At 48.6% G+C, this 72,089-nt stretch overlaps 1 protein-coding gene across 3 annotated transcripts; it reads right to left on the bottom strand.

Moving 5' to 3' along the window:
• Nucleotides 1-28,278: 28,278 nt before the first annotated feature.
• Nucleotides 28,279-51,305, bottom strand: LOC135054620 (gastrula zinc finger protein XlCGF26.1-like). Of its 3 annotated transcripts, none has more exons than XM_063957823.1 (4): nt 51,204-51,305; nt 43,804-44,077; nt 37,398-37,698; nt 28,279-29,730 (listed from the first exon to the last, which is right to left on the bottom strand). In XM_063957823.1, the coding sequence occupies exons 2-4, from the start codon at nt 43,951-43,953 to the stop codon at nt 28,814-28,816; spliced, it is 1,368 nt and encodes a 455-aa protein (XP_063813893.1). In that variant the 5' UTR covers nt 43,954-44,077; nt 51,204-51,305; the 3' UTR covers nt 28,279-28,813. The 3 variants fall into 3 exon arrangements, with proteins under 3 accessions (XP_063813893.1, XP_063813896.1, XP_063813894.1); XM_063957826.1 differs by having other exon boundaries at nt 28,279-29,727; XM_063957824.1 differs by having other exon boundaries at nt 51,208-51,292.
• Between the last annotated feature and the right edge of the window lie 20,784 nt (nt 51,306-72,089).

Here is a 72,089-nt window from a genome sequence, read left to right as displayed (position 1 = left end):
TCAACCAACCTCTTATGGTTCCGGTGGTTACCGAAACCTCTGCTACTTCAAAGTCCTTGGATGTGGTGAGGGATTTGAAGATCTATGTGAAGCGGACAGCTCGTCACAGAAAATCTGACTCGGTGTTTGTTCTCTATGATCCCAATAAAATTGGGTGTCCTGATTCAAAGCAGACAATTGCTGGATCAGGCTTACTATCCAGCATGCTTATTCCACGGCAGGTTTGCCGTGTTCAAAGTCTGTACAGGCCCACTCTACTAGGTTGGTAGGTTCTTCCTGGGTGGCTGCCCGGGGTGTTTCGGCTTTACAGCTCTGCCGAGCAGCTACTTGGTCAGGTTCGAACACGTTTGCTAAGTTCTACACGTTTGATACTTTGGGCTCTGAGGACCTTCAGTTTGGTCAATCAGTTCTGCAGGAACCTCAGCACTCTCCCACCCGGTTTGGGAGCTTTGGTACATCCCCATGGTACTAATGTGGACCCCAGTATCCTCTAAGACATAAGAGAAAATAAGATTTTAATTACCTACCGGTAAATCCTTTTCTCGTAGTCCATAGAGGATGCTGGGCGGCCGCCTAGTGCTTTGTTTCTTCCTGCACTGTTACTTGGTTAAGTATTGATGGTTCAGCAGTTGCTGTTCCTGGTTTAAAGTTTGGTTAGCTTGGCATTCCTCTAGTTTGTGTGTGCTGGTTCGGAATCTCACCACTATCCTTTTATATCCTTCTCTCAAAGTATGTCCGTCTCCTCGGGCACAGTTTCCTAGACTGAGTCTGGTAGGAGGGGTAAAGAGGGAGGAGTCAGCCCACACTAATAAGTTCTTAAAGTGCCAATGGCTCCTATTGGACCCGTCTATACTCAATGGTACTGATGTGGACCCCAGTATCCTCCACGGACTACGAGAAAAGTATTTACCGGTAGGTAATTAAAATCCTATTTTTGCGATCAGCTGGCTCTTTGAGAGAAATAGCCCCTGGTACAGGTAATACAATTTTACGTGACTTCCTGGACACAGACGTATCCACTGTCGGGGGTTTCCACAGATTTTCCTATCCTTTATAGGAAATGGGAAGGAATTTAGTACCCATTTAGGAGTGATACATTTTTTATCAGGATTTAACCGCGCTGCCTTTGCCAGAGAATCTAATTCATTAGAAACTGGGAAAGTTGCAGAGGATTTAGGCTTTACATTAAAATGTAATTTCTCTGTAGGTTCTGCTTCCTTGTCTGGAATATTGAGAATCTCCCTAATAACAAAATTTAGGGCCTCAACTCCCGGGGACAGGGAATTATCCTCGTCCGCCCCTAACTCATCTTCATCTAATTCTGGTAATTCAGAATCAGACTGCAATATTTGTGGGAGAGTGCGTTTATGAGAGACCAACAGGGGGGGCTGAGAAAGGGTGGTATTCAGTATGCCGGCTGTTAGGATCCCGGCTCTCAGTATACTGGCGGCGGAATCCCGACACCCGGCATACCGACAACTATTCTCCCTCTTGGGGGTCTACGACCCTCCTGGAGGGAGAATAAATAGCGTGGTGTGCCACCATGCCCGCAGCGAGCCCGCAAGGGGATCATTTGTGCTCACCCAGCTGCCGGTATGCCATACTACACCCGGTGAGAAGACTGTCTGTGGTCAGTAGTGGTTAACATGAATGTGTCCATAGACTGTTTCAGGGTTTGCCGCTCTTGCTTAGCCATGGCTAACTCTGAATTTATGTTTGTAATCATTTTTAAAGGAATCCATCCACTCAGGTTCCTGCACATCACTATTCTGTGAGGGTTGTGAACATTGGGTACACATTAGAGACCCCTGTGAGGAAGGTGAAGTACACATAGACTTATTGGTAGACATGCTTTGCAGAAAACAGAGTTAAGGATGAAAAACACAGTGCAGTATTATAGCGACAGCACACTTATACTAGACAACCCTGAATGGAGTGACACAGAGAGAAGGTTGGACCAACACACGATACCTCAGTCAGAGCAGCGCCCCGCCGGGTATATATATTGTAATTTATATCACAGCAGTTAAACTGCTGATACTGCGCAACCCCCTTCACTATAACCCCCTGGTACCAGTTTCGTTGGTGATACAATGGGTCCTGTGGAGGAGCAGCCCGTAAGCAGCCTGTACAGCAGCAGGAAATGGCGCCTCAGAGCCGCTGGTCCCACTCTCTGGGAAGCCCCAACCCCATAATGGCGTGCGGTCCCTCTCAGTTATTTATACTGGTGCCTCCTTGTATTATAATAATAACGAGTGCTGAACCCCTTTTTATATGAAATCGCCAGTGTGGGTACTTGGTGGGCACCGCAGCCGGTAGCTGGGTGAACACAGTCCCTTTATGCTGCCATTTTGCGCCGGGGACCCGCTAACCGGGACCCTGGCGTATTACCGCACCGTGTCTTTGGCATCTGTTGGTGTGGGCTCAAACTCGAGGGGTATGGGATCAGCACCTCAGTGTCCTGTCAGCGGGGATACGAGCCATTAACTCTAAGGAAGTTGGCTCGGGGTCCCCCTAAGTCTCACGACGCAGGCAGACTGGTTGCCACCCAATGTGCCTGAAAATAATAAACTAAAATAAAACTCTCTGGAGAGCAACAGAATGCACTCGGCTCCTTGGGCACATTTTCTAAACTGAGTCTGCAGAAGGGGCCTAGAGGGAAGGAGCCAGCACACACTATTAATTTCTTAAAGTGCCAGGCTCCAGTGGACCCGATCTATACCCCATGGTAATCAATTCCCAGTATCCACTAGGACGTTAGAGAAATGCAGATGCACACTCCTAGCACTAAGAACATTGGGCCTAATTCAGACCTGGTCGCACGCAGGCTATTTTTTTTGCACTGCTGCGACCAAATAATCGCCACCTACATGGAGAGGGGGTAAGCGTATCGCAGGGGTGCGAACGGCTGTGCAGAGAGCTGCACAAACAAAAGTTTGTGCACTTTCTACACAGCCCAGGACTTACTCAGCCGCTGCGACGATCCGGGCCGCTGGTGACATCAGGACTCCTCCTCCGGAACGGGTGGACACGCCTGTGTTTTTCCCGACACTCCCAGGAAACGGTGAGTTGCCGCCCAGGAACGCCTTCTGCCTGTCAATCTTCTTGCAATTGCCCCTGCGATCGCTTTCGTTGTAGAAACCGTCATTGTCCGGCGACCTCGCTGGGCAGCGACGCTCCTGCGCATTGCGAACCGCACACATGCGCAGTACAGACCCGATCGCACGGCTGCGAAAAAATGCAGCGTGCGATCGGGTCTGAATGACCCCCAATGATATAATTTTAATAAACCCTCGCAATTAAAATGGAGGTAAATTGAAGTTCTTAGCACACATTTGCGCAAATATGCGGGCCCATGTACCGCGGCCAGGTGACTTCATCACATGGGTCCCTAACATTCCTAATACTATCACAATATATAAATTGATTCAGGACTTACCTCTAAATAGGGCTTTATCAATGTGTGATCTGTAATGCAGGAACCCAGATAATTAAAACACCTGAGGGTGAATGGGAGGAGTGCCAATACCAGAGGAAAGGGGGTCTGGGACTCCGGGTCGACAACAAAAAGGTTGACACACCTTAGGTCGACATGGACAAAAGGTCGACATGGAAAAAGGTCGACATGAGTTTTTTATGGTTTTTTTGTGTTGTTTTCTTCGTAGAGTGACAGGGAACCCCAATTAGTGCACCGCGTCCCCTCGCATGGCTCGCTTCGCTCACCATGCTTCGTGCATGGTGCCTTCGCTTCGCTCGGCACAGATTACCGTTCCAATCGTAGTCCACGTGGATCGTTAAGTATGAAAAGGTTCCAAAAAAAGAAAAAAATCGTGAAAAACTCATGTCGACCGTGTTCCTGTCGACCTTTTGCCACCTAAGGTGTGTCGACCAATTGGCGTCGACCTAAGGTGTGTCGACTTTTTGTTGTCGACCTGGAGTCCGGATACCAGGAAAGGAGGGTGAAAATCATCTTGCCCTATAAAAAGGATTGCATTCTACCACATGGGAAGTGGAAAAAGGAAATAAAGTACAATACTTCAATCTCTGCATCATTCACAGAGTAAGACTTTAGTTAACAAGGTGATTTATTTATACTGTAGATGCACCATTGTGGGACATTTTTTCACTGAACTCTATATAAATAGGATTTTACTCACCGGTAAATCTATTTCTCGTAGTCCGTAGTGGATGCTGGGGACTCCGTAAGGACCATGGGGAATAGACGGGCTCCGCAGGAGACTGGGCACTCTAAAGAAAGATTTAGGACTATCTGGTGTGCACTGGCTACTCCCCCTATGACCCTCCTCCAAGCCTCAGTTAGGAACTGTGCCCGGAAGAGCTGACACAATAAGGAAGGATTTGAATCCCGGGTAAGACTCATACCAGCCACACCAATCACACCATATAACACGTGATAGGAACCACGGTTAACAGTATGATAACAATTGGAGCCTCTGAAGAGATGGCTCACAACAAAACCCGATTTTTGTAACAATAACTATGTACAAGTATCGCAGACAATCCGCACTTGGGATGGGCGCCCAGCATCCACTACGGACTACGAGAAATAGATTTACCGGTGAGTAAAATCTTATTTTCTCTGACGTCCTAGTGGATGCTGGGGACTCCGTAAGGACCATGGGGATTATACCAAAGCTCCCGAACGGGCGGGAGAGTGCGGATGACTGCAGCACCGAATGAGAGAACTCCAGGTCCTCCTCAGCCAGGGAATCAAATTTGTAGAATTTAGCAAACGTGTTTGCCCCTGACCAAGTAGCTGCTCGGCAAAGTTGTAAAGCCGAGACCCCTTGGGCAGCCGCCCAAGATGAGCCCACCTTCCTTGTGGAATGGGCTTTTATTGATTTAGGCTGCGGTAATCCTACCGCAGAATGCGCCAGCTGAATAGTGCTACAAATCCAGCGCGCAATAGACTGCTTAGAAGCAGGAGCACCCAGCTTGTTGGGTGCATACAGGATAAACAGCGAGTCAGTTTTTCTGACTCCAGCCGTCCTGGAAACATACATTTTCAGGGCCCTGACTACGTCCAGCAACTTGGAATCCTCCAAGTCCCTAGTAGCCGCAGGCACCACAATAGGTTGGTTCAAGTGAAAAGCTGAGACCACCTTCGGGAGAAACTGAGGACGAGTCCTCAATTCTGCCCTATCCATCTGGAAAATCAGATAAGGGCTTTTACAAGACAAAGCCGCCAAATCTGAAACCCGCCTGGCCGAAGCCAGGGCCAACAGTATGACCACTTTCCACGTGAGATATTTTAATTCCACAGTCTTTAGTGGTTCGAACCAATGTGATTTCAGGGATGCCAAAACCACATTGAGATCCCAAGGTGCCACTGGGGGCACAAAAGGAGGCTGAATATGCAGAACTCCTTTGACAAAAGTCTGAACTTCAGGCAGTGAAGCCAGTTCTTTCTGGAAGAAAATCGACAGAGCAGAAATCTGGACCTTGATGGACCCCAATTTGAGGCCCAACGTCACCCCTGCTTGCAGGAAGTGTAGGAATCGACCCAGTTGAAATTCCTCCTTCATGGCCTCACACCAAGCAACATATTTCCGCCAAATGCGGTAATAATGTCTTGCGGTGACATCCTTCCTGGCTTTGATCAGGGTAGGGATGACTTCCTCCGGAATACCCTTTTCCTTTAGGATCCGGTGTTCAACCGCCATGCCGTCAAACGCAGCCGCGGTAAGTCTTGGAACAGACAGGGTCCCTGCTGCAGCAGGTCTTGTCTGAGCGGCAGAGGCCAAGGGTCCTCTGCCAGCATCTCTTGAAGTTCCGGGTACCAAGCTCTTCTTGGCCAATCCGGAACCATGAGTATGGTTTTCACTCCTCGCATTCTTATTATTCTCAGTACCCTGGGTATGAGAGGTAGAGGAGGAAACACATAAACCGACTGTCACTAGTGACGGTGTCACTAGAGCGTCCACAGCGATCGCCTGAGGGTCCCTTGACCTGGCGCAATATCTTTTCAACTTTTTGTTGAGGCGGGACGCCATCATGTCCACCCGTGGTCATTCCCAACGGTTTACCCGCATTTGGAAAACTTCTGGAAGAAGTCCCCATTCTCCCGGGTGTAGGTCGCCCATCGGAGAATCCTTGTGGCTTCTGCCATCGCCATCCTGCTTCTTGTGCCGCCCTGTCTGTTTACATGGGCGACCGCCGTGATGTTGTCTGATTGGATCAGTACCGGCTGGTTCTGAAGCAGGGGCCTTGCTTGGCTTAGGGCATTGTAAATGGCCCTTAGCTCCAGAATAATTATGTGAAGGGAAATCTCCTTGGAAATTTCTTCCCTGTGTGACTGCACCCCAGCCCCGAAGGCTGGCCTCCGTGGTCACCAGGACCCAGTCCTGTATTCCGAATCTGCGGCCCTCTAGTAGATGAGCCCTCTGCAGCCACCACAGCAGCGACACCCTGTTTCTTGCCGACAGGGTTATCCGCTGTTGTATCTGTAGATGGGACCCGGACCATTTGTCCCACAGGTCCCACTGGAACGTCCTTGCGTGGAACCTTCCGAATGGAATTATGCTTCGTACGAAGCTACCATTTTTTCCAGGACTCGTGTGCTTCCACTGGAAGAAACACTCTTTTCTGGTCTGTGTCCAGAATCATTCCCAGGAACAGAAGACGTGTCGTCGGGACCAGCTGTGACTTTGGAATATTGAGAATCCAGTCGTGCTGTTGTAACACTTCCCGAGAGAGTGCTACCCCCACTACCAACTGTTCTTTGGACCTCGCCTTTATCAGGAGATCGTCCAAGTACGGGATAATAAAGTCTTCCTTTTTGCGAAGGAGTATCATCATTTCGGCCATTACCTTGGTAAAGACCTTCGGTGCCGTGGACAACTCCAACGGCAGCGTCTGGAACTGATAGTGACAGTCCTGTACCACACATCTGAGGTACTCCTGGTGAGGAGGGTAAATGGGGACATGCAGGTACACATCCTTGATGTCCAGGGAGACCCTGTAATCCCCCTCGTCCAGGCTCGTAATAACCGCCCTGAGCGATTCCATCTCGAACTTGAATCTTCTGATATAAAAGTTCAAGTATTTTAATTTTAAGATGGGTCTCACCGAACCGTTCTGTTTCGGTACCACAACCATTGTGGAATAGTAACCCCTTCCTTGCTGAAGGAGGGGCACCTTGACAATCACTTGTTGTGATTATAGTGTTGAATAGCCACCAACACCGCCTCCCTGGCAGAGGGAGGTGCCGGTAAGGCAGATTTTAGGAAACGGCGGGGGGAAGAACGTCTCGAACTCCAGCCTGTACCCCTGAGATACTACTTGAAGGACCCAGGGATCCATGTGAGAGAGCCCACTGGGCGCTGAAATTTCTGAGACGGGCCCCCACCATACCCGGTCCGCCTGAGCAGCCCCAGCGTCATGCTGTGGACTTACCGGACGCAGGGAGGACTTCTGCTCTTGGGAACTAGCTGTGCGCTGCAGCTTTTTCCTCTACCTTTGCCTCTCGGCAGAAAGGATGAGCCTCTAGCCCTCTTGCTTTTCTGGGGCCGAAAGGACTGTACTTGATGATACGGTGCTTTCTTTTGTTGTGGGGTAGCCTGTGGCAAAAAAGTCGATTTCCCAGCAGTAGCTGTGGAAACGAGGTCTGAAAGACCATCCCCAAACAGTTTTACCCCCTTATAGGGCAAAACTTCCATGTGCCGATTCGAGTCGGCATCGCCTGACCATTGCCGAGTCCATAACCCCCGTCTGGCGGCAATGGACCTAGCGCTTATTTTTGATGCCAGCCGGCAAATATCCCTCTGTGCATCACGCATGTATAAGACCACGTCTTTTATATGCTCTATTGTCAGCAAAATATTGTCCCTATCCATAGTTATTTTCCGACAGGGAATCTGACCACGCAGCGGGAGCACTGCACATCCATGCCGAAGCAATGGCTGGTCGCAATATAATGCCCGAGTGTGTGACTATATCTTTCAGGGTAACCCCCTGCTTTTTATCAGCAGGTTCCTTCAGGGCGGCCGTATCCGGAGATGGTAGTGCCACCTTTTCTGATAAGCGTGTAAGCGCTGTATCTACCCTATGGTGTGTTTCCCAACGTGACCTATCCTCTGGCGGGAAAGGGTACGCTGCCAATAACCGTTTAGAAAATAAGAATTTACTCACCGGTAATTCTATTTCTCGTAGTCCGTAGTGGATGCTGGGAACTCCGTAAGGACCATGGGGAATAGCGGGCTCCGAAGGAGGCTGGGCACTCTAGAAAGATTTAGGACTACCTGGTGTGCACTGGCTCCTCCCACTATGACCCTCCTCCAAGCCTCAGTTAGGACACCGTGCCCGGACGAGCAGACATAATAAGGAAGGATTTAGAATCCCGGGTAAGACTCTTACCAGCCACACCAATCACACCGTACAACTCGTGATACTATATCCAGTTTGACAGTATAAAAAACAACTGAGCCTCTCAACAGATGGCTCAACAATAACCCTTTAGTTAACAATAACTATTTACAAGTATTGCAGACAATCCGCACTTGGGATGGGCGCCCAGCATCCACTACGGACTACGAGAAATAGAATTACCGGTGAGTAAATTCTTATTTTCTCTAACGTCCTAGTGGATGCTGGGAACTCCGTAAGGACCATGGGGATTATACCAAAGCTCCCAAACGGGCGGGAGAGTGCGGATGACTCTGTAGCACCGAATGAGAGAACTCCAGGTCCTCCTCAGCCAGGGTATCAAATTTGTAGAATTTTGCAAATGTGTTTGCCCCTGACCAAGTAGCTGCTCGGCAAAGTTGTAAAGCCGAGACGCCTCGGGCAGCCGCCCAAGATGAGCCCACCTTCCTTGTGGAATGGGCATTTACAGATTTTGGCTGTGGCATGCCTGCCACAGAATGTGCAAGCTGAATTGTACTACAAATCCAGCGAGCAATAGACTGCTTAGAAGCAGGAGCACCCAGCTTGTTGGGTGCATACAGGATAAACAGCGAGTCAGATTTTCTGACTCCAGCCGTCCTGGAAACATATATTTTCAGGGCCCTGACAACGTCTAGCAACTTGGAGTCCTCCAAATCCTTAGTAGCCGCAGGCACCACAATAGGCTGGTTCAGGTGAAACGCTGACACCACCTTAGGGAGAAACTGGGGACGAGTCCTCAATTCTGCCCTATCCATATGGAAAATCAGATAAGGGCTTTTACATGATAAAGCCGCCAATTCTGACACTCGCCTGGCTGAAGCCAAGGCCAATAACATGACCACTTTCCACGTGAGATATTTCAGATCCACGGTTTTTAGTGGCTCAAACCAATGTGATTTTAAGAAACTCAACATCACGTTGAGATCCCAAGGTGCCACAGGAGGCACAAATGGGGGCTGAATATGCAGCACTCCTTTCACAAATGTCTGAACTTCAGGTACTGAAGCTAGTTCTTTTTGAAAGAAAATCGACAGAGCCGAGATCTGTACTTTAATGGAGCCTAGTTTTAGGCCCATATTCACTCCTGCTTGCAGGAAATGCAGAAATCGACCTAGTTGAAATTCCTCTGTTGGGGCCTTTTTGGCCTCGCACCATGCAACATATTTCCGCCATATGCGGTGATAATGCTTTGCCGTAACATCTTTCCTGGCCTTAATAAGCGTAGGAATGACTTCTTCCGGAATACCCTTTTCCTTTAGGATCCGGTGTTCAACCGCCATGCCGTCAAACGCAGCCGCGGTAAGTCTTGGAACAGACAGGGCCCCTGTTGTAGCTGGTCCTGTCTGAGCGGTAGAGGCCACGGGTCCTCTGAGAGCATCTCTTGAAGTTCCGGGTACCACGCTCGTCTTGGCCAATCCGGAACCACGAGAATGGTGTTTACTCCTCGCTTTCTTATTATTCTCAATACCTTTGGTATGAGAGGCAGAGGAGGGAACACATAAACCGACTGGTACACCCACGGTGTCACTAGAGCGTCCACAGCTATCGCCTGAGGGTCCCTTGACCTGGCGCAATATCTTTTTAACTTTTTGTTGAGGCGGGACGCCATCATGTCCACCTGTGGTTTTTCCCAACGGTTTACCAGCATCTGGAAGACTTCTGGATGAAGTCCCCACTCTCCCGGGTGGAGGTCGTGTCTGCTGAGGAAGTCTGCTTCCCAGTTGTCCACTCCCGGAATGAACACTGCTGACAGTGCTAGTACATGATTCTCCGCCCATCGGAGAATTCTTGTGGCTTCCGCCATCGCCATCCTGCTTCTTGTGCCGCCCTGTCGATTTACATGGGCGACTGCCGTGATGTTGTCTGACTGGATCAGCACCGGCTGGTGTAGGAGCAGGGATTTTGCTTGACTTAGGGCATTGTAGATGGCCCTTAGTTCCAGAATATTTATGTGAAGGGAAGTCTCCTGACTCGACCATAGTCCTTGGAAGTTTCTTCCCTGTGTGACTGCCCCCCAGCCTCGAAGGCTGGCATCCGTGGTCACCAGGACCCAGTCCTGTATGCCGAACCTGCGGCCCTCTAGAAGATGGGCACTCTGCAGCCACCACAGTAGCGACACCCTGGTTCTTGGAGACAGGGTTATCAAGCGATGCATCTGAAGATGCGATCCGGACCACTGGTCCAACAGGTCCCACTGAAAGATTCTGGCATGGAACCTGCCGAAGGGAATTGCTTCGTAAGAAGCCACCATCTTTCCCAGGACCCGCGTGCAGCGATGCACTGATACCTGTTTTGGTTTCAGGAGGTCTCTGACTAGAGATGACAACTCCCTGGCTTTCTCCTCCGGGAGAAACACTTTTTTCTGGACTGTATCCAGAATCATACCCAGGAACAGTAGTCGTGTCGTCGGAACCAGCTGTGACTTTGGGATATTCAGAATCCAGCCGTGCTGGTGCAGCACCTCCTGAGATAGTGCTACTCCCACCAACAACTGTTCCTTGGACCTCGCTTTTATTAGGAGATCGTCCAAGTACGGGATAATTAAAACTCCCTTTTTTCGAAGGAGTATCATCATTTCCGCCATCACCTTGGTAAATACCCTCGGTGCCGTGGACAGTCCAAACGGCAGCGTCTGGAATTGGTAATGGCAATCCTGTACCACAAATCTGAGGTACTCCTGGTGAGGATGGTAAATGGGGACATGCAAGTAAGCATCCTTGATGTCCAGGGATACCATGTAATCCCCCTCGTCCAGGCTCGCAATAACCGCCCTGAGCGATTCCATCTTGAACTTGAATTTTTTTATGTCTGTGTTCAAGGATTTCAAATTTAAAATGGGTCTCACCGAACCGTCCGGTTTCGGTACCACAAATAGTGTTGAATAGTAACCCCGGCCTTGTTGAAGTAGGGGTACCTTGATTATCACCTGCTGGGAATACAGCTTGTGAATTGCCGCTAGCACCGCCTCCCTGTCTGAGGGAGCAATCGGCAAGGCAGATTTTAGGAACCGGTGGGGTGGAGACACCTCGAATTCCAGTTTGTACCCCTGAGATACTATTTGAAGGATCCAGGGATCCACCTGTGAGCGAGCCCACTGATCGCTGAAATTCTTGAGGCGGCCCCCCACCGTACCTGGCTCCGCCTGTGGAGCCCCACCGTCATGCGGCGGACTTGGAAGAAGAAGCGGGGGAGGACTTTTGCTCCTGGGAACCTGCTGTTTGTTTCCCCTACCTCTGCCTCTGGACAGAAAGGACCCGCCTTTTCCACGCCTGTTTTTCTGGGTCCGAAAGGACTGAACCTGATAAAACGGCGCCTTCTTAGGCTGTGAGGGGACATGGGGTAAAAATGCTGACTTCCCAGACGTTGCTGTGGAAATTAGGTCCGAGAGATCATCCCCAAATAATTCCTCACCCTTATATGGTAACACTTCCATGTGCTTTTTGAATCTGCATCTCCTGTCCACTGGCGAGTCCATAAGCCTCTCCTAGCAGAAATGGACAATGCACTTACTTTAGATGCCAATCGGCAGATTTCCCTTTGTGCATCTCTCATATATAAGACTGAGTCTTTTATATGATCTATGGTTAACAGGATCGTGTCTCTGTCTAATGTGTCAATACTTTCTGACAGTTTATCTGACCACGCAGCGGCAGCACTGCACATCCAAGCTGACGCAATAGCTGGCCTAAGTATAATGCCTGTGTGTGTATATACAGACTTCAGGATCGCCTCCTGCTTTCTATCAGCAGGTTCCTTGAGGGCGGCCGTATCCGGAGACGGTAGTGCCACCTTTTTAGACAAACGTGTGAGCGCTTTATCCACTCTAGGGGGTGTTTCCCAACGTGACCTATCCTCTGGCGGGAAAGGGAACGCCATTAGTACCTTCTTAGGAATTACCAATTTTTTATCAGGGAAAGCCCACGCTTCTTCACACACTTCATTTAATTCATCTGATGGGGGAAAAACTACGGGTAGTTTTTTCTCTCCAAACATAATACCCTTTTTAGTGGTACCAGTAGTTACATCAGAAATGTTTAACACCTCTTTCATTGCCTCAATCATACAGTGAATGGCCTTAGTGGGCATCAGGTTTGACTCATCGTCGTCGACACTGGTGTCAGTATCCGTGTCGACATCTGGGTCTGCTTGAGGTAGCGGCCGTTTTAGAGCCCCTGACGACCCATGCGACGCCTGGGCAGGCACGAGCTGAGAAGTCGGCTGTCCCACATTTGGCATGTCGTCGATTTTCTTATATAAGGAGTCTATACATGCATTCATTACTTTCCATAAGCCCATCCACTCAGGTGTCTGCCCCGCAGGGGGTGACATCCCCTCCGCCTCCACATCATTATCCTCATCAAACATGTCGACACAGCCGTACCGACACACCGCACACACACAAGGAATGCTCCGAATGAGGACAGGACCCACAAAAGCCCTTTGGGGGGACAGAGTGAGAGTATGCCAGCACACACCAGAGCGCTATATAATGCAGGGACTAACTAAGTTATGTCCCCTATAGCTGCTTTTTATCTTATATATGTATTGCGCCCAAATTTAGTGCCCCCCCTCTCTGTTTTTACCCTGTTCTGAAGTGTAGACTGCAGGGGAGAGCCAGGGAGCTTCCTTCCAGCGGATCTGTGAAGGAGAAATGGCGCCAGTGTGTCTGAGGGAGATAGCTCCGCCCCTTTTCCGCGGCCTATTCTCCCGCTTTTTTCTGGATTCTGGCAGGGGAATTTACCACATATATAGCCTCTAGGGCTATATATTGTGGTATTTTTGCCAGCCAAGGTGTTTTTATTGCAGCTCAGGGCGCCCCCCCCCCAAGCGCCCTGCACCCTCAGTGACCGGAGTGTGAAGTGTGCATGAGGAGCAATGGCGCACAGCTGCAGTGCTGTGCGCTACCTTGGTGAAGACTGATGTCTTCTGCCGCCGATTTTCCGGACCTCTTCTTGCTTCTGGCTCTGTAAGGGGGACGGCGGCGCGGCTCCGGGACCGAACACCAAGGACTGGGCCTGCGGTCGATCCCTCTGGAGCTAATGGTGTCCAGTAGCCTAAGAAGCCCAATCCGGCTGCAAGCAGGCGAGTTCGCTTCTTCTCCCCTTAGTCCCTCGCTGCAGTGAGCCTGTTGCCAGCAGGTCTCACTGAAAATAAAAAACCTAAAATTATACTTTCTTTCTAAGGGCTCAGGAGAGCCCCTAGTGTGCATCCAACCTCGGCCGGGCACGAAATCTAACTGAGGCTTGGAGGAGGGTGATAGTGGGAGGAGCCAGTGCACACCAGGTAGTCCTAAATCTTTCTAGAGTGCCCAGCCTCCTTCGGAGCCCGCTATTCCCCATGGTCCTTACGGCGTTCCCAGCATCCACTAGGACGTTAGAGAAATTATCAATTTCTTACCGGGGGAAGACCACGCTTCCTCACACACCTCATTTAATTTCTCAGATGCAGGAAAAACTACTGGTAGTTTTCTCTCACCAAACATAATACCCTTTTATGTGGTACCTGGGGTATTATCATAAATGTGTAATACATTTTTCATTGCCTCAATCATGTAACGGGTGGACCTATTTGGAGGGTACACTAGTCTCATCGTCGTCGACACTGGAGTCGGTATCCGTGTCGACATCTGTTTCTGCCATCTGAGGTAGCGGGCGTTTTTAGAGCCCCCCATGACATTTGAGACGCTGGAACAGGCACAAGCTGAGTAGCCGGCTGTTCTGTGTCGTCGACCTTTTGTGTAAGGAGTTGACACTTTCACGTAATCCTTCCATAAGTCCAACCACACCGGTGTCGATCCCGCAGGGGGTGACATCACATTTACAGGCATTCGCTCCGCCTCCACATCATTATCCTCCTCATACATGTCGACACAGCCGTACCGACACACAGCACACACACAGGGAATGCTCTGACAGAGGACAGGACCCCACAAAGCCCTTTGGGGAGACAGAGGGAGAGTATGCCAGCACACACCAGAGCGCTATATATCACAGGGATATCACATATAAGAGTGTTTTCCCTTATAGCTGCCTATATATATTGTATACTGCGCCTAAATTGTGGCCCCCTGTCTTTTTAACCCTTTCTGTAGTGTATTGACTGCAGGGGAGAGCCAGGGAGCTTCCCTCCAACGGAGCTGTGAGGGAAAAATGGCGCCAGTGTGCTGAAGGAGATAGCTCCGCCCCTTTTTTGCGGACTTTCTCCCGCAATTTTATGGATTCTGGCAGGGGTTAAAAAGCACCTATATAGCCTCTGGGGCTATATATGGTGCCAGTTTGCCAGCCAAGGTGTCAGTATTGCTGCTCAGGGCGCCCCCCCCCAGCGCCCTGCACCCATCAGTGACCGGAGTGTGAGGTGTGCATGAGGAGCAATGGCGCACAGCTGCAGTGCTGTGCGCTACCTTGGAGAAGACAGAAGTCTTCAGCCGCCGATTTTCCGGACCACCTTCTTGCTTCTGGCTCTGTAAGGGGGACGGCGGCGCGGCTCCGGGAACGGACGACGAGGTCGGGTCCTGTGTTCGATCCCTCTGGAGCTAATGGTGTCCAGTAGCCTAAGAAGCCCAAGCTACCACCACTTAGGTAGGTTCGCTTGTTCTCCCCTTAGTCCCTCGATGCAGTGAGCCTGTTGCCAGCAGGTCTCACTGAAAATAAAAAAACTAACAAACACTTTCTTCCTAGGAGCTCAGGAGAGCCCCTAGTGTGCATCCAGCTCAGCCGGGCACAGAAATCTAACTGAGGCTTGGAGGAGGGTCATAGGGGGAGGAGCCAGTGCACACCAGATAGTCCTAAATCTTTCTTTAGAGTGCCCAGTCTCCTGCGGAGCCCGTCTATTCCCCATGGTCCTTACGGAGTCCCCAGCATCCACTAGGACGTCAGAGAAATAGGATTTTAATTACCTACCGGTCAATCCTTTTCTCGTAGTCCGTAGTTGATGCTGGGGTCCACATTAGTACCATGGGGTATAGACGGGTCCACCAGGAGCCATTGGCACTTTCAGAGTTTTAATAGTGTGGGCTGGCTCCTCCCTCTATGCCCCTCCTACCAGACTCAGTCTAGAAACTGTGCCCGAGGAGACGGACAACTTTGAGAAAAGGAATTTGCACAGATAGTGGTGAGATTCACACCAGCTCACACAGATAAGGCAAACCAAGCTAACCAGCCTGAAAACTCAGCAACGGCTGAACAACATTACTTAACCAAGTAACAACGCAGTACTTAACCAAGAGCAAAGCAGTACTGAACTAAGCTGGAGGAAGAGAGATGCAAATGCACACTCTTAGCACTAAGAACACTGATAGTGAAAAATAAGATTTTACTTACCGATAAATCTATTTCTCGTAGTCCGTAGTGGATGCTGGGAACTCCGTAAGGACCATGGGGAATAGCGGCTCCGCAGGAGACAGGGCACAAGAATAAAAGCTTTAGGATCAGGTGGTGTGCACTGGCTCCTCCCCCTATGACCCTCCTCCAAGCCTCAGTTAGGATACTGTGCCCGGACGAGCGTACACAATAAGGAAGGATTTTGAATCCCGGGTAAGACTCATGCCAGCCACACCAATCACACCATATAACTTGTGATCTGAACCCAGTTAACAGTATGATAACAACGAAGGAGCCTCTGAAAAGATGGCTCACAACAATAACAACCCAATTTAGTTAACAATAACTATGTACAAGTATTGCAGACAATCCGCACTTGGGATGGGCGCCCAGCATCCACTACGGACTACGAGAAATAGATTTATCGGTAAGTAAAATCTTATTTTCTCTGACGTCCTAGTGGATGCTGGGAACTCCATAAGGACCATGGGGATTATACCAAAGCTCCCAAACGGGCGGGAGAGTGCGGATGACTCTGCAGCACCGAATGAGAGAACTCCAGGTCCTCCTCAGCCAGGGTATCAAATTTGTAGAATTTAGCAAACGTGTTTGCCCCTGACCAAGTAGCTGCTCGGCAAAGTTGTAAAGCCGAGACCCCTCGAGCAGCCGCCCAAGATGAGCCCACTTTCCCTGTGGAATGGGCTTTCACAGATTTTGGCTGTGGCAGGCCTGCCACAGAATGTGCAAGCTGAATTGTACTACAAATCCAACGAGCAATAGTCTGCTTAGAAGCAGGAGCACCCAGCTTGTTGGGTGCATACAGGATAAACAGCGAGTCAGATTTTCTGACTCCCGCCGTCCTGGAAACATATATTTTCAGGGCCCTGACAACGTCAAGTAACTTGGAGTCCTCCAAGTCCCTTGTAGCCGCAGGCACCACAATAGGTTGGTTCATGTGAAAAGCAGAAACCACCTTAGGGAGAAATTGAGGACGAGTCCTCAATTCTGCCCTGTCAGAATGAAAAATTAAGTAAGGGCTTTTATATGATAAAGCCGCCAATTCTGACACACGCCTGGCTGAAGCCAGGGCTAACAGCATCGTCACCTTCCATGTGAGATATTTTAAGTCCACAGTGGTGAGTGGTTCAAACCAATGTGACTTAAGGAACCTCAAAACAACATTGAGATCCCAAGGTGCCACTGGAGGCACAAAAGGAGGTTGTATATGCAGTACCCCTTTTACAAATGTCTGAACTTCAGGTACTGAAGCCAGTTCTTTCTGGAAGAAAATCGACAGGGCCGAAATTTGAACCTTAATGGACCCTAATTTTAGGCCCATAGACAGTCCTGTTTGCAGGAAATGGAGGAAACGACCCAGTTGAAATTCCTCTGTAGGGGCCTTCTTGGCCTCACACCACGCAACATATTTTCGCCAAATGCGGCGACAATGTTTTGCGGTTACATCCTTCCTGGCTTTGACCAGGGTAGGGATGACTTCATCTGGAATGCCCCTTTCCTTCAGGATCCGGCGTTCAACCGCCATGCCGTCAAACGCAGCCGCGGCAAGTCTTGGAACAGACAAGGCCCCTGTTGGAGCAGGTCCTTTCTTAGAGGTAGAGGCCACGGGTCTTCCGTGAGCATCTCTTGAAGTTCCGGGTACCAAGTCCTTCTTGGCCAATCCGGAACCACGAGTATCGTTCTTACTCCTCTCCTTCTTATTATTCTCAGTACTTTTGGTATGAGAGGCAGAGGAGGGAACACATACACTGACTGGTACACCCACGGTGTCACCAGAGCGTCCACCGCTATTGTCTGAGGGTCCCTTAACCTGGCGCAATATCTGTCTAGTTTTTTGTTTAGACGTGACGCCATCATGTCCACCTTTGGTTTTTCCCAACGGTTTACAATCAGGTGGAAGACTTCTGGGTGAAGTCCCCACTCTCCCGGGTGAAGGTCGTGTCTGCTGAGGAAGTCTGCTTCCCAGTTGTCCACTCCCGGAATGAACACTGCTGACAGAGCTATCACATGATTTTCCGCCCAGCGAAGAATCCTTGCAGCTTCTGCCATTGCCCTCCTGCTTCTCGTGCCGCCCTGTCTGTTTACGTGGGCGACTGACGTGATGTTGTCCGATTGGATCAATACCGCCTGACCCTGAAGCAGGGGTTTCGCTTGACTTAGGGCATTGTAAATGGCCCTTAGTTCCAGAATGTTTATATGAAGAGATGTTTCCATGCTTGACCACAAGCCCTGGAAATTTTTTCCCTGTGTGACTGCCCCCCAGCCTCTCAGGCTGGCGTCCGTGGTCACCAGGACCCAATCCTGAATGCCAAATCTGCGGCCCTCTAGTAGATGAGCACTCTGCAGCCACCACAGAAGAGACACCCTTGTCCTTGTCGACAGGGTTATCCGCTGATGCATCTGAAGATGCGATCCGGACCATTTGTCCAGTAGATCCCACTGAAACGTTCTTGCATGGAATCTTCCGAATGGAATCGCTTCGTAAGAAGCCACCATTTTTCCCAGGACCCTCGTGCACTGATGCACTGACACCTGGCCTGGTTTTAGGAGGTTCCTGACTAGCTCGGATAACTCCCTGGCCTTCTCCTCCGGGAGAAACACCTTTTTCTGGACTGTGTCCAGAATCATTCCTAGGAACAGTAGACGTGTCGTTGGAATCAGCTGCGATTTCGGAATATTTAGGATCCACCCGTGCTGACGTAACACTACCTGAGATAGTGCTACTCCGACTTCTAACTGTTCCCTGGACCTTGCCCTTATCAGGAGATCGTCCAAGTAAGGGATAATTAAGATGCCTTTTCTTCGAAGAAGAATCATCATTTCGGCCATTACCTTGGTAAAGACCCGAGGTGCCGTGGACAACCCAAACGGCAGCGTCTGAAACTGATAATGACAGTTTTGTACTACAAACCTGAGGTACCCTTGGTGAGACGGGTAGATTGGGACGTGGAGATAAGCATCCTTGATGTCCAGAGACACCATATAGTCCCCTTCTTCCAGGTTTGCTATCACCGCTCTGAGTGATTCCATCTTGACTTTGAACCTCTTTATGTAAGTGTTCAGGGATTTTAGATTTAAAATTGGTCTCACCGAGCCGTCCGGCTTCGGTACCACAAACAGCGTGGAATAATACCCCTTTCCCTGTTGTAGGAGGGGTACCTTGATTATCACCTGCTGGGAATACAGCTTGTGAATGGCTTCCAAAACTGCCTCCCTGTCGGAGGGAGACTTTGGTAGAGCAGACTTCAGGAACCGGCGAGGGGGAAACGCCTCGAATTCCAGTTTGTACCCCTGCGATACCACCTGTAGAATCCAGGGGTCCACTTGCGAGTGAGCCCACTGCGCGTTGAAATTCTTGAGACGGGCCCCCACCATGTCTGAGTCTGCTTGTAAAGCCCCAGCGTCATGCTGAAGACTTGGCAGAAGCAGGGGAGGGCTTCTGCTCCTGGGAAGCGGCTGCATGGTGCAGTCTTTTTCCCCTTCCTCTGCCCCAGGGCAGGAAGGAATGGCCTTTAGCTCGCTTGTACTTATGGGAACGAAAGGACTGAGTTTGAAAAGACGGTGTCTTTTTCTGCTGATGTGAAGTGACCTGGGGTAAAAAGGCGGATTTTCCAGCCGTTGCCGTGGCCACCAGGTCCGATAGACCAGCCCCAAATAACTCCTCCCCTTTATACGGCAATACTTCCATATGTCGTTTGGAATCCGCATCGCCTGACCACTGTCGCGTCCATAACGCTCTTCTGGCAGAAATGGACATAGCACTTACTCTTGATGCCAGGGTGCAAATATCCCTCTGTGCATCACGCATATATAGTAATGCATCCTTCAAATGCTCTATAGTTAACAGTATATTGTCCCTATCCAGGGTATCAATATTTTCAGTCAGGGAATCCGACCACGCGACGCCAGCACTGCACATCCAGGCTGAAGCGATTGCTGGTCGCAGTATAACACCAGTATGTGTGTATATACTTTTAAGAATATTTTCCAGCCTTCTATCTGCTGGTTCTTTGAGGGTGGCCGTATCAGGAGACGGTAACGCTACTTGTTTAGATAAACGTGTGAGCGCCTTATCTACCCTAGGGGGTGTTTCCCAACGTGTCCTAACCTCTAACGGGAAAGGATATAGTGCCAATAATTTTTTAGAAATTAGCAGTTTTTTGTCGGGGGAAACCCACGCTTTATCACACACCTCATTTAACTCATCTGACTCAGGGAAAACTATTGGTAGTTTTTTCACACCCCACATAATACCCTTCTTTGTGGTACTTGTAGTGTCAGAAATGTTCAATGCTTCCTTCATTGCCGTGATCATGTAACGTGTGGCCCTACTGGACATTACGTTTGTCTCCTCACCGTCGACACTAGACTCAGTATCTGTGTCTGGATCTGTGTCGACCCACTGAGGTAACGGGCGTTTTAGGGCCCCTGACGGTGTCTGAGACGCCTGGACAGGCACTAATTGATTTGCCGGCTGTCTCATGTCATCAACCGTTCTTTGCAAAGTGCTGACATTATCACTTAATTCTTTAAATACGATCATCCAGTCAGGTGTCGACTCCCTAGGGGGTGACATCACTAACCCAGGCAATTGCTCCGCCTCCACATCATTTTCCTCCTCATACATGTCGACACACACGTACCGACACACAGCACACACACCGGGAATGCTCTGATAGAGGACAGGACCCCACTAGCCCTTTGGAGAGACAGAGGGAGAGTCTGCCAGCACACACCAAGCGCTATATATATATACAGGGATAACCTTATATAAGTGTTATTCCCTTATAGCTGCTGTTTATATAGTTTTTAGCTGCCAATAGTGCCCCCCCTTCTCTTTTTTACCCTGATTCAGTAGCAAGTCTGCAGGGGAGAGTCAGGGAGCCGTCCTTCCAGCGGAGCTGTGAGGGAAAATGGCGCTTGTGTGCTGAGGAGATAGGCTCCGCCCCTTCACGACGTCCTTATCTCCCGCTTTTTCTGTAAAAAATGGCAGGGGTTAAAATACATCCATATAGCCCCAGAGCTATATGTGATGTATTCTTTAGCCAATCTAAGGTATATCATGTTATATTGCGTCTCAGGGCGCTCCCCCCCAGCGCCCTGCACCCTCAGTGACCGGAGTGTGAAGTGTGCTGAGAGCAATGGCGCACAGCTGCGGTGCTGTGCGCTACCTTAGTCTGAAGACAGGATCGTCTTCTGCCGCCGATTTCACCGGACCTCTTCGCTATTCTGGCTCTGTAAGGGGGCCGGCGGCGCGGCTCCGGGACCCATCCAGGCTGAACCTGTGATCGTCCCTCTGGAGCTAATGTCCAGTAGCCTAAGAAACCCGATCCACTCTGCACGCAGGTGAGTCCGTTTCTTCTCCCCTTAGTCCCACGATGCAGTGAGCCTGTTGCCAGCAGGACTCACTGAAAATAAAAAAACTAAAATATACTTTTATTCTAAGCAGCTCAGGAGAGCCACCTAGCCTGCACCCTTCTCGTTCGGGCACAAAAATCTAACTGAGGCTTGGAGGAGGGTCATAGGGGGAGGAGCCAGTGCACACCACCTGATCCTAAAGCTTTTATTCTTGTGCCCTGTCTCCTGCGGAGCCGCTATTCCCCATGGTCCTTACGGAGTTCCCAGCATCCACTAGGACGTCAGAGAAATAATTTAAATAAACCCTCACAATTAACATGGAGTATAATTGAAGTTCTTAGCACACATTTGCGCAAATATGCGGGCCCATGTACCGCGGCCAGGTGAATTCTGCATCTCTCTTCCTCCAGCATAGTATTAGAAGCCTCAGCATGATAGCACCTCTTTATATCTTTAGTAATAGGATGTGCAATTCAGGTCCCCCCCTTTTTCCAGTACTGAACTAAGTAACCACTGCAGGATAATGAAGCGCTGGGCGGGCGCCCAGCATCCTCTACGGACTACGAGAAAAGGATTTACCGGTAGGTAATTAAAATCCTTTTTTCTCTTACATCCTAGAGCATGTCGGGGTCCACATTAGTACCACGAGGATGTACCAAAGCTCCCAGAATGGGAGGGAGAGCGCGGAGGCTCCTGCAGAACAGATTGACCAAACTTTAGGTCCTCAGAGGCCAAAGTATCGAACTTGTAGAACTTAGCAAATGTGTTCGACCCAGACCAGGTAGCTGCTCGGCAAAGCTGTAAAGCTGAGACACCCCGGGCAGCCGCCCAGGAAGAACCCACCTCACGAGTAGAGTGGGCCTTAACCGATTTTGGACACGGCAATCCTGCCGTAGAATATGCATGCTGGATAGTGAACCTGATCCAGCGAGAAATCGTCTGCTTAGAAGCAGGACACCCAATTTTCTTGGGATCATACAGGACAGAGAGTCCGACTTCCTGTGACGAGCAGTCCTCTTCACATAGATCTTCAGAGCCCTTCCAACGTCCAAGGACTTCGATGGAATTGAGGAGTCAGTAGTAACTGGCACCACAATAGGTTGGTTGATATGAAAAGCCGACCCAGCCTTTGGAAGGAACTGCTGACGCGTCCTGAGCTTAGCTCTAGCTTCATGGAAGATTAAGTAGGGGCTTTTACAAGACAAAGCCCCCAATTCCAACACACATCGAGCAGAAGCTAAGGCCAACAATGTGACAGCCTTCCATGTGAAAAACTTAACCTCAACCTCCTGTAAAGGCTCAAACCAATCCGATTGCAGGAACTGTAACACCACGTTAAGATCCCAGGGCGCCGTAGGAGGCACAAAGGGAGGCTGGATGTGCAGAACCCCTTTCAAGAAAGTCTGAACCTCAGGGAGGGAAGCCAGTTGTTTCTGGAAGAAAATGGATAAGGTCGAAATCTGTACCTTTATGGATCCCAAACGCAGTCCCATATCCACACCTGCTTACAGGAAGAGGAGAAACAGTGCAAGTTGAAATTCCACCGCAGGAAACTTCTTGGACTCACACCAAGACACGTACTTTTTCCAAATTCGATGGTAATGTTTTGACGTCACTCCTTTCCTAGCCTGTATCAGGGTAGGAATAACCTCGTTCGGAAAACCCTCCCAAGCTAAGATCCATGCCGTCAAACGTAGACGGGGTAAGTCTTGATAAACTTACGGCCCCTGTTGCAGAAGATCCTCTCAAAGAAAAAGAGGCCTCGGATCTTCCAGCAGTAACTCCAGCAGATCTGCGTACCAAGCCCTTCTTGGCCAGTCCGGAGAAATAAGCATAGCCTGAACTCCTGTTCTCTTTATGAGCTTTAGAATCCTTGGGATGAGTGGAAGTGGAGGGAGCACGTACACTGACTTTAACACCCATGGAGTTACCAGAGCGTCCACTGCCACTGCTTGTGGGTCTCTCGACCTGGAACAGTACCTCTGAAGCTTCTTATTGAGACCGGAGGCCATCATGTCTATTTGGGGGACACCCCAAAGACTTGTCACCTCTGTAAACACCTCCGGATGGAGGCCCCACTCCCCTGGATGGATATCGTGCCTGTTGAGGAAGTCCGCTTCCCAGTTGTCCACTCCCGGAATGAAGATTGCTGACAGCACCACTGCATGCTTTTCTGCCCAGAGGAGGATTCTTGTCACCTTTGCCACGGCAGCTCTGCTCTTCGTTCCGCCCTGTCGGTTTATGTAGGCCACCGTCGTTACATTGTCCGACTTCACTTGAATGGCTTGATCTTGCAGAAGATGTGCCGCTTGTAGAAGACCGTTGTACACGGCTCTTAGTTCCAGAATGTTTATTGAAAGACTGGATTCCAGGCTTGACCACCTTCCTTGGAAGGTTTCCCCTTCGGTGACTGCACCCCAACCTCTGAGTCTTGCATCCGTGATTAGAAGAATCCAGTTCTGAACCCCGAACCTGCGGCCCTCTAGAAGTTGAGGCAGTTGTAGGATAGCCCTTTCCGCCAGGAAAGACGGTAAGCCTGATTTGAAGAATCTGTGCGGTGGGAGTTCCTGAAACTCCAGTCTGTACCCCTGGGACACAATATCCAGTACCCAGGGATCCAGGCCAGACGACACCCAGACGTGACTGAAATGCCTGAGTCTCGCGCCCACCTGCCCGTTCTCCAGGCTGTGTGGTCCACCGTCATGCTGAGGATTTTGAGGAAACAGGCAGGCTTCTGTTCCTGGGAACCAGCGGGTGCAGGTCTTTTGGATTTTGCTCGACCACCTCTGAAGAAAGTGGCAGGAGGCTTGGACGTCTTTGCTTTCGCGGCCCGGAAGGGCTGCATTGCAGATGTAGCAAAAGGTTTCTTCGCCGTCTGACTGGTTGAGGGAAGAAAGGTTGACTTACCAGCGGTTGCCGTGGAGATCAACGCATCCAATGCTTCCCCAAAGAGAGCCTGACCTTTGAAGGGTAGGTTCTCCACACTCCTCCTGGATTCCACGTCTGCCGACCATTGGCGCTGCCAGAGTCCCCTGCGTGCTGAGACAGCCATGGAAGACGTCCATGCGTTCAGATGACCCAGATCCTTCATGGCCTCTACCATGAAACCCGCAGAATCCTGTATGTTACGTAAAAACAGTTCAATGTCACTTCTATCCATAGAATCGAATTCCTCTAGTAATGTGCCTGACCACTTTACTATAGCCTCAGGAATCCATGCACAGGCAATAGTGGGCCTTAGCACCACCCCAGAAGCAGTGTATATGGATTTGAGCGTAGTCTCAATCTTGCGGTCTGCCGGCACTTTTAAAGCGGTAGACCCAGGGACAGGTGACATCACCTTTTTTGACTGTCTAGATGTTAGGCGCCGCGGTCCGAGTTCTCTTCGCGGCCCGGCGCCTAGCAACTAGGGACGCCGAGTGTGCTGAGCCGCCGGGTCCCTAGCGACGCTAGGACGCCGTGCGCGCTGAGCCGCCGGCTACCTAGCAACGCTAGGACGCCGGGCGCGCCGAGCCGCCAGGACCCTAGCAACGGGGACGCCAAGGGCGGACCGCGTTCCCCGTTGCAGGATCGATCAGTTAATTAAAGACACATGTTTTCTGGTCGTGCAGCAAGGCAGCTGCACGACATTTATGTTAATCAGGCTCTGAAACCCTGATTGGAGGATTCAAGGTTTTAAGCCTTCTCAGTGCCTCACACAGACGCCGGTTATAGCTTCCTGCATGCTGCTTTGGTTTGCTGAACGTCTGTTCCAGTTCTGCTGTGTCCGGTCATTCCTGTCCTCAGAGTTTCTGAATCTTGGTGTTTGTCATCTCATCCCAAGGAGTCTTCTGGTTCTCATTTACCCGCAACAGTCGCTAGAGGATCTCGTGTGGTTTTCGTGAGTGGCGGCTCTGCTGCGTGCTGCGGCCTAGGCCGCTTTATTTTGTATTCTGTTTTGGAGCATTTGCGGAGGTTTCCGCTTCCACAGTCCTCTCCGGAACTCGGCGGTGCCGGGTAGGAGAGTGGACAAGTGGGTATTACCGTTGTCCTTTTCCCTGGCGGTTTTCCGCACCTACTCTAGTTTTAGGTTAGTTTGTAGCCCCTGGCATTGTTGTTTAGTTAGAGGGCCCCTTGTTATCACCCTGTCTCGGATCTCTCTTTGTCTCCCATTAAGACCTGAGGGGGCATCGGAGTTGGGCAGACGTAATCCGCCCTTCAAACGCGGCTGCCATGGGCTCAAGCAACCATAGTCTCGCAAGAGAGTTCTGACAGCACGGGCGAGACAACGGAGATAGGGCGCCAGGGGCTATTCCCGTTCCCACTCTCTTTCCCAGCATTACGTTCCAGTACTCGGGTCCTTGCTATAAGATCTCCCAAGACCAGAGTATTGGAATCATAACACTAGAAACAGAAGCGTCAACTTTTTCCTATCGTCTTCAGGGAAAGGAAAGGCAATGAGAACCCTTTTCGGGACCTGGAATTTTTTCTCTGGGTTTTCCCAGGATTTTTCAAATAATGCGTTTAACTCTTTAGACGCAGGGAAGGTCAGGGAGGCTTTCTTATTGTCTGTAAAGTAAGCCTCCTCAACCTGCTCAGGTGGTTTGTCAGTAATGGGTAACACTTCCCTAATGGCCTCAATCATGAGCTGCACCCCCTTTGCAAGGGAAGCCTCAACCCCCTGCACATCAACCTCACCGTCTGCAGTGTCAGAGTCGGTATCTGTGTCGACCTGCATAATCTGGGCAAGCGCACGTTTCTTTGGGTATATACTAGGGGACTTTGAGGTAGTGGGGACAGAACCAGAAAAAACTGCCACAGAATTCTATAAAACCTGAGTTGCCGTCTCAGTATGCGCTATCCTAGTAGAAATCTGGGATATCATTCCCTTAATAGAAGCAACCCACTGGGGTTCGGGCTCGGAGGGCTGAGACGTAATATTACATTCCGGAGTACATGGAATGGATTCCTCTGGAGAAGATACATATTCTGCCGCACAAGACACAGAGTCCCTGGACATAGTAATGTGAGAATTGCATACACACACATACACAGGAAAATGTCAGACACAGTTTCCCCCAAGTACCTTCAGAGAGACACAGAGTAATGGAGCCAGCACACACCGCGCCCCAGTAGGCAGATATATAATATGTGCCTGGCGCCGACTGTGTAACCTTAATAGAATACACAGTCTTAATTAGAAATCCCCCCCCACTTCTACAACCCCCTGGTACCGTACAGTATGGCTGGAGTCATGTGGAGGGTCAGCGCTCCCCGTCAGTGTCTCACTGTGATGATCTGCAGGGAGAAAAATGGCACTGGTGAGCTGCTGGGTCCGCTCTGAGGGTAAGCTCCGCCCCCAATATGGCGCATCTTCCCGCACTTTATATATTTATACTGGCCTGAGGGAATGGCACTAACAGCGGTACCTACTGTAAGTCCCTGATAGCCTGAGTGACCAGTGTGGAAGGGTATCGCGCTAGCCCAGGGCGCCCCTTACAGCATCGCACCATGTGTACTGCTGAGCCGTCCCAGAACCGCGCTCCCACCCTGTTGCCGCCATGCACACCGGCTCCCCGCTTATCGGGTCGCCGGCGATACACTCACCACCGCGATCTTCTGGCTCTGTTAGGGGGTGGCGGCATGCTGCGGGAGTGAGCGCTCCCCTCGGGGGCTAACGATCATCACCCTCAGGAACTTAATGTCCTGTCAGCGGAGATAGTGGCCATTAACCTCAGAGGGTTGGACACTACTCCCCACCCCTAAGTCCCACGAAGCAGGGAGGCTGTTTGGACTTCAGGTAATCAGCTGACCAGAACTATCATGGCTCCGTCCATGACTGGTTTTGGAGGGAACTGCCAGCATGGTGTGTGCACGGGCAGACAGTAATGGCCGCAGGCTCTGAGAGTGCAGAGAGCTGTGTCTGGTGACCACTGGAGTCAGAGAGGCGTGTAGTGCAATGACAGAATGGACAATACTTAATGATTGCTGTGCAAGCACAGCATGAAGAGACTTGCTGAATTCAGCATTCACACAGGTGGCAATCAGCACAGAGTGCAGCTTGTTAACAGCTCGTTCCTTCAAGATAGTGAACTCAGGGAACTTATGGTACTGGTGAACTGTTAATCCCAGCGAGCAGAAAAACACCCAGGATCCTGGACAGATGGCAGAGGTAAGTCATCAGACAATGGCCCTCATTCCGAGTTGATCGCTCGCTAGCTGCTTTTAGCAGCAGTGCACACGCTAGGCCGCCCACTGGGAGTGTATCTTAGCTTAGCAGAAGTGCGAACGAAAGGTTAGTAGAACTGCGCGTAAAAATTTCCATGCAGTTTCTGAGCAGCTCGAAACCTACTCCTACCTTGCGATCACTGCAGACTGTTTAGTTCCTGGTTTGATGTCACAAACACGCCCTGCGTTCGGCCAGCCACTCCCCCGTTTCCACAGCTACTCCTGCGTTTTTATCTGGCACGCCTGCGTTTTTAAGCACACTCCCTGAAAACGGTCAGTTTCCGTCCAGAAACACCCACTTCCCGTCAATCACACAACGATCAGCAGTGCGACTGAAAAGCGTAGCTCGACCGCGTGTAAAACTGCATAGTTTTGTGTAAAATTACTTCGCGCGTGCGTACTGCGGCCCGTACGCATGCGCAGAAGTGCCGCTTTTTCAACTAATCGCCGCACTGCGAACGAAAGCAGCTAGCGATCAACTCGGAATGAGGGCCTATATGAATTCCGTCAGGATTGTGACACACAGTCACCTGGTTATTGGTAGAGTGCAGTGTTTCTCCACTGGTGGTACAATAAGCAAGGTCAGGGACACCTACCACCTACAGCAGCGGTGGCCAAGGTGTCAAATGTGGGCCGACAACAGGGGAGCATCTCCGTACTGTTTTGTTTTTGTGGCACATTAGCAGCAAGATGAAGAGCCGGAGCAGGAAGAGGAACCATAGCATGAAGGTAGCCAAAATAATATAAAACGGATTGTCAGGGATGGGGATCAGTGAGCCATGTGTGTGTGTGTGGGGGGGATTTAAGAAGCTGAAGACACAGGTGATGGGGAAGAGGGGAGTATGTGTGACCCCGGAGAGGTACAAGGGGTGCCGTCATAAGACTGACGAGGCACAGGGGGGCATGAAGCTGCAGAGACAGCAGATGCTGATCTCTAAGAGACTAGCAATGGTTATAAATGACTTGGGACTCTATACCAATGTTATTTTATTGTTGCGGAGAACAGTGATACAGATATATAAGGAACCTGCAATAAGTTCCACACATAAGTCTGATGAGGATGTTGTGAAGGACCAGCCACTGGTGTAGATGGTGTGTATATCTTGTTATATAGACTGCCTGGAGCTTTGACCCGTTGCCCAGAACTCAGTGATGACAATGTACCGTTTACTACACACTCTGTAAACAAATTTAGACCTAGTTTTAGATAATTTTTTAATAGCTTTCACAATAAAGTATTGTGGCTTCATATCTATCAGTTCACTAAAGTTGCTTTCCTCTTCTGCGCATTTTCTGATGTGTAACAAGATTTGATTTCCGTGTAAAACATTTCCCACACTCAGAACATGGAAATGGTTTCTCACCTGTGTGACTTCTCTGATGTGCACCAACAACAGACTGGCATGCAAAACATTTCCCACACTCAGCATGGAAATGGCTTCTCACCTATGTGACTTCACTTACGTGCAACAAGATTTGATATCTCTGTGAAACATTTTCCACACTCAGCATGGAAATGGATTCTCAGCTGTGTGACGTCTCTGATGTGTTACAAGAATAGATTTGCGAGCAAAACATTTCCCACACTCAGAGCATGGAAATGGTTTTTCACTTGTGTGACATCTCTGATGTATAACAAGATCTGATTTCACAGGAAAACATTTCCCACACTCAGAGCATGGAAATGGCTTCTCACCTGTGTGACGTCTCTGATGTATAACAAGAACTGATTTCTGTGTAAAACATTTCCCACACTCGGTACATGGAAATGGCATCTCACCTGTGTGAAGCCTCTGATGTATAAGAAGAACTGATTTCCGTGTAAAACATTTCCCACACTCAGAACATGGAAACGGTTTCTCACCTGTGTGACTTCTCTCATGTCTAAAAAGGTCTGATTTATGTGTAAAACATTTCCCACACTCAGTACATGGAAATGGTCTCTCACCTGTGTGACGTCTTTGATGTGTAACAAAAACTGATTTGTGTACAAAACATTTTCCACACTCAGAGCATATAAATGGGCTCTGACATCTGTGAGTTTTCTCATGTGCAACAAGTGTGGTGTACTGTGTAAAACATTTTCCACACTTAGAACATGGAAATGGGCTCTCACTTGTTTTAGCGGGCTGATGGGTAATACGCTTTGTGCTCTGTGTAAAACATCTCCTATCTATAGAACTGGAAAACATCTTCTCTACTCTAAGAACCTTGATAGATGGATCAATGTCTGTGTTATCAGGAGAACATTCCCCATGTTTAGAAGTAGCTGATGGTATATCTGCACTGTGAGGTACTGAATGTATTATTGAGGTAAGAGGGTTTTCTCCTGGAGAATCTTGTGTGATGTTATCTTCTATTATACCATCTGGAGATAAACGGAGATGTTCCTCTGATATATCCCAGTGGTGGTTTCCATCTGCTGGGAATAAAAGAAATATATATGGGAATACTACATAAGATTATTAAGAGGTTGGAGGAAGAAGAGGCAGCAGGAGGGAAAAAAAAAAAAAAGATTCTGTAGCTGTAATGCATGTGGGGACATGCTATATGACGCTATATTGCACCTCTGATACTCTTACCATAATGTACCTCTCCCGGGTCTTGATTGATACTCACCATACCGTGTAATCACCAACCATAGGCTTCTGCTTCCCCAACCCCAACTCACTATCCAATACCTTTTTCCACCCCTTTCCGCCTCCCTTACCCCCCCCCCCCCCCGGCTGCATTCTTTACTCTCACGCCCGTCTTACATGTTTGATCCTTTTAATTGCTCACAATTATTCTGAATTCAGATTCATGGAATTCTCAGTTTTCACGATAAATCATCTCTCTATTGTTGCTCCATTACATCGTAAATGTTATGATGCCTTTGTATGTATACAGTATCTAATTGTTTTGAGCATTGTAACTTACTGTTAAGCTTTTTTTGCTCACTAACTGCATGTATTTAAATGCCTAATAAATGATAATGAAAAAAAAATAAGAATTTACTCACCGGTAATTCTATTTCTCGTAGTCCGTAGTGGATGCTGGGGACTCCGTCAGGACCATGGGGAATAGCGGCTCCGCAGGAGACAGGGCACAAAATTTAAAAGTTTGACCACTAGGTGGTGTGTACTGGCTCCTCCCCCTATGACCCTCCTCCAAGCCTCAGTTAGGATACTGTGCCCGGACGAGCGTACACAATAAGGAAGGATTTTGAATCCCGGGTAAGACTCATACCAGCCACACCAATCACACCGTACAACTTGTGATCTGAACCCAGTTAACAGTATGATAACGTAGGAGCCTCTGAAAAGATGGCTCACAACAATAAACAACCCGATTTTTTTGTAACAATAACTATGTACAAGTATTGCAGACAATCCGCACTTGGGATGGGCGCCCAGCATCCACTACGGACTACGAGAAATAGAATTACCGGTGAGTAAATTCTTATTTTCTCTGACGTCCTAGTGGATGCTGGGGACTCCGTCAGGACCATGGGGATTATACCAAAGCTCCCAAACGGGCGGGAGAGTGCGGATGACTCTGCAGCACCGAATGAGAGAACTCCAGGTCCTCCTTAGCCAGGGTATCAAATTTGTAGAATTTTACAAACGTGTTCTCCCCTGACCACGTAGCTGCTCGGCAGAGTTGTAATGCCGAGACCCCTCGGGCAGCCGCCCAAGATGAGCCCACCTTCCTTGTGGAGTGGGCATTGACAGATTTAGGCTGTGGCAGGCCTGCCACAGAATGTGCCAGTTGAATTGTGCTACAAATCCAACGAGCAATCGTCTGCTTAGAAGCAGGAGCACCCAGCTTGTTGGGTGCATACAGTATAAACAGCGAGTCAGATTTTCTGACTCCAGCCGTCCTTGAAATATATATTTTCAATGCTCTGACAACGTCCAGCAACTTGGAATCCTCCAAATCGCTAGTAGCCGCAGGCACCACAATAGGCTGGTTCAGGTGAAACGCTGATACCACCTTAGGCAGAAAATGAGGACGCGTCCTCAATTCTGCCCTGTCCGAATGGAAAATCAGATATGGGCTTTTATACGATAAAGCCGCCAATTCCGACACTCTCCTGGCTGAAGCCAGGGCCAGTAGCATGGTTACTTTCCATGTAAGATATTTCAAATCTACCGATTTGAGTGGCTCAAACCAATGGGATTTGAGAAAATCCAAAACTACATTGAGATCCCACGGTGCCACTGGGGGCACAACCGGGGGCTGTATATGTAGTACTCCTTTTACAAAAGTCTGGACTGAAGCCAATTCTTTCTGGAAGAAAATCGACAGGGACGAAATTTGAACCTTAATGGACCCTAATTTGAGGCCCATAGATAATCCTGTTTGCAGGAAATGTAGGAATCAACCCAGTTGAAATTCCTCTGTCGGGGCCTTCCTGGCCTCACACCATGCAACATATTTTCTCCAAATGCGGTGATAATGTTGTGCAGTCACCTCCTTCCTGGCTTTGACCAGGGTAGGGATGACCTCTTCCGGAATGCCTTTTTCCCTTAGGATCCGGCGTTCAACCGCCATGCCGTCAAACGCAGCCGCGGTAAGTCTTGGAATAGACACGGTCCCTGCTGAAGCAGATCCCTTCTTAGAGGTAGAGGCCACGGATCTTCCGTGAGCATCTCCTGAAGTTCCGGGTACCAAGTCCTTCTTGGCCAGTCCGGAGCCACTAGTATCGTTCTTACTCCTCTTTGCCGTATAATTCTCAGTACCTTGGGTATGAGAGGCAGAGGAGGGAACACATACACTGACTGGTACACCCATGGTGTTACCAGAGCGTCCACAGCTATTGCCTGAGGGTCTCTTGACCTGGCGCAATACCTGTCCAGTTTTTTGTTGAGGCGGGACGCCATCATGTCCACCATTGGTCTTTCCCAATGGACTACAATCATGTGGAAGACTTCTGGATGAAGTCCCCACTCTCCCGGGTGAAGATCGTGTCTGCTGAGGAAGTCTGCTTCCCAGTTGTCCACTCCCGGGATGAACACTGCTGACAGTGCTATCATATGATTTTCCGCCCAGCGAAGAATCCTTGCAGCTTCTGCCATTGCCCTCCTGCTTCTTGTGCCGCCCTGTCTGTTTACGTGGGCGACTGCCGTGATGTTGTCCGACTGGATCAACACCGGCTGACCCTGAAGCAGAGGTTTTTCCAGGCTTAGAGCATTGTAGATTGCTCTTAGTTCCAGTATATTTATGTGAGAGACGTTTCCAGGCTTGACCACACGCCCTGGAAGTTTCTTCCTTGTGTGACCGCTCCCCAGCCTCTCAGGCTGGCATCCGTGGTCACTAGGACCCAGTTCTGTATGCCGAATCTGCGGCCCTCTAACAGATGAGCACTCTGCAACCACCATAGCAGAGAGACCCTTGTCCTTGTCGACAATTTTATCCGCTGATGCATCTGCAGATGCGATCCGGACCATTTGTCTAGCAGATCCCACTGAAAAATTTGTGCATGGAATCTGCCGAATGGAATCGCTTCGTAAGAAGCCACCATTTTCCCCAGGACTCTTGTGCATTGATGCACAGACACTGTCCCTGGTTTTAGGAGGTTCCTGACGAGTTCGGATAACTCCCTGGCTTTCTCCTCCGGAAGAAATACCTTTTTCTGAACAGTGTCCAGAATCATCCCTAGGAACAGCAGACGTGTCGTCGGGATCAGTTGGGATTTTGGAAAATTCAGAATCCACCCGTGCTGTTGGAGCACTACTTGAGTTAGTGCTACTCCGACCTCCAGCTGTTCTCTGGATCTTGCCCTTATCAGGAGATCGTCCAAGTAAGGGATAATTAATACGCCTTCTCTTCGAAGAAGGATCATCATTTCGGCCATTACCTTGGTAAAGACCCTGGGTGCCGTGGACAATCCAAACGGCAGCGTCTGAAACGGATAATGACAGTTTTGTACCACAAACCTGAGGTACCCTTGGTGTGAAGGGCAAATTGGGACATGAAGGTAAGCATCCTTGATGTCCAAGGACACCATAAAATCCCCTTCTTCCAGATTCGCTATCACTGCTCTGAGTGACTCCATCTTGAACTTGAATTTTTGTATGTACAGGTTCAGAGATTTCAGATTTAGAATAGGTCTTACCGAGCCGTCCGGCTTCGGTACCACAAATAGCGTGGAGTAATACCCCTTTCCCTGTTGTAGAAGGGGTACCTTGATTATCACCTGCTGAGAATACAGCTTGTGAATGGCTTCCAATACCGTCGCCCTGTCTGAGGGAGACGTTGGCAAAGCAGATTTTAGGAACCGGCGAGGGGGAGACTTCTCGAATTCCAACCTGTAACCCTGAGATACTACCTGCAGGATCCAGGGGTCCACCTGCGAGTGAGCCCACTGTGCGCTGAAATTCTTGAGGCGACCCCCCACCGCCCCTGAGTCCGCTTGTAAGGTCCCAGCGTCATGCTGAGGCCTTTGCAGAAGCCGGGGAGGACTTCTGCTCCTGGGAAGGGGCTGCTTGCTGCAGTCTCTTACCCTTTCCTTTGCCTCGGGGCAAATATTGGAATCCGCATCGCCTGACCACTGTCGTGTCCATAGACTTCTTCTGGCAGATATGGACATCGCACTTACTCTTGATGCCAGAGTGCAGATATCCCTCTGTGCATCTCGCATATAAAGGAATGCATCCTTTAATTGCTCTATAGTCAATAAAATACTGTCCCTATCCAGGGTATCAATATTTTCAGTCAGGGAATCCGACCAAGCCACCCCAGCACTGCACATCCAGCCTGAGGCGATTGCTGGTCGCAGTATAACACCAGTATGTGTGTATATACTTTTCAGAGTATTTTCCAGCCTCCTATCAGCTGGATCCTTGAGGGCGGCCGTATCAGGAGACGGTAACGCCACTTGTTTGGATAAACGTGTGAGCGCCTTGTCCACCCTAGGGGGTGTTTCCCAGCGCGCCCTAACCTCTGGCGGGAAAGGGTATAACGCCAATAACTTCTTTGAAATTAGCAGTTTTTTATCAGGGGTAACCCACGCTTCATCACACACGTCATTCAATTCCTCTGATTCAGGAAAAACTACAGGTAGTTTTTTCAGACCCCACATAATACCCCTTTTTGTGGTACTTGCAGTATCAGAGATATGCAAAGCCTCCTTCATTGCCGTGATCATATAACGTGTGGCCCTACTGGAAAATACGTTCGTTTCTTCACCGTCGACACTAGATTCGGTGTCCGTGCCTGGGTCTGTGTCGACCGACTGAGGCAAAGGGCGTTTTACAGCCCCTGACGGTGTTTGAGACGCCTGTACAGGTACTAACTGGTTTGCCGGTCGTCTCATGTCGTCAACCGACTTTTGCAGTGTGCTGACATTATCACGTAATTCCATAAACAAAGCCATCCATTCCGGTGTCGACTCCCTAGGGGGTGACATCACCATTACCGGCAATTGCTCCGCCTCCACACCAACATCGTCCTCATACATGTCGACACACACGTACTGACACACAGCAGACACACAGGGAATGCTCTGATAGAAGACAGGACCCCACTAGCCCTTTGGGGAGACAGAGGGAGAGTTTGCCAGCACATACCAAAGCGCTATAATTATATAGGAACAACCTTATATAAGTGTTGTTTCCTTATAGCTGCTTAAATATATATAATATCGCCAAAAAATGCCCCCCCTCTCTGTTTTTTACCCTGTTTCTGTAGTGCAGTGCAGGGGAGAGCCTGGGAGCCTTCCTAGCAGCGGAGCTGTGTAGGAAAATGGCGCTGTGTGCTGAGGAGATAGGCCCCGCCCCCTATTCCGGCGGGCTCTTCTCCTGGTTTTTCTGAGACCTGGCAGGGGTGAAATACATCCATATAGCCTCATGGACTATATGTGATGTATTCTTTTTAGCCAGAAAGGTATTAACATTGCTGCCCAGGGCGCCCCCCCCAGCGCCCTGCACCCTCAGTGACCGCCGGTGTGAAGTGTGCCTGAGCGCAATGGCGCACAGCTGCAGTGCTGTGCGCTACCTCATGAAGACTGAAAAGCCTTCAGCCGCCGGTTTCTGGACCTCTTCTTACTTCGGCATCTGCAAGGGGGTCGGCGGCACGGCTCCGGTGACCCATCCAGGCTGTACCTGTGATCGTCCCTCTGGAGCTAGTGTCCAGTAGCCTAAGAAGCAAATCCATCCTGCACGCAGGTGAGTTCACTTCTTCTCCCCTAGGTCCCTCGTTGCAGTGAGCCTGTTGCCAGCAGGACTCACTGAAAATAATAAAACTATCAAAACTTTTACTCTAAGCAGCTCTTTATGAGAGCCACCTAGATTGCACCCTGCTCGGACGGGCACAAAAACCTAACTGAGGCTTGGAGGAGGGTCATAGGGGGAGGAGCCAGTACACACCACCTAGTGGTCAAACTTTTAAATTTTGTGCCCTGTCTCCTGCGGAGCCGCTATTCCCCATGGTCCTGACGGAGTCCCCAGCATCCACTAGGACGTCAGAGAAATATCTATATTAGCAGGGAAGTAAATGATGACATATCCTCCATACAGCCCAGGGGAAGTTAAGTTATATCTATAGCTAAATTTTTTGTGTCCTCTATAGCAGAAAATAATCAGATTATCAATACCAATCTATACCAATATAAGGCTGTACAATAGTATAAAAATAACAATCTTAGATGACAGGTATCGAAAAATATTTGTGCAAAGGTAGATGGTACCTCTGTAATTATGGAGGATATATAGGATATTGATAGGATCTGTTATATGAGTATCACACACAGACTGTTACATTGCTCATTAATGGAACAAACAACACAGAAGATGTAAGTTCTAGTAACGCCACAATAACGTAACCAGTCTCTTAGTTGATAGTAAGGATCTGATAACTCCCAGTCCGTTTCATCTGTGTAAGATTTCATCTGAGGATATGTAAAATTAAACAACCAAAGCGATATATAGCCCCTAGGTGTGGGAACACACTCAAAATTGATGTGGGTTATTTTCATAAACCATAAGACTAGAAATTTGCATATTCTAATTACATAGTCACTTAAATCCAGTGATGCCTCCAGTATCTTACTAATTCAGAAGTTATTACACAGTAATTGATGTTGAATGAAAGCATCATTCATTAGGTGGTGACACAATTACGATTGCCTAATGACTTGTATTCCGTGAAAAGTATAGTGGTGGAGAAAGAGATCCAGAGTGGTGGATATCGCCTTGCTTCTGCTGCGGGTCCGTGTGCATGCAGTGAACAGCAGATGAGAGATCATATCTATATCTATAAATTTAAAAAGACATTTGCCTACTATTGAAATGCAATTGGTTCAGCTCAGTGTGTGGACAATTTATTTATCCCCCGTGACTGTGATTACGTGCTTCTGCTGGTGTCAGTCAGGCATCCAGAGTCTCGGGAATGTCTTGAAAATGTATTGGTAGTCACTGGGTGGAAACAGGGAGGGGGCCAAGCGGACACACGGTAAAGATCTGTCATATGGGCATATAATGGGAGTATTGTGGGTGAGCTGTAAAGATACACAAACGCTCACACTGGAGCCTAAACTCTGATGGAGAATCTGCACCTAGTTTTGGGACTGGTGGAAGGTTCCATATGGCGACCAATGGTGGCATCTAAAGGTGCAGCAAGTGGTATCAGCATATAAGGACACTCAAAGTGGGCATCTCAGTCCTTCCTCAGTCAGAAGCTTGTCTGTATACCATGGAAGGGCATATAGCGGTATTTGCACAAAGACTCTGATATTCGACCAGCAAAAGACACGGACACAGATCAGAGTGTGTGGGGAGGAGACTGGTCAGATCTCTGGGCTGGTAACACATAGTGTGACATGATGTGAGGGGGAGAGCAGGAGTATAATAGAGGCTGATGGCTCCTGATGTATGAGATACACCAGAGAGTGGGGAGGAGACTGGTCAGATCTCTGGGCTGGTAACACACAGTGACATGATGTGAGGGGAGAGCAGGAGTATAATAGGGGCTGATGGCTCCTGACTCTCCCACTGGGCAGATAGTTCCCTCATTAGTATGTAGTGACAGAGAAGGGTGTAGGATAAGAAATTGCTGTAGTAACCGAGCAAAGAGAATATGTGCCTCTTTTAAGTGTTTATTACTCACCTGTGCAGATATCTGTAGGGATTTCCTCCTCCTTACACTGCTGATCACCCTTCACATATGTCGCTTCATCTCCTTCTGTATCTTCTACCTTAATAACAGTCACATACGTCTCTTCTTCTCCCTCTGTATCTTCTGCCTTCATATCAGTCACATACGTCTCTTCTCCCACTATATCTTCTGCCTTCATATCAGTCACATACGTCTCCTCTTCTTCCTCTATATCTTCTAACTTAATTACAGTCACATATGTCTCTTCTTCTCCCTCTATATCTTCTACCTTCATACGAGTCAGATCTTCACGCTAAAGAATCCACAAAAAGAAAATAACACTTTAATAATTTGTTTCATTAACTGAGATTTGCCAGAATGTATTAGATGCACACAGGTAATAGAAGGAAAAATGGGATTTTTTAATGTACTCACAGTAAAATCCTTTCCGTGTCATCCATCTGGGGGACACTTCTAGCTGACAGTGGGATAAATGGGTTGGACCAAAGGAGTAGGCACTAGAAGACTAATCTGATTGGCTCCACCCCCTACATAACCCCTCCCACTTCCCTGAAGCCTTGGTTATTTCTAACAAAGCTACTTGGCGTAAGCAAAGTCATAGCACAATAGTAACCATAAACTGAACCACAACAGTGACTAGAAAGGCAGGTATCACAGTGTTCCTCAGAAGGATGACAAGGAAAGGAACTTACGATGGGTACATTAAAAAAAATTCCAAATTTCTTATCATCCGATCTGGGGGACACTGCGATTTCCCAAAGCAAGCCTAATGGGAGAATTATCCAGCAAAGCCGCACGTAGAACTTTATGCCCAAAACTGGCATCCCCCATACCAAATGTATGGAAACGGTAACTGCTCCACCGAGGCTCCATGGCAAACCACCCAAGAAGCCCCAAATACACAAGCAGAATGAGCTTGAAGGAAAACCAGGAAAGGTGTATCTGAATACAGACACACCTGGCAACAGCAGAAATAATCCATCTAGCAATGAAAAAACGAGTTTTATGGTAAGAACTTACCTTTGTCAAAACTCTTTCTGCGAGGTACACTGGGCTCCACAAGGATAGACATCGGGGTGTAGAGTAGGATCTTGATCCGAAGCACCAACAGGCTCAAAAGCTTTGACCTTCTTCCCATGATGCATAGCGCCGCCTTCTATATCACCCCGCCTCCGTGCACAGGAGCTCATTTTTGTTAACCAGCCCAATGCAGTAGCAAGTAAAAGAGACGACAACTGCCAGTTGCCATAAACATCACACTCTCCCGACAGGAGAAGTGTCAGCGGCTAATGCCATACCAACCCAAAGAAGCTAAGTGCGTCAGGGTGGGCGCCTTGTGGAGCCCAGTGTACCTCGCAGAAAGAGTTTTAACAAAGGTAAATTCTTACCATAAAACTAGTTTTCTGCTGCGGGGTACTCTGGGCTCCACAAGGATAGACATTGGGGATGTCCTAAAGCAGTTCCTTATGGGAGGGGACGCACTGTAGCGAGCACAAGAACCCGGCGTCCAAAGGAAGCATCCTGGGAAGCGGCAGTATCGAAGGCATAGAACCTAATGAACGTGTTCACTGAGGACCACGTAGCCACAATGCACAATTGTTCAAGGGTCGCACCACGGCGGGCTGCCCAAGAAGGTCCAACAGACCGAGTAGAATGGGCCGTAATGTGAGCAGGAGTTGACAGACCAGCCCTCACATAAGCATGTGCAATCACCATTCTAATCCATCTGGCCAAAGTCTGCTTGTGAGCAGGCTAGCCCCGTTTGTGAAATCCAAACAGAATAAAGAGAGAATCAGATTTCCTAACAGAAGCAGTTCTCTTCACATAGATACGGAGAGCCCGTACCGCATCCAAAGACCGCTCTTTGGGAGACAGATCAGGAGAAACAAGTGCCGGAACCACAATCTCCTGGGTAAGGTGGAACGAAGAAACCACCTTAGGCAAATAAACGGGACGAGTCCTAAGAACCGCCCGGTCACGGTGAAATATCAGATATGGGGAACTACAGGACAAGGAACCCAAATCTGACACTCTTCTAGCTGAAGCAATAGCCAGCAGAAACACCACCTTAAGGGAAAGCCACTTAAGATCAGCTGAACCAAGAGTTTCAAACGGAGACTTTTGTAACGCCTCCAAAACCACCTACAAGTCCCAAGGAGCCACAGGCGGGACATAGGGAGGTTGGATACGCAACACACCCTGAGTAAAGGTGTGCACATCAGGTAAGGTCGCAATTTTTCTCTGAAACCACACCGACAAGGCAGATATTTGAACCTTGAGGGAGGCCAGACGCAGGCCTAAGTCCAGGCCCTGCTGAAGAAAAGCCAACAACTTGGCTATACTAAACTTGGAAGCGTCATAATCGTTAGATGCGCACCAAACAAACTAAGAATGCCAGACCCTATAGTAAATCCGAGCAGAAGCCGGTTTCCGGGCCCGCAACATAGTTTGAATGACCGCCTCAGAAAACCCTTTAGCCCTTAAGACGGAAGCTTCAAGAGCCACGCCGTCAAAGACAACCGGGCTAGGTCCTGGTAGACACAGGGGCCCTGAACGAGGAGGTCTGGGCGTTGTGGAAGTAGATTTGGACGCTCTGACGATAGGCCTTGCAGGTCTGAGAACCAGTGCCGTCTGGGCCACGCTGGAGCTATGAGAAGCAGAATTCCTTTTTCTTGCTTGAACTTCCGAATTACCCTGGGCAGGAGGGACACCGGAGGGAACACGTACGGCAGCCGAAACCTCCACGGTACCGCCAGCGCATCCACGAATGCTGCTTGAGGATCCTTTGTCCTTGCTCTAAAGGCCGGATCCTTGTGAGTGTGTCGAGACGCCATCAGATCTACGTCTGGAAGGCCCCAACTTTCCACTAGGAGTTAAAACACTTCTGGATGGAGGCACCACTCGCCGGCATGCACATCCTGACGTCTGAGAAAGTCCGCTTCCAATTCAGGACTCCCGGAATGAATATTGCCGATATGGTCGGTAGATGGCGTTCTGCCCACTGTAGAATCCGTGAGACTTCTTTCATTGCTAGGCGGCTTCGAGTGCCGCCTTGATGATTTATGTAAGCCACTGTGGTGGCGTTGTCCGACTGTACTTGAACAGGACGGTTCTGAATTAAATGCTGGGCTAGGTTTAAGGCATTGAAGACCGCCCGCAACTCTAGAATATTGATCGAGAGGAGGGACTCCTCCTTGGTCCACCGCCCCTGAAGGGAGTGTTGCTCCAGCACCGCGCCCCAACCTCTTAGACTGGCATCTGTCGTCAACAGGACCCAGTCGGATATCCAGAATAAACACTTTGCAAGGGGAAAACCCCTGCAAAAAACCAGGAGCGCTGTGCCTATCAGTTATCCCAAACAGAATTAACATATCACACTATACACTTAATCCTTGAAATTGAAAAAAAAAAAGAGTTTTTATTTCTATTATAAACATATATGGGTGTAGTACTGGTGACCGGCAGTCTCCTGACCGCCGGTCACCTTACCGACGCCGGGATCCCGGCAGCATAACGACGCCGGGATCCCGGCGGGGAGGGGCGAGTGCAGCAAGCCCCTTGCGGGCTCGCTGCGCTCGCCACGCTGCGGGCTCGGTGGCGACCTGAGGTCGCCACGGGTTCTATTCCCGCTCTATGGGTGTCGTGGACACCCACGAGTGGAAATAGTCCCTGTTGGTCGGCATGCCGACCATCGGGAAAGTGAGCCGTCGGGCTCACGGAGGAGGTCATGTGACTGTCGGTCAGCTGACCGGCGGTCACATGACTACCACCCACATATATATGTAACGAATGCTGCAGCATATATTAAAAAAATTAATAAAATTAATATCACATATTCCATATACAGTTCAATTCCCTAAACACTAAGTATTTAGGGAATTGAACTGTATATGGAATATGTGATATTATTTTTTTTAATATATGCTGCAGCATTCGTTACATATATATGTTTATAATAGAAATAAAAATATTTTTTTTTTTTTTAATTTCAAGGATTAAGTGTATAGTGTGATATATTAATTCTGTTTGGGATAACTGATAAGCACAGCGCTCCTGGCTTTTTGCAGGGGTTTTCCCCTTGCAAAGTGTTTTTTCTGGTTAATTAGGTAAGGAATGCAATTATCCTTATAACTAGGAGCAGCAGTATCTATTGGTGTTTTAGTTAAGAATCTCCACTCTTTCGGAAATTGCTGGCGCCTGATCGCATGCACGGGGGATTCCACGACATAATAAGTGGGATAACCTGTGGATGCAATTTGTACAATTGGGATATCCAGAATGGACGGCCCCTGCACAGTTGTTGGTCCCGGAGCCACCAGAGCAGCGACAGACGGACCTCCGGAGTCAATGAGATCATTTGAGAATTGATCCGGTGAGGCAGGCTGTCCCATTTGGCTAGAATCAGCCTCTGGAGAGGGCGAGAGTGAAATTGAGCGTACTCCACCATGTCGAATTCTGACACCATGAGGTCCAGCACCTGCATCGCCGAATGTATCGACACTTGCGGACGAGATAGGAAACAACAAATCCTGTCCTGAAGTTTCAGGACTTTCTCCTGAGACAGGAACAACCGCTGGTTGTGAGTGTCCAATAGTGCTCCCAGATGCACCATGCTCTGAGCAAGGACCAGGGAGGACTTCTTCCAGTTGATCAGCCACCCGTGGGCTTGCAGAAACCGGACCGTCACATCTAGATGACGCAGGAGAAGTTCTGGGGAATTTACCAGGATTAACAAGTCGTCCAAATACGGCAGTATCCTGACCCCTTGACGGCGGAGTACCACCGTCATCACCGCCATGACTTTTGTAAAGACTCGCGGAGCCGTTGTTAAACCATAAGGTAACGCCTGAAACTGGTAATGGCAGTTGCCAATCGCAAATCTGAGGTATTGCTGATGAGACACTGCTATAGGAATATGCAGCTAAGCATCCTGTATATCCAGGGAGACCATGAAGTCCCCAGGTTCCAAGGCCAGAACTATAGAGCGAAGGGTTTCCATCCGGAACCTGGAAACCTTCACAAACCTGTTCAATGCCTTGAGGTTGAGAATGGGCCGGGAGGACCCATTCGGTTTCGGGACTAGAAACAGCGGAGAATAGTACCCCTGGCCCCTCTGCGCAAGAGGCACCTGTACTACGACTCCTGTATCCAGGAGGGTCTGTACCACCGAATGTAGAGTGTTTGCCTTTGTCTTGTCCAATGGGACATCTGTCTGGCAAAATCGATGAGGGGGTCGGTTTTTGAAGGCTATGGCGTAACCTCGCGTGACGACTTCCCGTACCCAGGCATCTGAAGTGGTCTTCAACCATTCCCGGGTATACCCTAGAAGCCGGCCCCCCACCCTGGGATCCCCCAGAGGGAGGCCCGCCCCGTCATGCATATTTGTCTTGGAAGCTGGCTGACGGGCCGCCCAGGCTCTTTTGGGCTTAGGCTTACCAGGTTTGGAAGTACGGGCCTGCTTGCTGTATGCCTTACCTTTTGCTTTACCTGAAGGACGAAAGGGGCGAAAGCAAGTACCTTTAGCCTTCGACACAGAATGAGCAGTACTTGGCAGACAGGCAGTTTTGGCAGTAGCCAAGTCAGCCACAATCCTATTTAAATCCTCCCCAAACAGAATATCTCCCTTAAAAGGGAGTACCTCCAGGGTTTTTCTAGCGTCCAGATCCACAGACCAGGATCTCAGCCACAATATCCGGCGAGCCAGGACTGACGTAGTAGAGGCCTTGGCTGCCAGGATACCGGCATCAGAAGCCGCCTCTTTAATATAACGAGAAGCTGTGACAATATAAGACAAGCATTGTCTAGCATGGTCAGAGGAGATTTCAGCATCTAACTCCAAGGCCCATGCTTCAATGGCCTCTGCAGCCCAAGTAGCTGCAATAGTGTGTTAGGCGCCGCGGTCTGAAATCTCGTTGCGGCCCAGCGCCTAGCAACTAGGGACGCCGAGCGGGCTGGGACGCCGTGCGCGCTGAGCCGCCGGGTCCCTAGCAACGCTGGGACGCCATGCGCGCTGAGCCGCCGGGTCCCTAGCAACGCTAGGACGCCGTGCGCGCTCAGCCGCCAGGACCCTAGCAACGGGGACGCCACGGGCGGACCGCGTTCCCCGTTGCAGGGTCAATCAAGTAATTAAACACACTGGTCTTCTGGTCGTGCAGCAAGGCAGCTGCACGACATTTATGTTAATCGGCCTCTGAACCCTGATTGGTGCATTGCCAGGAATGAGGAGAGGGGTAAGTCTCTGTTACAGAGACCCCACACCCTACTAACTGACCCAGACAGGAAATGTTACAGGTGATATGAAGAAGCCTCATTATAGACACAACACTTTGTGCGGACTGCCATGGAGTACTGACATAAAGTCCCTTCATATATTGGAAAGACCCTAAATTCCACCTACCTGATCCTCCTGTGGGGTCCTGTGATTCTCCTCTGTACAATTCTGGGAATACAGAGGACGGGGACATCTCTCTGGGGTATCTCTGTTACTAGGTCCATCTGTCCATCTTGTTGGTGAGTTCCAGGATCTTCTGGTCATTGTGCCTCTCATGTATCAGTGAGTGAGGTGGAGGAACCGTGATGGGGCTCTGGGTCCTGCTCAGTCCTCCTGACACACAGGGATGGCTGCTGGGTGTCTTCCACTCACCGGATGTATTCCTTACTACTGTGTAACCCTGTGTATTGGGGAGACATCAATGAAAAAATAAGAATTTACTTACCGATAATTCTATTTCTCGTAGTCCGTAGTGGATGCTGGGAACTCCGTTAGGACCATGGGGAATAGCGGCTCCGCAGGAGACTGGGCACAAAAGTAAAGCTTTAGGACTACCTGGTGTGCACTGGCTCCTCCCCCTATGACCCTCCTCCAAGCCTCAGTTAGGATACTGTGCCCGGACGAGCGTACACAATAAGGAAGGATTTATGAATCCCGGGTAAGACTCATACCAGCCACACCAATCACACCGTACAACCTGTGATCTGAACCCAGTTAACAGCATGATAACAGAGGAGCCTCTAGATAGATGGCTCACAACAACAATAACCCGATTTAGTTAACAATAACTATGTACAAGTATTGCAGACAATCCGCACTTGGGATGGGCGCCCAGCATCCACTACGGACTACGAGAAATAGAATTATCGGTAAGTAAATTCTTATTTTCTCTGACGTCCTAGTGGATGCTGGGAACTCCGTAAGGACCATGGGGATTATACCAAAGCTCCCAAACGCGCGGGAGAGTGCGGATGACTCTGCAGCACCGAATGAGAGAACTCCAGGTCCTCCTCAGCCAGGGTATCAAATTTGTAGAATTTAGCAAACGTGTTTGCCCCTGACCAAATAGCTGCTCGGCAAAGTTGTAAAGCCGAGACCCCTCGGGCAGCCGCCCAAGATGAGCCCACCTTCCTTGTGGAATGGGCTTTTACAGATTTTGGCTGTGGCAGGCCTGCCACAGAATGTGCAAGCTGAATTGTATTACAAATCCAACGAGCAATAGTCTGCTTAGAAGCAGGAGCACCCAGCTTGTTGGGTGCATACAGGATAAACAGCGAGTCAGATTTTCTGACTCCAGCCGTCCTGGAAACATATATTTTCAGGGCCCTGACTATGTCCAACAACTTGGAGTCCTCCAAGTCACTAGTAGCCGCAGGTACCACAATAGGTTGGTTCAGATGAAACGCTGAAACCACCTTAGGGAGAAAATGAGGACGAGTCCTCAATTCCGCCCTGACTGAATGGAAGATCAGATAAGGGCTTTTACAGGATAAAGCCGCCAATTCTGACACGCGCCTGGCCGAGGCCAGGGCCAACAGCATGACCACTTTCCATGTGAGATATTTTAACTCCACAGATTCAAGTGGTTCAAACCATTGTGACTTTAGGAACCCCAAAACTACATTGAGATCCCAAGGTGCCACTGGAGGCACAAAAGGAGGCTGTATATGCAGTACCCCTTTTACAAACGTCTGAACTTCAGGAACTGAAGCTAGTTCTTTCTGGAAGAAAATTGACAGGGCTGAAATTTGAACCTCAATGGACCCCAATTTTAGGCCCATAGACACTCCTGTTTGCAGGAAATGCAGGAATCGACCTAGTTGAAATTCCTCCATCGGGGCCTTACTGGCCTCGCACCACGCAACATATTTTCGCCTAATGCGGTGATAATGCTTTGCGGTTACATCCTTCCTGGCTTTGATCAGGGTAGGGATGACTTCATCCGGAATGCCTTTTTCCTTCAGGATCCGGCGTTCAACCGCCCTGCCGTCAAACGCAGCCGCGGTAAGTCTTGGAATAGATAGGGTCCTTGATGGAGCAGGTCCCTTCTTAGAGGTAGAGGCCACGGGTCCTCCGTGAGCATCTCTTGAAGTTCCGGGTACCAAGTCCTTCTTGGCCAATCCGGAGCCACGAGTATAGTTCTTACTCCCCTCCGTCTCATAATTCTCAGTACTTTTGGTAAGAGAGGAAGAGGAGGGAACACATACACTGACTGGTACACCCACGGTGTTACCAGAGCGTCCACAGCTATTGCCTGAGGGTCCCTTGACCTGGCGCAATACCTGTCCAATTTTTTGTTTAGGCGGGACGCCATCATGTCCACCTTTGGTTTTTCCCAACGGTTTACAATCATGTGGAAAACTTCTGCTGAGGAAGTCTGTTTCCCAGTTGTCCACTCCCGGAATGAACACTGCTGACAATGCTATCACATGATTTTCCGCCCAGCGAAAAATCCTTGCAGCTTCTGCCATTGCCCTCCTGCTTCTTGTGCCGCCCTGTCTGTCTACGTGGGCGACTGCCGTGATGTTGTCCGACTGGATCAGCACCGGCTGACCTTGAAGCAGAGGTCTTGCTTGGCCCTTAGCTCCAAGATATTTATGTGAAGTGATGTCTCCAGGCTTGACCACAAGCCCTGGAAATTTCTTCCCTGTGTGACTGCTCCCCAGCCTCGCAGGCTGGCATCCGTGGTCACCAGGACCCAGTCCTGAATGCCGAATCTGCGCCCTCTAGAAGATGAGCACTCTGCAACCACCACAGGAGAGACACCCTTGTCTTTGGTGACAGGGTTATCCGCTGATGCATCTGAAGATGCGATCCGGACCATTTTTCCAGCAGGTCCCACTGGAAAGTTCTTGCGTGGAATCTGCCGAATGGAATTGCTTCGTAGGAAGCCACCATTTTTCCCAGGACCCTTGTGCACTGATGCACTGACACTTGGCCTGGTTTTAGGAGGTTTCTGACTAGTTCGGATAACTCCCTGGCTTTCTCCTCCTGGAGAAACACCTTTTTCTGGACTGTGTCCAGGATCATCCTTAGGAATAGAAGACGTGTCGTCGGGATCAGCTGCGATTTTGGAATATTAAGAATCCAACCGTGCTGCCGCAACACTACTTGAGATAGTGCTACCCCGACTACCAACTGTTCCCTGGATCTTGCCCTTATCCGGAGATCGTCCAAGTAAGGGATAATTAAAACTCCCTTCCTTCGAAGGAGTATCATCATTTCGGCCATTACTTTGGTAAAGACCCGGGGTGCCGTGGACAAACCAAACGGCAGCGGCTGAAACTGATAGTGACAGTTCTTTACCACAAACCTGAGGTACCCTTGGTGAGAAGGGTAAATTGGGACATGGAGATAAGCATCCTTGATGTCCAGAGACACCATATAATCCCCTTCTTCCAGGTTTGCCATCACCGCTCTGAGTGACTCCATCTTGAATTTGAACCTTTGTATGTAAGTGTTCAAGGATTTCAGATTTAAATTAGGTCTCACCGAGCCGTCCGGCTTCGGTACCACAAACAGCGTGGAATAATACCCCTTTCCCTGAAGGATCCAGGGGTCCACCTGTGAGTGAGCCCACTGCACGCTGAAATTTTTGAGACGGGCCCCCACCGTGCCTGAGTCCGCTTGTAAAGCCCCAGCGTCATGCTGAGGACTTGGCAGAAAACGGGAGAGGGCTTCTGTTCCTGGGAACTGGCTGTTTGCTGCAGCCTTTTTCCTCTCCCTCTGCCACGGGGCAGAAATGAGGAGCCTTTTGCCCGCTTGCCCTTATGGGGCCCAAAGGACTGCGCCTGATAATACGGCGTCTTCTTATGTTGAGAGGCTACCTGGGGTAAAAATGTGGAATTCCCAGCCGTTGCCGTGGCCACCAGGTCTGTTAGACCTACCCCAAATAACTCCTCCCTTTTATAAGGCGATACTTCCATATGCCTTTGGAATCAGCATCACCTGACCACTGTCTTGTCCATAACCCTCTTCTGGCAGAAATGGACAGCGCACTTACTCTTGATGCCAGTCGGCAAATATCCCTCTGTGCATCACGCATATATAGAAATGCATCTTTTAAATGCTCTATAGTCAGTAATATACTGTCCCTATCTAAGGTATCAATATTGTCAGTCAGGGAATCCGACCAAGCCACCCCAGCACTGCACATCCAGGCTGAGGCGATTGCTGGTCGCAGTATCACACCCGTGTGAGTGTATATACATTTTAGGATATTTTACTGCTTTCTGTCAGCAGGTTCCGTAAGGGCGGCCGTATCCGGGGACGGTAGTGCCACCTGTTTAGACAAGCGTGTGAGCGCTTTATTCACCCTAGGGGGTGTTTCCCAACGTGCCCTATCCTCTGCGGGAAGGGGTATGATGCTAATAACTTTTTAGGAATTAACAGTTTTTATCGGGGGAAACCCACGCATCATTACACACTTCATTTAATTCCTCAGATGCAGGAAAAACTACAGGCAGTTTTTTCTCACCCAACATAATACCCTTTTTAGTGGTATTATCAGAAATGTGTAAAAACATTTTCCATAGCCTCAATCATGTAACGTGTGGCCCTACTGGAAGTCACATTCGTCTCTTAATCGTCGACACTGGAGTCAGTATCCGTGTCGGCGTCTGTATCTGCCATCTGCGGTAACGGGCGTTTTAGAGCCCCTGATGGCTTTTGAGACACCTGGACAGGCACAGGCTGAGTCGCCGGCTGTCTCATGTCATCAATCTTTTGTAAAGAGCTGACACTGTCACATAATTCCTTCCATAAGCTCATCCACTCAGGTGTCGACTCCCTAGGGGGTGACATTTCTGTTACAGGCAATTGCTCCGCCTCCACCACATTTTCCTCCTCATACATGTCGACACAACGTACCGACACACAGCACACACACAGGGAATGCTCTGATAGAGGACAGGACCCCACTAGCCCTTTGGGGAGACAGAGGGAGAGTATGCCAGCACACACCAGAGCGCTATATATATACAGGGATAACCTTATATAAGTGTTTTTCCCCTTATAGCTGCTGTATTGTTCCCTAATTAGTGCCCCCCTCTCTTTTTTAACCCCTTTCTGTAGTGTAGTAACTGCAGGGGAGAGCCAGGGAGCTTCCCTCCAACGGAGCTGTGAGAGAAAATGGCGCCAGTGTGCTGAGGAGATAGGCTCCGCCCCCTTCTCGGCTGCCTTTTCTCCCGTTTTTCTGTGGAATCTGGCAGAGGTTAAAATTCATCCATATAGCCCTGGGGGCTATATGTGATGTATTTTCGCCAGCCAAGGTGCTTATATTGCTGCTCAGGGCGCCCCCCCCTAGCGCCCTGCACCCTCAGTGACCGAAGTGTGAAGTGTGCTGAGGAGCAATGGCGCACAGCTGCAGTGCTGTGCGCTACCTTGGTGAAGACAGGATGTCTTCTGCCGCCGATTTTCCGGACCTCTTCTTGCTTCTGGCTCTGTAAGGGGGCCGGCGGTGCGGCTCTGGGACCGGACTCCGAGGCTGGGCCTGTGATCGTCCCTCTGGAGCTAATGTCCAGTAGCCTAAGAAGCCCAATCCACTCTGCACGCAGGTGAGTTCGCTTCTTCTCCCCTTAGTCCCTCGGTGCAGTGAGCCTGTTGCCAGCAGGTCTCACTGAAAATAAAAAACCTAAAACTAAACTTTCACTAAGAAGCTCAGGAGAGCCCCTAGTGTGCACCCTTTTCTCGGCCGGGCACAAAAATCTAACTGAGGCTTGGAGGAGGGTCATAGGGGGAGGAGCCAGTGCACACCAGGTAGTCCTAAAGCTTTACTTTTGTGCCCAGTCTCCTGCGGAGCCGCTATTCCCCATGGTCCTTACGAGTTCCCAGCATCCACTAGGACGTCAGAGAAAGTAAACTAAACTTCTCCAAAATGGGGCTGTTTAATCAGGTTCTTATGGTGCATATAAGAGACTCTATTTTACAAAAACCTGTCTTGTAAAAATCTCCAATATACAGGAAAATAATAATAATAACAACAACAACAACAACAACAACAGGCCGCTCCCCATGTATAATTATAACATCAGTAAACCAAAGGCTGCTACCCCTGTATAATAACAGGACACCACAGGCTGCTCCCCCTGTATAATAATAATAACAACAACAACAACAACAACAGGCCGCTCCCCATGTAAAATATAACAACAGTACACCAAAAGCTGCTCCCCCTGTATAATAATAATAATAATAACAACAGGTCACCACAGGCCGCTCCCCTTGTTTAATAAGAACAGGACACCACAGGCTGCTCTCCCTGTATAATAATAACAACAACAACAACAACAGGACACCACAGGCTGCTCCCCCTCTATAATAATAACAACAACAGGCCGCTCCCCATGTATAATTATAACAACATTACATCAAAAGCTGTTCCCCCAGTATTATAATAATAATAACAACAACAACAACAACAACAACAACAACAGGACACCACAGGCTGCTCCCCCTGTATAATAATAATAATAATAATAATAATAATAATAATAACAGTACAGAACAGGCTGCTCTCCCTGTATAACAATAATAATAATAACAACAACAGGACACAACAGGCTGCTCCCCCTGTATAATAATAATAATAATAATAATAATAACAACAACAGGACACAACAGGCTGCTCCCCCTGTATAATAATAATAATAATAACAACAACAGGACACCACAGGCTGCTCCCCCTGTATAATAATAATAATAATAATAATAATAATAACAGGACACCACAGGCTGCTCCCCCTGTATAATAATAATAATAATAATAATAATAACAGGACACCACAGGCAGCTCTCCCTGTATAATAATAATAATAATAATAATAATAATAGGCCACCACAGGCTGCTCCCCCTGTATAATAATAATAATAATAACAACAACAGGACACCACAGGCTGCTCCCCCTGTATAATAATAATAATAATAATAATAATAATAACAACAAAACACCACAGGCTGCTCTCCCTGTATAATAACAGGACACCACAGGCTGCTCTCCCAGTATAATAAAAACAACACCAACAGGACACCACATGCAGCTCTCCCTGTATAATAATAATAATAATAATAATAATAATAATAATAATAATAATAACAGGACACCACAGGCTGCTCCCCTATATAATAATAATAATAACAGGACACCACAGGCTGCTCCCCCTGTATAATAATAATAATAATAATAACAACAACAACAACAGGACACCACAGGCTGCTCCCCTAGTATAATAATAATAATAATAACAACAACAACAGGACACCACAGGCTGCTCCCCTAGTATAATAATAATAATAATAATAATAATAACAGGACACCACATGCTGCTCTCCCTGTATAATAATAATAACAGGACACCACAGGCTGCTCTCCCCGTATAATAATAGTAACAGGACACCACAGGCTGCTCCCACTGTATAATAATAATAACAGGACATCACAGGCCACTCTCCCTGTATAATAATAATAATAGGACACCGCAAGCTGCTCCCCCTGTATAATGACGTCATTACATGAAGCCAAACTCACTGACGTCTCCTATATGATGATCTCTCCTCGGCAACTCAGACTGTTGTGAGGAGAAACCACTTCCGGTCCATGTTAGAAGGTACTGCGGGAGTCACCAACCGAACGCTCAGGGCGGAAGTGAGGTGGACCGCATAGGGCGGAAGTGAGGTGGAACGCATAGGGCGGAAGTGAGGTGGAACGCATAGGGCGGAAGTGGGCTGTGTAACATTACTAGTCAGAGGAGGAAGGGTAGCGTCTAGATTCTCTTCGCGCTAAGGACCTTTCGAGGATGCTGCTGCTGGGGGCTGTACTATCTACCCTATGTCTAGTGACAGCAACTACTACTCCTGTAACATACATAACACAGAACATGGTAGATACTAGAATTAAGTGTCCACAGAACATACGTTACAGCCATGTAATATATTCCTCTCTCACACCCACTGGTCCCATCACATCCCTGTTATCTGTAATAACTACCTCATATATATATACCAGTACCACTACTACTATATCTACCTCCTATATATACCTCATATATATGTATATATACTTATACTGCTACTATATATATCTATTGTATATACCTGTACTGCTACTATATATACCTCCTATATATATTTACTTATACTGCTACTATATATATCTATTGTATATACCTGTACTGCTACTATATATAACTCCTATATATATTTACTTATACTGCTACTATATATACACCTACTGTATATACCTGTACTGCTACTATATATACCTCCTATATATACCAATACTGCTACTATATATATACCTCCTATATATACCTCCTATATATGTATATATACTTATACTGCTACTATATATATCTATTGTATATACCTGTACTGCTACTATATATACCTCCTATATATATTTACTTATACTGCTACTATATATAACTATTGTATATACCTGTACTGCTACTATATATAACTCCTATATATATTTACTTATACTGCTACTATATATACACCTACTGTATATACCTGTACTGCTACTATATATACCTCCTATATATACCAATACTGCTACTATATATACCTCCTATATATAAAACTGTAATACTACTATATATACCTCCTATATCTACATGTACTACTACTATAGATGGGTTGTCTTCAGTATGCCGAATGTCGGGATCCCGGCGCCAGAATCCCGACACCCGGCATACCGACAGATATTCTCCCTCGTGGGGAACCACGACCCCCCTTGAGGGAGAATAAATAGCGTGGCAAGGGGCTCATTGCGCTCGCCACGCTGTCGGTATGCTGGCGGTCGGCCTCCCGAAGCCGGTATACTGGTCGCCGGGAGACCGTCCGCCGGCATACCATACTACACCCCTATATATACCTCCTATATCTACCTGTACTACTATTATATATACCTGTACTACTACTATATATACCTGTACTACTACTATATATACCTGTACTACTACTATCTATAACTCCTATATCTACATGTATTACTACTATATATACTTCCTATATATACCTATACTGCTGCTATATATATGTCCTATATATAACTGTAATACTACTATATATATCGGGATCCGGTCTGAAGATCGACACTGTCTAGGTCGACAATGTTTCAAGGTCGACAGTCACTAGGTCAACATGTTCTAAGTCGACAGGTCAAAAGGTCGACATGACTTTTTTTTTGAAAAAAATCTTTTTTTAAAACTTTTTCATACTTAACGATCCACGTGGACAACGATTGGAACGGTAATCTGAGCCAAGTGCAGCGGTAGCGGAGCGAGGCACCTTGCCCGAAGCATGGCGAGCGAAGCGACACGGTGCACTAATTGGACTTCCCGGTCACTGTACGGAGAAAACGACACCAAAAAAACATGAAAAACTCATGTCGACCTTTTGAACTGTCGACCTAGAACCCGTCGACTTTTCACCCCTGTCGAACTAGTGCCTGTCGACCTATAGCGGTCAAACATTGTCGACCTAGAAACTGTCGATGCAATAATCCACACCCATATATACTGCCTACATGTACTTGTACTGCTACTATATATACCTCCTATATGTACCTATACTTCTATATATACCTACTGTATATACCTGTACTGCTATTACTACTATGTATATATTGTATATATACCTATACTACTACTATATATACCTCCTATATATACACACACGTATACTGCTGCTATATATACCTCCTATATATACCTGTACTACTATATATACCTCCTATATACCTATATTGCTACTATATATACCTCCTATATACCTATACTGCTACTATATATACTTCCTATATATACCTGTACTACTACTATATATACCGCCTATATATACCTGTACTACTATATATACCTCCTCTATATACCTCCTATATATACCTGTACTGCGCTATATATACTATATACCTCCTATATACCTATATTGCTACTATATATACCTCCTATATATACCTGTACTGCTACTATATATACCTCCTATATATACCTGTACTGCTACTATATACCTCCTATATATACCTGTACTGCTACTATATATACCTCCTATATATACCTATACTGCTACTATATATACCTCCTATCAGGGGCGTGCAGGCAGGAGAGGAAGGGGAGGCAGTGCCTCCCCTGTGATAAATTATTAAACTAATACAAAGAAGATACTTATGACACATATTCTGTCATAAGTATCTTCTGTATTTAGTTTTAATAATTTTAGCTATTTAAATGAGTTTGGGAGGCACTGATAGCAGTGCCTCCCATAGATAATGATAACGGGACAGAGCGGGGGGGGGGGGGGGGGCAAGCACTGGGCTGTAAAAGCCCATTTAAAAATGACGGGGAATGCGGCACTGAAACAAGTGCCTCGCTGACAGGGACACCAGCCCTATGTCAGCGAGGCAGCTGTGATTGGACAGCGGATCAAGTGCTGGATCCGCTGTCCAATAACCCACAAGCGGCGCTGGAGGCGGAAGTGGCGGCGGGGCTGAAGCAGGAGTGAGTTCGGCTCTCCCCTGTCCTTCCTCCTCCGTACTCTCGTCGCAGCCAGCAGCCGTCTTCCCTCCCGACCCAGGCAGCAGCACTCTGCACTCTCCCCTCCCGTCCCAGCCAGCAGATCTCTCCCCTCCTGTTCAGCCCGGCGGCAGCAGCTGCAGCATAATAGGCAGGTTAGTGTGTGGTTATTTTTTGTGTTTTTCTCTCTCTCTCTCCCTCCCCCTCCTGTATAAAATATCATTTACATTTTTGCAGGTTGGACGTCATCGGCGTGGGATGTAGGTAAGTAATCTCTCTCATTTTTACAGGTACCCATATTGGATTCTACATGGACAAGTGGACATGACCGGCGTGGGATGTAGGTAAGTATGTGTGAGTGTGTGTGTTTTAATAAAATTTTACTTTCAGTGTGTGTGTATTGTTTTTATTTGTTGTTGTAGAACTACAGGTCCCAGCGGGTCCGTTATTTCCCCGCATGCTGGTACTTGAGGTTCTCCAAGTACCAGCAAGCGGGGGAGGCTTGCTGGCCCGTGTAGTTCCACAACTAAAAACAATATTCTTTTTTTACACACTTATGGCTATCAGCCCGGCACCCACCGCCCAGGGGTGCTGGGGACAGCCTCGGGCTTCACCCCTGGCCCTTGGGTGCCTGGAGGGGGGTGACCCCTTGATTTAAGGGGTCCCAACTCCTCCAGTGAACCCCGGCCAGGGGTGACTAGTTGGGGGGGGGGGGAGGGGTAATGCCACGGCCGCAGGGACCTACATAAATGTGTCCCCCGGCTGTGGCATTATGTCCTTGGCTAGTGGAGCCTGGTGCTGGTTTTAAAAATACGGGGGACCCCTACATCTTTTGTCCCCCGTATTTTTGGAACCAGGACCGGACTAAGAGCCGGTGCTGGTTGTCTAAATACGGGGAGCCCCTGTCCAATTTTTTTCCCAGTATTTAAACAACCAGGACCGGCTCAAAGAGCCCGAGGGGGGACCTCACGCATTTTTTAACCCATTCAGACCCTTTTCCATTAAATTAATGGAAGCCCCGGACAACAAAATTGCATTCATGTCCTCCTCCCACTCCCTTCCCAGTCCCAAACACTAATTTTTTTCTATAAAAATGTACAATATATCACAAGTATGATGAGCAGGCAGGCAGCTGGCATTGGACTGAGATGCAAATGAGTGGCGGCGGGCTGGGTCAGTTGATGGTGGGCGAGTTTGTAAGCCACTGGCGGTGGCAGTGGGCATTGGCTCAGGGGCAGTAGCGGGCATTGGCTCGGCGGCGGTAGGGGTCATCAGCAGGATTCGGCGGACATTATGGTTGTAGTGCCTCACCAGCCACTGTCCTCACCGCACGCCACTGCCTCCTATATGTACCAATACTGCTACTATATATACCGCCGATATATATATGTACTACTACTATATATACCTCCTATATATCGCTATACTACTACGATATATGCCTCCTATATATACCTCCTATATATACCTATACTGCTCCTATAAGTGCCTCCAATATATACTAATACTGCTACTATATATACCTCCTATATATACACCTGTACTACTATATATACCTCCTATATATACCTGTACTGCTACTCTATATACCTACTGTAAATACCCACACACCTATACTGCTCCTGTATGTACCTCCTATATATCAATACTGCTACTATATATACTTCCTATATATACCTGTACTACTACTATATATACCCAAGGCCGGCGACAGAAATCTTGAAGCCCGATACAGTGATATCGCTAGGGCCCCCTCAGACTATACTATAGTCTTTATACTGTACACATGTAAAAACATGTGTATCTCACCTTCCTCCCACACACTACAGTCAATCCCCAGTGACCCCATGCTGTATTCCCAGCTTCCCCACCCCACCCCAAAACCCTGTATCTCCTCACCAAGCCACCCAAAAAAGCCGGAGTACACTCACACAGCACAGTCACTGTGTGTATGAGGCTCCGGTCACTCTGAGGCTGCGCCCACACCACCTTCAGCTCAGTTACGTGCGGTCAGGACCGGATTAACAATGGGGCTGATGGAGCTGCAGCTCCAGGCCCACACTCCAAATAGGCCCACTGCATCTGCAGAGCTCCGTGCTGCTGTAGATAGGAAACAAATGTTTCCTTCTACTGCAGCCTGCCTGCAGTGTCCTAGGCCCCGCCCCCTTCCAGCATCAACGCCTTCCCCCATCGCCGCGGCGCCCGTGGATCAAATGCCGCCTCCTGCATGGAGCGTTGCAGTGAAAGGCTCTCCTAGGCCTTCATGTACCGCATACGGACGGTGCTTGTTGCTGCCTCCTTCGCGCCACGTGTGACGTCACAAAGGTACCGCCGTGCCACTACTCTGCAGTGTGCGAACAGACTCCACATCACAGCACAGCAGTGATGTACATTTGCTGCTCCGTGAAGGCGGCCCGGCGTCTGATAACCCTCTGGAATGCAGTGACTGAGGTGAGCTGTCAGACCCGGGCTGCTGGCTGCCTGGCTCCTGCTCTAGCCTCTTAATAATATGGTACTGTATGCTGAGGACAGGCTGAGGAGCTGTTTAGTAAAGCTACAGTATATATTTTTATATTTTATACCAGAGGTTCTCAAACTCGGCCCTCGGGGGCACACACAGTGCATGTTTTGCAGGTCTCCTCGCAGAATCGCAAGTGAAATAATTAGCTCCACCTGTGGACCTTTTAAAATGTGTCAGTGAGTAATTAATACACCTGTGCACCTGCTGGGTTACCTGCAAAACATGCACTGTGTGGGGTCCTGAGGACCGAGTTTGAGAACCTCTGTTTTATACCATACTTGCCTACCTGACCCTCTCCATGAGGGAGAAAATACTCTGTTCCTGGACTCTCCTGGTAATGTATGATTGCCATCACCTGTGGTGAAACACCTTTCTTATCAATTAACTAGCTCACCACAGGTGATGGCAATCATACATTACCAGGAAAGTCCAGGAACAGAGCATTTTCTCCCTCATGGAGAGGGTCAGGTAGGCAAGTATGCTGTACACGTATGTAATTAATATTATGTTTTATACATATATATATATATATATATATATATATATATATATATATAAATTCTAGTAAAAACATAATATTAATTACATACGTGTACAGCATACTTGCCTACCTGACCCTCTCCATGAGGGAGAAAATGCTCTGTTCCTGGACTTTCCTGGTAATGTATGATTGCCATCACCTGTGGTGAAACACCTTTCTTATCAATTACCTAGCTCACCACAGGTGATGGCAATCATACATTACCAGGAAAGTCCAGGAACAGAGCATTTTCTCCCTCATGGAGAGGGTCAGGTAGGCAAGTATGTCATACTGCTCACCTGGTATCCTAATACCGCTTGCTAGTGTCTTCTTAATGCCTCCTCATACCGCTCACCTGGTTTCCTCCTAATGCCGCCTTATACCGCTCACCTGGTATCCTACTAATGCCCCCTCATACCGCATACTTGCCTACCTGACCCTCTCCATGAGGGAGAAAATGCTCTGTTCCTGGACTTTCCTGGTAATGTATGATTGCCATCACCTGTGGTGAGCTAGTTAATTGATAAGAAAGGTGTTTCACCACAGGTGATGGCAATCATACATTACCAGGAAAGTCCAGGAACAGAGCATTTTCTCCCTCATGGAGAGGGTCAGGTAGGCAAGTATGGTGTACAGGTATATATATATGCAGAGATAGATATATGTGTGTGTGTGTTGAAGTGGGGCGGTGTGTATACAGGGCCGGTTCTAGCCCTTTTTGCGCCCCGAGTGGGAAATAGGGGTGTGGCTTCATACAGGGGGCGTGGTCAGTTACGCCCCCTGTACAGTAGAGTAGCGCCGCTGAAATGCTGTGCGGTGCGCGCACAGCAAAGGTTCTCTCCACGAAGGGAAACTAGACGCGTAGCGTCTAGTTCCCTTCACAGCGGGACCAGCTGGGGGGGCAGCGGGTGGCACAGCAGTAGCGGATCTTGCCATGGTGCGGCACCCTCCGGAAGGCGGCGCCCCGGGCAAAAGTCCTGCTTGCCCGTGGCAAGATCCGCTACTGTGTGTATATATGTATGCATGTCGTAGTAGGGCGGTGTGAATATATATATGTGTGGCGGTGTTTATATTTCTACACGTGTGTTCAGTGCTCGAAGTGGGTCGGTATACACCAGTATGGCTTACTGGCACTGCGAGCACTGACAGTGAAGACCCCTGCCGCATCTTTTCAAATTTGGTGCTATTCACGTGCCAATTGGAGCTCTCGAACCGGCAGCTAATCAGGAGCGGCCGCTCCTGATTGTCTGCCTGTCCGCAGCAGATTAGAAATAGTGGCAGTCTTAGGAGCCGCACTGTAGGCCACCGACCACAGCCTCCTCTGCACTGCAGACGCCCACAGCTGCCTTCTCTGCACCGCCGCGGCCCAGGGCCTCCTCATCCACCTCACCGCTTACCACAGTCTCCTCCACACCGCCGCAGATGCCACCATCCTCCTCCGCGCCGCGGACACCCACAGCCGCCTTCTCCACCACCCACAGCCTCCTCATCCTCTGCACCGCCGACCACAGCCTCCTCCACACCACCGCTGCTCATTAGGTAATCTCTTACCCTGCTGTCTTTCTCTCTCCCTAGTCCCTACTGTCCTTGCTCTCTCTGTCCCTGCTGTCACTTTCCTTGTCCCTATGTCCTTGCTGTCACTCTCCCTGTCCCTGCTGCCACTCTCCCTACTGTCTCTCTCCCTGTCCCTGCTGTCACTCTCCATGTCCCTCCTGTCCCTATGTCCCTGCTGTCACTTTCCCTGTCTCTATGTCCCTGCTGTCACTCTACCTGACCCTGAATTTTGTCTCATTCAGTGTGGCATAATGTGACTTGTGGCTCATACTGTGTGACATAATATGAATTTTGTCTCATTCAGTGTGAATTTCGGCTTATACTGTGTGGCTTAATGTGAATTTCGGCTCATACCACGTGCTATAATGTGAATTTAATTTCATACTGTGTGATATAATGTGAATTTCGTCTCATACCGTGTGGTATAATGTGAATTTCGTCTCATACCATGTGGTATAAATAAGATTTTAAACCTACCGGTAAATCTTTTTATCTTAGTCCGTAGAGGATGCTGGGACTCCGTAAGGACCATGGGGATAGACGGGCTCCGCAGGAGACATAGGCATTAAGAAAGAACTTTAGGTATGGGTGTGCACTGGCTCCTCCCTCTATGCCCCTCCTCCAGACCTCAGTTAGAGAAACTGTGCCCAGAGGAGATGGACAGTACAAGGAAAGGATTTTTGTAATCCAAGGGCAAGATTCATACCAGCCCACACCAATCACACCGTATAACTTGTGATATACTACCCAGTTAACAGCATGAAAAAACAACATAGCATCAGTCCAAGACCGATGAAACTATAACATAACCCTTATGTAAGCAATAACTATATACAAGTCTTGCAGAAGTAGTCCGCACTTGGGACGGGTGCCCAGCATCCTCTACGGACTACGAGAAAAAGATTTACCGGTAGGTTTAAAATCTTATTTTCTCTAACGTCCTAGAGGATGCTGGGACTCCGTAAGGACCATGGGGAATATACCAAAGCTCCCAAACGGGCGAGAGAGTGCGGATGACTCTGCAGCACCGATTGAGCAAACAGGAGGTCCTCCTCAGCCAGGGTATCAAACTTATAAAACTTTGCAAAGGTGTTTGACCCCGACCAAGTAGCAGCTCGACACAGCTGTAGTGCCGAGACCCCTCGGGCAGCCGCCCAAGACGAGCCCACCTTCCTGGTGGAATGGGCCTTAACCGATTTTGGCAACGGTAATCCTGCCGTAGAATGCGCCTGCTGGATCGTGTTTCAGATCCAGTGAGCAATAGTCTGCTTTGAAGCAGGGCCGCCAACTTTGTTGGCTGCATACAGGACAAACAGTGCTTCTGTTTTTCTGATCCTAGCCGTTCTGGCCACGTAAATTTTCAAAGCCCTGACCACATCAAGGGACTCGGAATCCTCCAAGTCACAAGTAGCCACAGGCACGACAATAGGTTGGTTCATATGAAAGGATGAGACCACCTTAGGTAGGAATTGAGGACGGGTCCGCAACTCCGCTCTATCCATATGGAAAACCAGATAGGGGCTTTTATGTGATAAAGCCGCCAATTCCGAAACTCGCCTAGCCGAAGCCAAGGCCAACAACAAGACTACCTTCCAAGTGACATATTTCAACTCCACTGTTTTCAGTGGTTCACACCAATGAGACTTAAGGAAACTTAACACCACGTTAAGGTCCCAAGGCACCACCGGAGGTACAAAAGGAGGCTGAATATGCAGTACTCCCTTCACAAAAGTCTGTACTTCAGGTAAAGAGGCCAATTCCTTTTGAAAGAAAATGGATAAGGCCGAAATTTGAACTTTAATGGAGCCTAATTTTAGGCCCAAATTCACTCCAGTTTGTAGGAAGTGAAGAAAACGGCCTAGATGGAATTCCTCCGTAGGAGCATTCCTGGCCTCACACCAAGAAACATATTTTCGCCATATTCGGTGATAATGTTTAGATGTCACTGCCTTCCTAGCCTTTATTAGCGTAGGAATGATCTCATCCGGAATCCCCTTTTCCGCTAGGTTCCGGCGTTCAACCGCCATGCCGTCAAACGCAGCCGCGGTAAGTCTGGGAACAGACAGGGACCTTGTTGTAACAGGTCCTGCCTTAGAGGAAGAGGCCACGGATCTTCTGTGAGCATTTCTTGCAGATCCGGATACCAAGTCCTTCGTGGCCAATCTGGAACAATCAGAATTGTTTTAACTCCTCTTTTTCTTATTATCCTCAACACCTTGGGTATGAGAGGAAGATGAGGAAACACATATACCGACTGGAACACCCACGGTGTCACTAAGGCGTCCACAGCTACCGCCTGAGGGTCTCTTGACCTGGCGCAATACCTTTGTAGCTTTTTGTTGAGACGGCATGCCATCATGTCTATTTGGGGTAGTCCCCACCGGCTTGCAATCTGCGCGAAGACTTCCTGATGAAGTCCACACTCTCCCGGATGCAGATCGTGTCTGCTGAGGAAGTCTGCTTCTCAGTTGTCCACTCCCGGAATGAACACTGCTGACAGAGCACTTACATGATTCTCCGCCCAGCGAAGAATTCTGGTGGCTTCCGCCATTGCCACTCTGCTCCTTGTGCCGCCTTGGCGGTTTACATGAGCTACTGCGGTGATGTTGTCTGACTGGATCAGAACTGGTCGATTGCGAAGTAAGATCTCCGCTTGACGTAGGGCGTTGTATATGGCCCTTAGTTCCAGGATGTTGATGTGAAGACAAGTCTCTTGACTTGACCAAAGTCCTTGGAAATTTCTTCCCTGTATGACTGCTCCCCAACCTCGGAGGCTCGTGTCCGTAGTCACCAGGATCCAGTCCTGAATGCCGAACCTGCGGCCCTCTAGAAGGTGAGCACTGTTTAGCCACTACAGGAGAGATACTCTGGCCCTGGGGGAAAGGGTGATCCGCAGATGCGAGCCGGACCATTTGTCCAATAGGTCCCATTGGCAGGTCCTTGCATGGAATCTGCCATATGGAATGGCTTCGTATGTTGCCACCATCTTTCCCAGAACTTGAGTGCAATGATGTACTGACACTTGTTTTGGTTTCAACAGGTTCATGACTAGAGTCATGAGTTCCTGCGCTTTTTCCGTCAGAAGAAAAACCCTTTTCTGGTCTGTCTCCAGAATCATGCCCAAGAAGGGCAGATGAGTTGTAGGATTCAGCTGCGACTTTGGAATATTGAGAATCCAGCCGTGTCACTGTAACACATTCAGTGAAAGTGATATGCTGTTCAGCAACTTCTCCCGTGATCTCGCTTTTATGAGGAGATCGTCCAAGTACGGGATAATTGTGACACCCTGCTTGCGTAGGAGCACCATCATTTCCGCCATTACCTTGGTGAAAATTCTCGGGGCCGTGGAAAGCCCAAACGGCGTCTGAAATCGGTAATGACAATCCTGTACCGCAAATCTCAGGTACCCCTGATGAGGAGAATACATGGGAACATGCAGGTATGCATCCTTTATGTCCAGAGATACCAAAAAATCTCCCCCTTCTAGGCTGGCGATGACCACCCTGAGCGATTCCATCTTGAACTTGAACCGTTTTAAGTAAAGATTCAGGGATTTTAAATTTAAAATGGGTCTGACCGAACCGTCCGATTTCGGGACCACAAACAGAGTTGAGTAGTACCCCTGCCCTCTTTGAAGCAGGGGAACCTCTACCACCACTTGTTGAAGACACAATTTGTGAATTGCATGTAACACTATCTCCCTTTTCAGGGGGTGTTTCAGTAGGGCCGATTTGAAAAACCGGCGAGGAGGCACCTCTTCGGATTCCAGCTTGTAACCCTGGGAAACAATTTCTATTGCCCATGGATCCACCTGTGAGTGGACCCAGACGTGGCTGAACAGTCGAAGACGTGCCCCCACAGGAGCGGACTCCCTCAGGGGAGCCCCAGCATCATGCGGTGGATTTTGCAAAGGCCGGGGAGGACTTCTGTTCCTGGGAACTAGCTGTGTTGTGCAGCTTTTTCCCTCTGCCCTTACCTCTGTCAAGAAAGGACGATCCACGTGCTCTCTTGCTTTTATTGGAACGAAAGGACTGCATTTGATAATGAGGCGCTTTCTTAGATTGTGAGGGAATATATGGCAAAAAATTTGATTTACCTGCCGTAGCCGTGGAGACGAGGTCCGAGAGTCCCTCTCCAAACAATTCCTCACCCTTGTAAGGCAACAACTACATATGTCTCTTGGAGTCGGCATCACCAGTCCACTGTCGGGTCCATAAGACACGCCTAGCAGAAATAGACATAGCGTTTATCCTGGAACCCAGTAAACTAATGTCTCTTTGAGCATCCCTCATATACAAGACAGCATCTTTTATATGCCGTAGGGTCAGTAAAATGGTATCCTTATCAAGAGTCTCAATATCCGTTGATAAGGAATCTGTTCATGCTGCTACAGCACTGCAAACCCAGGCCGACGCAATAGCCGGTCTGAGTAACGTACCAGAATTTGTATAAATGGACTTCAAGGTAATCTCCTGCTTGCGGTCAGCAGGATCCTTGAGGGTAGCCGTATATTGGGATGGAAGCTCTATCTTTTTTGATAAGCGCGTCAAGGCCTTGTCCACCCTAGGGGAGGATTCCCACCGTATCCTGTCCTGCGACGGGAAAGGATACGCTGTTAGGATCCTTTTGGGAATCTGCAGTTTTTTGTCTGGAGTTTCCCACGCTTTTTCAAATAATTCGTTCAGCTCACGTGAGGAGGGAAAGGAGACCTCAGGTTTCTTTCCTTTATACATGTGTACCCTCGTGTCAGGGATATGCAACACATCTTTTATTGCGATAATCATATATCGAATACATTTAGCCACCTTTGGCTGTAATTTTGTATCATCGTAATCGACATTGGAGTCTGAATCCGTGTCGGTATCTGTGTCAACTATTTGGGATAGTGGGCGCTTCTGAGACCCCGAAAGTCCCGGCGACATAGGGACAGGTATAGGTTGACTCCCTGACTGTGCCCCAGCTTCGGCTTTGTCTAGCCTATTGTGCAATAAATTAACATTTGCACTTAAAACATTCCACATATCCATCCAGTCCGGCGTCGGCACCGCCGACGGAGACCTAACATTCATAAACTCCCCCTCCTCCTTAGGTGAGCTCTCAACCTCAGACATGTCGACACACACGTACCGACACACAACACATATACAGGGAAGCTCTTTTCTGAAGACAGGTTCCCCACCAGGCCCTTTGGAGAGACAGAGAGAGAATATGCCAGCACACACCCCAGCGCTATATGACCCTGGAAAAAACACAGTATGTTTACCCAGTAGCACTGTTTGTGTATATGCGCCAATTATGTGCCCCCCCTCTACTTTAAAACCCTCTGTCACTGTGTGTCAAGCAGGGGAGAGTCCGAAGAGCTTCCTCTCAGCGGTGCTGTGGAGAAAAATGGCGCTGGTGAGTGAGTGCTGAGGGAGAAGCCCCGCCATCTCGACGGCGGGCTTCTGTCCCGCTCAAATTCTTCAATACAAGGCGGGGGCTCTTTATATACATGTACAGTGCCCATTTGTACATGTATATATCTATCTGTGCCATAAGAGAGGTTTATATTGCTGCCCAGGGCGCCCCCCCCCCCTGCGCCCTGCTCCCTTACAGTGACCGGACTGTGTGAGGTGAAGGGGAGCAATGGCGCACAGCTGCAGTGCTGTGCGTTACCTCAGTGAAGATCCAAATGTCTTCTGCTGCCTCAGATGGTCTTTTCTTCACATACTCACCCGGCTTCTGTCTTCCGGCTCTGCGAGGAGGACGGCGGCACGGCTCTGGCACGGACGGCGAGGGTCAGACCTGTGTACCGATCCCTCTGGAGCTAATGGTGTCCAGTAGCCTAAGAAACAGAGCCCTGAAATTCAGAGAAGTGGGTCTATTTCTCTCTCCTCAGTCCCTCGATGCAGGGAGTCTGTTCCCAGCAGGCTCCCTGAAAATAAAAAACCTAACAAAAATGCTTTCTTACAGGAAACTCAGGAGAGCTCCTGAAATGCACCCAGTCTCCACTGGGCACAGTATCAAACTGAGGTCTGGAGGAGGGGCATAGAGGGAGGAGCCAGTGCACACCCAGAGTCAAAGTCTTTCTTAAAGTGCCCATGTCTCCTGCGGAGCCCGTCTATCCACATGGTCCTTACGGAGTTCCAGCATCCTCTAGGACGTTAGAGAAATGTGAATTTTGGCTCATACCGTGTGCTATAATGTGAATTTCAGCTCATACTGTGTGCTATAATGTGAATTTCATCTCATACTGTGTGCTATAATGTGAATTTCAGCTCATACCACGTGCTATAATGTGAATTTCATCTCATACCGTGTGCTATAATGTGAATTTTGGCTGATACTGTGTGCTATAATGTGAATTTCATCTCATACTGTGTGATATAATGTGAATTTCGTCTCATACTGTGTGCTATAATGTGAATTTCATCTCATACTGGGGTAGATGTATAACCTGAAGAAGGCATAAGGAAGTGATAAACCAGTGATAAAGCAGTGTTAAGTGCAAGGTGATAATGCACCAGCCAATCAGCTCCTAACTGTTAATTTACATATGGGAGCTGATTGGCTGGTGTGTGTTATCACATTGCATTTATCACTGGTTTATCATTTCCTTATGCCTTCTCCAGGTTAATACATCTGCCCCACTGTGTGCTATAATGTGAATCTCAGCTCATACCACATGCTATAATGTGAATTTCATCTCATACCGTGTGCTATAATGTGAATTTCGGCTGATACTGTGTGCTCAAATGTGAATTTCATCTCATACTGTGTGATATAATGTGAATTTCGTCTCATACCACGTGGTATAATATGAATTTCGTCTCATACTGTGTGGTATAATGTGAGTTTCGTCTCATACCGTGTGGTATAATGTGAATTTCGGCTCATACCGTGTGGTATAATGTGAATTTTGGCTCATACTGTGTGGTATAATGTGAATTTCGGCTCATACTGTGTGCTATAATGTGAATTTCGGCTCTTACCGTGTGCTATAATGTGAATTTCGTCTCATACTGCGTGGTATAATATGAATTTCGGCTCATTAAGTGTGATATAATGTGAATTTCGTCTCATACCACGTGGTATAATATGAGTTTTGTCTCATACCGTGTGATATAATGTGAATTTCGGCTCATACCGTGTGGTATAATGTGAATTTCGGCTCATACCGTGTGGTATAATGTGAATTTTGGCTCATACTGTGTGGTATAATGTGAATTTCGGCTCATACTGTGTGCTATAATGTGAATTTCGTCTCTTACCGTGTGCTATAATGTGAATTTCGGCTCATACTGTGTCACCTTAATGTGGAAGTTGCACCAGCACTAGATAGTATAAGGGGTCCTACTATTGTGGTGCATAATGTGTACAAGGGGTATATGGTGTGGTAAACTACACTTAAGGATACGCCCCCTTTTGAGTGGCCTCACCCCAGTGCGCAAATTTACAGCCTTCACTTTTATATATCCTCACTTCAAAATTTCCACTTCGACTACTTTGTGTGTTGAAGTGGGGCGGTGTGTGTGTGTGCGAAGTAGTGTACCGCCACTTTGATATGGGATTTGAAATATAAAACAATATTGGGTCCCTCAGGATGCGTTCTGGCCAGTCAGCAGCGCTGTCCTATCAGTCACGCTCCAGAGGGAGTGGAGGAGACCAACAAGAGTGTGCTTTCCAGGCTCCCACCCTGCTCTTATCTTCTTCACTGCAAGGATATTTGATTCTATGGAGCCTGCTGTGTGGCTTGGGGCTGTTAGCCAGGGTCTGATATACTGAGGGAAAGCCACGGTGCTCTGTTTTTGAGAGCAGAAGAATACACATCAGGGCAAAGGAGGACTGACAGCCACTATCTGTCCAGCTGCAGAGTGCAGCACCAGCCTCTTGCCCTCTCATCTGCCCCACGGCCCACCTCCACCTCTATATTCAGGATGCAGGGCCCTGGATGGGAGTCCGCCAGTGTCAGCAGGCCCCTGAGAGGGTAGCAGGGAGTAGGAGGACTGTGTTGAGCAAGGCATGGAAAGAGGGAGAGGTGCAGGGCTGAGTGATGGAAGAACAGAGTTAGTAATACAGAGTTAAGCACGCCCTAAGAGTGAGGGAAGCAGGGAGTGAGTAGTGTAGGGGAGAGAGGATCGCAGGGTCCTAATCACATTCTTTGTTTACGGCTCATTTGTGGTGTGAATGCTACGTGAGGCCTAGGGGAGGGAGATTGAGGGGGCTGAAGGTAGGTGGGTAGCTATGCAATTCATGATGTTAGCCACACCCCATAGCACTGGTCACACCCCCATTTCAGTAGTCCCACCCCCTGCAGCGACACCCAATAGGCCCATCATAAACTTCAGCTCCAAGCCCATGAGGACCTTAATCTGTCACTGCGTGCGGTGGGGTGAGGCAGAGCCTTTCCTGTCATACTAACGTTTGTGCCAGAGTTTTGACTGTATAAAGTATGTGAAAAATACACACAATTTGTTTGAAATATCTTCTTTGCATTATTCTAATCATTTTTATAGCCAAAACTCTGGAGTAAAAAGTCTATGGCAGGTGTAACCTTTCCGCACATCTCTGATCAAAGCGCACCAAATTTCCATGAGTTTATACTGCTGCACCTGTGTATAATGCCCAGATGTACCATTTGACTAATATATTGCGTGTAAATTTGGCTCTGGTGCTAGCCAGTTCCTCCTGAGCCATTTAGCTCACCGCACGTCCCTGCTGCTTATATATACCTATACTTTTACTATATGTACCTCCTATATATACCTCTACTGCTACGTTATGTACCTTCTATATATACCTATACTGCTTCTATATGTACCTCCTATATATACACACACCTATACTACTACTACATCTTATATATACATGTACCACCTATATATACCTATAGTACTATATATACCTCATATAATAGGATTTTAATATCTACCGGTAAATCCTTTTCTCTTAGTCCGTAGAGGATGCTGGGGACTCCAAAAGGACCATGGGGTATAGACGGGATCCGCAGGAGACATGGGCACTTTAAGACTTTAATGGGCGTGAACTGGCTCCTCCCTCTATGCCCCTCCTCCAGACTCCAGTTATAGGAACTGTGCCCAGAGGAGACGGACATTTTGAGGAAAAGGATTTTGTTAAACTAAGGGTGAGATACAGTACATACCAGCTCACACCACAACACACCGTACAACAGACCTGGCCAAACCAGTCCTCGAGATCTACCAACAGTTCACATTTTCCAGACCACCTAGTTTATGCACAGGTGTAGTCATTACTAATTAAGATGTGCTGCATTCATTCCTAACTGACTATTCTACAGATCTCCAGGAAGCCTGGAAAACATAAACTGTTGGTAGATCTCGAGGACCGGTTTGGCCAGCCCTGCCGTACAACATGGCCTGTAACTACAACCAGTTAACAGCGTGAACCAAAGAGATCAGCAACAGGCTGACCTTTACCAAAACACAACCCTTGTGCAACATAAGCAATAACTATTTACAATTACTGCAGCTAGAGTCCGCACTGGGACGGGCGCCCAGCATCCTCTACGGACTAAGAGAAAAGGATTTACCGGTAGGTATTAAAATCCTATTTTCTCCTTCGTCCTAGAGGATGCTGGGGACTCCAAAAGGACCATGGGGTTTATAGCAAAGCTCCAGACCGGGCGGGAGAGTGCGGATGACTCTGCAGCACCAATTGAGCAAACATGAGGTCCTCATCAGCCAGGGTATCAAACTTGTAGAATTTTGCAAAAGTGTTTGAACCTGACCAAGTAGCAGCTCGGCAAAGCTGTAATGCCAAGACGCCTCGGGCAACCGCCCAAGATGAGCCCACCTTCCTAGTGGAATGGGCTTTCACCGATTTCGGTACCAGCAATCCAGACATAGAATGAGCCTGCTGAATCGTATTACAGATCCAGCGTGCAATCGTCTGCTTAGAAGCAGGAGCGCCAACTTTGTTGGCCGCATACAGCACAAACAGAGCTTCTGTTTTCCGAACATGAGCCTTTTTGGCTACATAAATTTTTAAAGCTCTGACCACTTCGAGAGACTTAGAATCAGCCAAGGCTTCAGTAGCCACAGGTACCTCAATAGGTTGGTTCATGTGAAATGAAGAAACCACCTTTGGCAAAAATTGTTGATGAGTTCTCAACTCCGCTCTATCCTCGTGGAAAATCAAATAGGGGCTTTTGTGAGACAAAGCCGCCAATTCGGACACCCGCCTTGCGGACGCCAAGGCCAATAGCATGACTACTTTCCAAGTAAGAAATTTCAACTCAACCTTTTGTAAAGGTTCAAACCAATGTGACGTAAGGAACTGTAACACCACGTTAAGGTCCCATGGTGCCACTGGGGGCACAAAGGGAGGTTGGATGTGCAGCACACCCTTTACAAAAGTCTGAACTTCTGGAAGTGAGGCCAATTCTTTTTGAAAGAAAATTGACAAGGCCGAAACCTGCACTTTAATGGAGCCTAACTTCAGGCCCTGCTTGCAAAAAGTGGAAAAAACGACCCAGCTGAAATACTTCCGTAGGAGCCTTCCTGGATTCACACCAAGACACATATTTACTCCAAATACGGCGATAATGCTTCGCCGTTACCTCCTTTCTAGCTTTAAGTAGAGTGGGGATGGCTTCCCCGGGAATACCATTTCTGGCTAGGATTTGGCGGAAACGCAACCGCGGTAAGTCCTGGAACACGCACGGCCCCTGTTGTAACAGGTTCTCTCTTAGAGGAAGAGGCCAGGGATATCCTGTCAGCAATTCCTGAAGATCCGAATACCAGGCCCTCCGTGGCCAATCTGGAACAACGAGAGTCGCCTGAACCCATGTCCTTCTTATGATCCGTATCACTTTTGGGATGAGCGGAAGTGGAGGGAACACATAGACCGACCGAAACACCGATGGTGTCACCTGCTATTGCTTTAGGGTCCCTCGGCCTGGAACAGTATGTCTGAAGCTTCTTGTTGAGGTGAGACACCATCATTTATATTTGAGGAAGTCCCCAACGACTTGTCACTTCTGCAAAGACTTCTGGATGAAGACCGCACTCTCCTGGATGGAGATCATGTTTGCTGAGGAAGTCTGCTTCCCAGTAATCCACTCCTAGAATGAAGATTGCTGACAGAGCGCTTGCATGTTTTTCTGCCCAGCGAAGAATCTTAGCGGCCTCCGACATTGCCGCTCTGCTCCTTGTTCCGCCCTGGCGGTTTACGTGCGCCACGGCTGTAATGTTGTCTGACTGAATCATGACGGGCAGGTCTCGAAGATGATGTTCCGCTTGCCGAAGGCCGTTGTAGATGGCCCTTAACTCCAGCACGTTTATGTGCAGACAAGCTTCCTGGCTCGACCATTTTCCCTGGAAATTTTGTCCCTGTGTGACTGCTCCCCAACATCGGAGACTCGCATCCGTGGTCACCAGAATCCAATCCTGGATCCCGAACCTGCGACCCTCTAGAAGGTGAGAACTCTGGAGCCACCACAGGAGAGAAACCCTTGCCCTGGGGGACAGGCTTATCTTCCGGTGTATATGCAGATGGGACCCGGACCACCTGTCCAGCAGGTCCCACTGAAAAGTTCTTGCATGGAATCTGCCGAACGGAATGGCCTCGTAGGCCGCCACCATTTTTCCCAGCACACGATTGCAGTGATGAATCGACACCCTTGGCGGTTTTAGAAGGTCTCTGACCATGTTCTGGAGTTCCTGAGCCTTTTCCAACGGGAGAAAGATCCTCTGCCGTTCCGTGTCCAGAATCATGCCTAAAAACGACAGCCGAGTTGTCGGAATCAACTGCGACTTTGGTAAATTTAGGAGCCAACCATGTTGTTGCAGCACCTCCAGGGAGAGCGCAACGCTCTTTAGTATCTGCTCCCTTGACCTCGCCTTTATCAGGAGATCGTCCAAGTATGGGATAATTGTGACCCCTTGCTTGTGCAGGAGCACTATCATTTCCACCATTACTTTGGTGAAAATCCTCGGGGCCATGGAAAATTGGTAGTCACAATCCTGAACCGCAAACCTCAGGAACGCTTGATGAGGAGGATATATGGAGACATGTAGGTATGCATCCTTTATGTCGACTGACACAATAAAATCCCCCCCCTCCAAACTGGAGATCACAGCTCGGAGAGATTCCATCTTGAATTTGAATCTTTTTAAATACAGGTTGAGGGATTTTAAGTTCAGAATTGGTCTGACCGAGCCATTCGGCTTCGGGACCACGAATAGGGTTGAATAAAACCCTTTCCCCTGTTGTAACGGAGGAACCGTGACAATGATTTGCTGTTGACACAGCTTTTGTATTGCCGCACTCACTACCTCTCTCTCTGGGTGAGAAACTGGTAAGGCCGATTTGAAAAATCGGTGTGGAGGCACGTCTTGGAACTCCAGTTTGTACTGTTGGGTCACAATTTCCAGCACCCAAGATCCAGGCCCGAGCGAACCCAGGCTGGACCGAAGAGCTGAAGACGTGCCCCACCGGTGCGGACTCCCGCAGAGGAGCCGCAGCGTCATGCGGTGGATTTGGCAGAAGCCGGGGAGGACTTCTGCTCCTGGGAGCTTGCCACAGCCGGCGATCTTTTTCCTCTTCCTTTACCTCTGGCCGCGAGGAAGGAAGATCCACGTCCTTTCCTGAATTTATGAGACCGAAAGGACTGCATCTGGTATTGAGGCATTTTCTTTTGCTGCGGGGGGACAAAAGGCAAAAAGGAAGACTTACCCGCGGTAGCCGTAGAAACCAGGTCCGCGAGGCCTTCACCAAACAACACTTCACCTTTGAAGGGCAGGGCCTCCACAGCCTTTTTAGAATCAGCATCACCATTCCACTAATGAGTCCACAACGCCCTCCTAGCCGAGACTGCGATGGCATTGGCCCCTGATCCCAAGAGGCCAATATCTCTTGCCGCTTCCCTTAGATATATTGCTGCGTCCCTGATATGACCCAGCGTCAAAAGCACGTTATCCCTATCCAGGGTGTCTATGTCCGATGACAAGTTATATGCCCACCTTTCAATAGCGCTAATCACCCATGCAGACGCCACGGCTGGCCTGAGCAGCGTACCCGTAGTAACATAAATAGATTTTAAGGTAGTTTCCTTCTTACGATCCGCAGGATCCTTTAGGGTTGCTGTGTCAGGGGACGGTAGCGCCACCTTCTTGGACAAACACGCCAGAGCTTTGTCCACCGTGGGTGAGGATTCCCACCGTAACCTATCCTGCGAGGGACAAGGATACGCCATAGCAATCCTCCTGGGAATCTGCAGTCTCTTGTCAGGGGATTCCCAAGCTTTTTCAAAAAGAGCGTTCAGTTCATGAGAGGGAGGAAACA

Source organism: Pseudophryne corroboree, chromosome 3 (genome assembly GCF_028390025.1).
Source record: "Pseudophryne corroboree isolate aPseCor3 chromosome 3, aPseCor3.hap2, whole genome shotgun sequence".
Classification (NCBI taxonomy): Eukaryota; Metazoa; Chordata; class Amphibia; order Anura; family Myobatrachidae; genus Pseudophryne; species Pseudophryne corroboree.
Note: the sequence above shows the minus strand (reverse complement) of the source record. Positions and strands in the feature narration are given on the sequence as shown.

Excerpts from the sequence above, each read along its gene's own strand:
- LOC135054620 (XM_063957823.1), bottom strand. The coding sequence starts at position 43,953 with ATGAGAGGCACAATGACCAGAAGATCCTGGAACTCACCAACAAGATGG. Across the intron at positions 37,699-43,803 it reads GGACCCCACAGGAGGATCAG|CGTGAAGATCTGACTCGTAT; the intron begins GTAGGTGGAATT and ends TGGATTCTTTAG. Across the intron at positions 29,731-37,397 it reads CCCTACAGATATCTGCACAG|CAGATGGAAACCACCACTGG; the intron begins GTGAGTAATAAA and ends TTTTATTCCCAG.